Source organism: Mobula hypostoma, chromosome 2, assembly GCF_963921235.1.
Source record: "Mobula hypostoma chromosome 2, sMobHyp1.1, whole genome shotgun sequence".
Taxonomy (NCBI): domain Eukaryota; kingdom Metazoa; phylum Chordata; class Chondrichthyes; order Myliobatiformes; family Myliobatidae; genus Mobula; species Mobula hypostoma.
The window spans coordinates 113867508-113926242 of NC_086098.1; the positions used below are offsets into that span (position 1 = coordinate 113867508).

At 40.2% G+C, this 58735-nt stretch overlaps 1 protein-coding gene across 1 annotated transcript; it reads left to right on the plus strand.

Annotated features, from left to right (window-relative positions):
- The first annotated feature begins 8163 nt into the window (after positions 1–8163).
- On the plus strand, positions 8164–56265 carry LOC134342382 (uncharacterized). Its single transcript, XM_063040438.1, has 14 exons — positions 8164–8728; positions 9980–10099; positions 14715–14834; positions 19925–20044; positions 22217–22339; positions 23688–23770; positions 30775–30900; positions 33239–33284; positions 38065–38198; positions 45308–45436; positions 49407–49521; positions 50318–50452; positions 52503–52628; positions 55411–56265. The coding sequence occupies exons 1-14, from the start codon at positions 8503–8505 to the stop codon at positions 55542–55544; spliced, it is 1737 nt and encodes a 578-aa protein (XP_062896508.1). The 5' UTR covers positions 8164–8502; the 3' UTR covers positions 55545–56265.
- Positions 56266–58735: the final 2470 nt, after the last annotated feature.

Here is a 58735-nt window from a genome sequence, read left to right on the forward strand (position 1 = left end):
CCCCTTCTCAGCCCCTGGGAGACTAAGGGAGTCTGAATCAGTATTGAAAAAGTTAAAAAGAATCACTATAATAACCCTGTTATTTTTACATCATTCCTTGATGAACTGCATTTCTGTTCCTTTGACATCTATTTGGTACCGGAAGGCTTACAGTTTAACTGTGATTGCACATTTTCTGTTCCTGAATTCCACCCATATGGCCTCATTGGATGAGGCCTCCAGAAAGTCTCCTCTTAGTACACCCATGACATTTTCCCTAATCATTAAGTGATCCCCTCCAGTTTAGATGCAATCCATCCTTGTATAGGCTCCACTTGCTCTGAAAGAGATCCCAATGATCCAGATACCTAAAACATAGAAACATAGAAACATAGAAAATAGGTGCAGGAGTAGGCCATTCGGCCCTTCGAGCCTGCACCGCCATTTATTATGATCATGGCTGATCATCCAACTCAGAACCCAGCCTTCCCTCCATACCCCGTGATCTTATACGTTTCAATCAGATCCCCCCTCAATCTTCTAAATTCCAACGAGTACAAGCCCAGTTCATCCAGTCTTTCTTCATATGAAAGACCTGCCATCCCAGGAATCAATCTGGTGAACCCTCTATCCAGTCACACGTTCATCTGTACAGTCTTCCTATTTCTGGCCTCACTAACACGTGGCGCAAGGAGTAATCCTGAGATTACAACGCTAGAGATCTTTTTAACTTTCCAAGTTCCCTGTGCAGGACCTTATCCCACTCTTGCCTGTGTAATTAGTACCAATATGGACCAGGACCTCTGGCAGGGAGTCAACCTGCCATAATGGAGACCTGCTCATGGTCACAGAGACACTTATTTATGCTGAATAAACTCCTCCTGGGGTTTTGCCTGGGTACAGGTATCAATTATAACCGACATTTCGATGACAAACTCCACCATGGCAGAGTTTGTCATCGAAACGTCAATTATGGTTGATACCTATACCCAAGGTGGAAGCCCAAGAAGAGTTTATTTGTCATATATGCTGGGAAAGCACTAGATCCTTTTTCACTTATCTCTGCTCCTCATTATTGAGTCTCCTATCACTTGCACACTAATTATTGGTTTTGAACCCTTTCCATATACACTAAGCAGCTTAATTTCCATTTGAAGCTTCCATGAAGATTTGTATTATAATATGAATTCAGCAATACCAGTATTGTTTAGTTAAGTGTACCGATCAAGACTGAAACTATTGAGGTGAGAAATCACAAAGTACTCAACTGAATGTGGAGCGAAAAGAAACAAAAAGGTTTGTTCTTACCCCACAATAAATGAAGGAGGCTTACACATTCTCTCACTTCTAGGTATCACCTGGACACTCAATGATAACCTTGGTTTCAGTCTTCTTCTGATTGTTTCAATCACTACTACCATCCTGTGCTGACTCCCTTCCTTCCTCCCACCCACCCCTAACCATTACTATCAAGTTCCTTTCCTGCCTGATTTTCTAAATTGCAATTCCTGGCAAATATACTTTTTGAAGAAGTATAATCTCTGAACAAAGTGTCATGCAGGTGAGAAACTGCTAGAAAGTTCAGCAGTCTAATGAACAAGGAGGCAATTAAAAGAGAGAGAATACGGCGTGAGCTGGAACACGAGCTGGGAAGTCACCATGGTAACAGCTCAGAGCGGTTGAGCTAACGGACGCTGGAATTTTGGGGGGATTATAAAAAGTTGATCCTTCGATCCAATAACGGCAGAGGAGACACGACACGAGAGAACTGCGGAAGCTACCCAAGAAACCACTGGTGGAGTTTAAGACCACCACGAGGGTGGAGGCGACGGACCGATTAATTTCGACCGTGATTACCAGTGCGGGTAAGAGCTTGCCTATGGGGGTCTGCTGGTGGTGAACCCGTGCCGTGGGTTAGTAGACCGTTCCCTAGAAGGGGGTCTGTCCATCTGTGTCTGTGTGGGGGTCACACGAAGTGACTCTGAAGACTTCGGAAGCAAGAACAACTAAAGCTGCCAACTTGAACATCAACTCAAGTAACTCTCTCTCTCTCCATCAATTCAACTCGATGCAACACAAAGTGAACTGCTTAAACTTACCTGACACTGTAAGACTGATATCTACCACCTGAACTATTATTTTTGTATCCACACACACATTTACAGATATATATATATTTATATATATATGTGTGTGTGTGTGTGTGTGTGTATATATATGTCATAGTTTATAACCTGTATTGTATTATTCGGTTTAATGATATTAATTGGTAGTAGTAATAAATATAGTCTTAATTTATAGTAAACCAGACTCTAGGTGTGTACCATTTCTGCTGGTCCTTTTCAACCTGTCACGGGGTTCGTGACAAAAGTCTAATGGCTCCTGCTCATACTTCATTCTGAACACTCCTGTATATCTGTGTCTCACCTCTATTTGTTACTGATCCTCCTCCTACACAGAACAATATACCAGGATGTTGCTTGGAAAGAAGTGAATGACTGTTTTGTCTTTCTTTTGACACACCCAGAGGAAAAATAGTGATGCAAATAACTTGCTTAAAAAAGTGTTCTTATGCTTTTTATCAGAGGAAGTGATCTGAGAGTTTCTTGAGAAACAGTCTATTCCTAATTTCTGCCAAATGGTATATGTACCTCATTATATTTAGCATTTATAGTTTGTGCTGAAACCTGCAGCCAAGGTGTACTTGCAGGACTTAGTTTGTCTGAACTGAAAAGCATCATTTTCCTTTGCTAGGTATTATGGGAAACAGTTGGATTGTTTCTCTTATATACTTGATTCCTCTGTATTCTTCTCATTGATCATGGTGGCATTCTACAAAAAGCAATCTTTATGTTTGGGAACAAAATATCTTTTGTTCTATAGCCCTGCCCTAGGCCTTATAGGTTGCCATTTGCTTGTGGTTAGGCCTACAAAGCAGGAAGGGAACAACGGGCAAATTTCCAAAACCAGGCAAATGAGCCTATCTCCAGTCCAAGTGAAAGAAATGAGGGTTAGTTTGCAATCATAGCAGTAACATCAGCAATGCCTATTTGAACACTCATTAGTCTGGTTTAATGTCACACCATCACCAGGCTTATAGTTGAAAGATTTGAATAGCGGTTTGACCATATGCAAACGTTAGTCTAATGATCAATTAAGAATTACATTATGTAGGAGGTATTCGAAGGAATGATTTGTTTGAAACTAACATTCGTGGCTACAGAGCTTATTTGTTTTTTCCAGTCATTTTGCTGAATTCATACTTTAATGAAAGACCCAATCCCAAACAAGAGAAAATCTGCAGATGCTGAAAATCCAGTCCTGCTGAAGGGTCTTGGCCCGAAAAGTTGACTATACTCTTTTCCATAGATGCTGCCTGGCCTGCTGAGTACCTCCAGCATTTTGTGTGTGTTATTTTAATGAAAGACACAATCATTTACATGCAATCAAGGCATTTTCAGCAAAAGCATAATGCACTGGGTGGGGGTGGAAAACAACCAGACAAAACATTAGCTTATCCACAGCATCAAGTTTCAGATAGCTGTAATTAAAGAGGCAAAGCAAAGTCAGAAGCACAGCTGGCTACAGATATTTTGAGTTGGCGGGAAGGAGTATTGGTTTGGAGATGGGGGGGTGGGGGGAGGTGGGCAGAGGGACTTTCACAAAAGGAGGTGAAAGAAGGTTTCCAGTTAATGAAATTACTTTTGGCACTGCTTTTACAGGATGTCCAAAAGCATTTATTTGTTTCCAAAATAGAGATTCTTGGAAAAGTTACTTATTGAAACATAGAAGGAATGAACATAAAAAAGATTACTTAAGTCACTGTATTCATATTTTGGTTTGCAGAGTCACAGAGCAACACAGCAAAGGAACAAGCCCATTGGCCCATCTAGTCTGGTGCCTAGTTGCATCAACCAGCACCAAGCCCACCATACCTTTCCCATCCATATACTTAATCCAAACTTATCCTAAATGTTGAAATCAAACCCGCGCCCACCACTTCCACTGGCAGCTTGTTCCACACTGTCACCACCCTCCCAGTGAAGAATTTCCCCCTCACATTCCCTTTAAATGTTTCACCTTTTATCCTTTCCCATTACCAGCTCTAGTCTCATCCAACCTCCGTGGAAAAAGCTGCTTGCATTTACCCTGATTATTCTATCAAATCTCCCCTCATTCTCCTATGCTTCAGGGAGTGAAGTTCTAACCTATTCAACCTTTGCCTATAACTCAGGTCTCAAGTCCCAGAAATATCCTTGTAAACTTTCTCTGTACTCTTTCAATCTTATTGCTTTCTTTTCTGTAGGAAGGTGACTTGAACTGTACACAATACTCCAAATTAGGCCTTACCAATGTCTTATACAACTTCAACACAACATCCCAACTTCTGAACTCAGTACTCTGATTTATGAAGGCCAATGTGTCAAATGCTCTGTTTATGACTTGTGATGCCACCTTCAAGAAATTATGGATCTGTATCCCTAGATCCCTCTGTTCTACCGCACTCCTCAGAGCCCTATCTTTCACTGTGTAAGTCCTACTCAGGTTTGTCGTTCCAAAGTGCAGCACCTCACACTTGTCTGCATTAAGTTCCATCTGCCATTTTCACCCATTTTTCCAGCTGTTCCAGATCCCACTGTAAGCTTTAATAGTTTTTCTTGCTGTCCACTAAGCCCATAATCATGGTGTCATTTTCAAATTTGCTGACCCAGTTGACCACATTATCATCCAGGTTGTTGATATAGATGACAAGCAACAATGGACCCATCTCTGATCCCTGCAGCATACCAGTTGTCATAGGCATTTAGTCAGAGAGGCAACCATCTACAACCTAGCTCTGCCTTCTCCCACAAAACCAATGTCTAATCGAAGTTACTACCTCATTCTGAATGCCAAGTGACTGAACCTTCTTAGCCAACCTCCCATGCAGCACCTTGATAAAGTTCACATAGACTGCGTCCACATCCTTCATCAACTTTCCTGGTAAACTCATCAAAAAATCTCCGCAAGATTGGTTAGACATGGCCTGCCAAACCACGTACAAAGCTATGTTGACTATCCTTAATCAGTCCCTGTCTATCCAAATACTTACATATCTGGTCTCTTAGAATATCTTCCAATAACTTTCCCACTACTGATTTCAGGCTCACTGGACCATAATTTCCCAGTTTATTCTTAGAGCCTTTCTTAAACAACAGAACATTAGCTATCCTCCAATCTTCCAGCATCTCACTCACAGCTAAGGACATTTTAAATACCTCTGCTAGGAATCCCTACAATATCTGCACTAGCCTATCTGAAGGTCTAAGGGGACGTCTTGTCAAATTCTGGGCATTTGTCCACCCTAATTTGCCTCAAACCAGCAAACACCTCCTCCTTTGTAATCTGTATATGGTCCATGACCTCACTGTTGTTTTGCCTCATTTCTATAGACTCTTGTGTCCATCTCCACAGTAAATACAGATGCAAAAATGTCATTTAAGATCTTCTCCATCTCCTTTGGCTCCATGCATGGATGACCCCACTGATCTTGAAGAGGACCAGTTTGTTCCTTGCTATCCTTTGGTCTTAATATATTTATACAAGCACTTGGGATTCTCCTTCACCTTGTCTAGTCGAACAAATTCATGTCTTCTTTTCCCCGCCTGATTTTCATCTTTTAAGTGTTCTCTTGCATTTCTCATACACCTCAGTACTTCATTAGTTCCTTACTGCCTGTACCTGCTACGCATCTCCTTCTTATTAACCAGGGCCTCAATATCTCTCAAAAACACAGTGCCTTAAACCTGTTAGACAACGAGTATTCTGACAGGAACATACATATTAAAAGAAGTCTCAATATTCCTTCATTGATGTTTGGAGCAACATCTCAGTGAGAGAATACAAATCATGGTATGTAAAACCAAATAGAAAGGATGTTAGATTGGTATTAGTAGCCACCTTTGCCCCAGGGTTTTTCTGGTTCATAACATCTGCTCAGCACAGACATGCTATTCTGTGTTACCAGTGGAGGTGCCAGACTTTGTGGAAACAGCACAGCAGTTTATTGCCGTCATGCTCTGGGCACTCACAGGCAGCAAGAAATTAAAATGTTACCTGGGGCACCAGCAGATACAGCAGCAATTCAAGAAAAGTAGTACTGCAGGTTCTTTAAAACCAGCCTGCAATAATGAGCCCACAATGTTTTTTTTCCGTACTTAGCACCTTTCACAACACCTGCCTATCCTGAAGCACTTTATGACCAATGAAATAGTTTTGAAGAGTTGCATTGTGGGGAGTGTTATGTTTTGTGTAATTAAGCATGCCATTTTTTCCATCATAGCCAGTCATGTTTGCTTTTTTAATGATTATTATCACCGGGTACTCGCTCTTTATGAACCCATGAATTCATCTCTGCACATGCTGCACTGCGTTTTTTTTAGTTCGAACATCTCGCTCTGCTTCAACGGGTCGATAGCCATTTTGGGTTCATTTTAAGAATACCTCGTTGCCAATGTTATGTTTTCTACCTTCAAAACTTTAAACTAATTCAAAGGAAGACGCAAGGTTAGACCCTCATTTTGGACATCAGTATCTTCCTTTGAATTAGGGTTTTGAAGTTATAAAACATAACAGGGAGCACAGCAGCCAATTCATCACACAGTAAGCTCTTGCAACAGAGATGTGATAGTATCAGATATATATTAATATTAATGTTGGTTGAATGATATTTATTAGTCAAGGCACTGGGTTTAAATATTCAACTCTTTGAATTTGTGTCTTGAGATCATGAATATCCATGTAGAAAGTGATCACTAACCAGTGAAAACCTCATCAGTGTAAATCTCCCTCACTATTGCATTGAAATCAGGATACTTATTCTTACACCTGTGGAGTGAGACACAACAAACAAAAATTGTTTACCCATACCTGACCTTGAATAACATTCAACTAATACTGGTGGAATTTCCTTTAAAGAAGAAATTGTATCAGTGAGATGATATCTACATGAGGTTCCTTTCCAGCAACTTTCGGCCTACTGTTAATCAACATAGTGTCATAATGGGGGGCATTGGGAACGGACCCAAATGCAAGACACAGACACTGAAGTACTAGGAACAGGAATGGACAAAACTAAATGACAGGACAGGACGTAGACTAGGGGTAGGGACAGGAACACAGACTAGGCTAGGGAAGCAGGACCAGGACAAGGGACTGAGAACAAGGAGCCTGGGCGTGGACTCCAAGCCAGAGACTGGACAAGGATCCAGAACCTGGGTCTTGACTTGGGCTCAGACCCCAAAACTAGGCGAAGACGTGATGAGGCCTGGGTTCTTGGAGACTAGACGAGGACAAAACGGGGCAAGGGTACTTCGAGGCAACTCCAGGGCAGGACACGGAACTCCACCCCACAGAGGCAAGGACAGGGAGGGATGGACCCAACCACAGGGTAACAGCAAACAGCCTGGCTTACCCGATGGAGGCAAGGGACAGAACCAACCACGGTAACAGCAATCGGCCTGGCTTACCTGATGGAGGCAAGGGACAGCACCAACCACAGGGTAACAGCAATTGGCCTGGCTTACCCGATGGAGGCAAGGGACAGGAAGGGACAGAACCAACCGCAGGATAACGGCAAACGGCCTAGCTTAACCAACGGAGGCAAAGGACAGGAAGGGACCTAGGTCCAGGGTGGCTCCAAGACTTGAGGTGGCCAGTAACCTCAGCTGGTTACGGAACAGCCAAATCCATATCTCAATGACTGCACTAGCCTTCCACCAGTGGGTTGCTCCAAGGGGAGACTGACGAGACAACCCAGCAACCACACTCAATCCCAGGGCCACTTATATTCCCAGCCCCACGATGAGCATCAGGTGCTTATGGTTAACTTCAATCAAAACAAGGGACAGCCGGAAGACCTGGAGTCCGCGGACTAGTCCGTGAACCGGAATGCGGACATCGGACTGGACCATGACGCATAGAAGTTAAGTAATTATATAACTGCATATCAGATAAGCTTTGGTAGAGAACACACCAATAGGACTTATGAAAAAAAAATCATTTTAACTTTTGTTTAAGGTTCTAATAAATGGAGCAAGATGTTACTCAAGCATCGTCAGCCTCTCAACAGAATAAATATCTCATTTTTACTTCGTATGCGTGAGCTGGATTTGCTTGACAGTTTGCACCTCCCTATGACATAAGAGTAGTTCAGACCACGCCTCTACTATTTACAGCGGAGCTCAGGTTGGTCTTTGTTATGTTTGCAGTGCAAATGTACTCTCTATTATGGAAACATGGTGAGTGTGTGGCAGTGAAAGAAGAGAAGCAAACATAATTTAAACCCGCAGAAGCTGTTTTTTTTGCCAGCAGGTTAGGAACATGGTGATTCTCTACTTCTGTAATATCTATATTAAGCAAATGTGTTTACTTTAAAAACTTTGCACATTCATTCAAGCAAACAATTCAAGATGGCATGTTTACTTAGTGTGCTAATTTGAAAGTTGAAGTTATAGCTGTGTGGAACAAAGACGAAGTTAAGCCATGGCAACGATCTGTGACTCATGTAGACAGTACCTGAGGGATTTTATGGAAATGATAGAGAGAGCTGCAGAAGAACTCCTGGAGAAAATAAAGGAGTTCTTTCAGAAAATACAGAGCTGTTCCTGTCTAAAGCGGAAAAGAAGTGAGCCAGACCGTCTTTACAAGCCGGTTCTACAGCTACACGAAAAAGAGGCTGCTCAGGAGTTCCTACAGCACATTGAAAAAGGTAAATTTAAAACCAATAATCTAGTACCTTTCTTCTATTTGCATTACATTTCTTTACACTAGGTTTGATTTTCTACCATAAATTTACCCTACATGAAAATTGTGGCCTAATTCCTAAAAGGGCCTTGCAAAGCATTGTAGAATTCTCCAGATATTTTTATTAGGGTTTGTTTTTCCAGTGTAATTACTGCATAATTATGAAGGATTTTAAATATTCAGTTTTCTCAACAATACATTTGACTATCATTGTAATTTCAATGTGATATGCATTAATGTCCTTATACAAAAAATATTATCTTCAGGTTACTTTAATTGGAAGAGAAATCTTGATATGAACCTATAGGAAATTGCATTTTAGTGTGACATATATAATTTCTTAGATCATATTAATAAACTAATTCTTACTTTATCTTTGGGCAAGGTTAGGTAATTTACCTAGGGAAAGGATCTCATATTTTTGTGAGTTATGAGATCATGTATCCAAGTCCTGCTCTTTAACCACATTTGGCAGGCCTGATGCACAGTTTTGACCCAAAATGTCTATAATTACTCTACTCTCACAATATGGCTTCCGCTTTATTCTTCTGCCAATTTTTGATGCAAGTTTCAGCTTCTGTGTTCTCTTGGTTCTCCATCAGGAAAATCAATGTCAAAGCACCACAAAGACCTGAAGGTGATTAACAAGTCCTCAATCTATGTTTGTAGATTCATTCCTACCTGTAGGACATTTATTAATAAAATGTTTTACATTCTAAAATATTAAAAGAAATATTACATTTTGCAACATATTCAATTGAGACCAAGTTTAGAAAATCACAAGGTTAAGCATTTAAGACTCACTGGAAAATACTGTGAAGAAGAACAATAAACCCATACTGACAACGTTTGCTGAAAAGGCTGATACCAAATCATGAAATCCAGACATAGGTCACTACTAGAGGTTCTGTATTTAATGGACCTGATAATTTTCTGTTTAGTTAATTACAGTGGGAGTGCCCCCTCATTGCATTTATTTTCCACTTTAAATTTAGTATTGCACCTTTAATATTGCTCTGAAAGTGTTTGGCAAGTTTAGAAACTGGGAAGTGTTTTCCTCAAAAGTGTATTGGGCAAAATCATTGCCTATGAAACAGCAATCATGACACTTTCACATAAGCGTTGATCATGTGGACATTTATTACTCAAGGCACCATTTCAGTCGACATGATTCATATATAAGGTAATAAGTCTGGTTATCTGTTTGTCCCTGCAGCTTCAGAAAATAAAGTGATTGACTGGGAAAGCTTGAAGGCCTTGCAGACACTAGCTGCTTCTGAAAATCCAGGTCTACAGCAATCTGCTGCTCTCTACTATTTACATATCAGCGAACAGCGTGAGTATGGTATTCAGAAACAAAAACAGAGCTACCCAAAAGGGATTAACTTAAATGATGCAATATTGCATTTTAAGACCAGATAGTTAGCAATAGTCTCAGGTACACACAAGTTGAAGTGTAACTTTTGCATTCAGTTTTCTGAGCTATGGCTTGGATGACAACATCAATAAGGAAGGATTAATACGGGAGCTGGCTTTGTGATTAAAATGACCAGATTGACTGCAATCTCACTAAAGCACACAAAGAGAAAGATATTTTAACACAGTTCACACATTGTAAAGTCAAAACTAAACATCATTGCTGTTGAGTGAGATATGATGGCCCTTGTATGTCCTGCAGAGAAAGGGAGTAGAAATTTCAGAAATTCAGTCAGGATCCTTCATGTGTATGATGTCATGTCATTCTGTGATATCATTCTTGCAATTTCTTAAATGCAAATATCTAGAAGGAGGAGGCCTTCTCTCTACTTGGAGCATAGCCAAGCAGAGAAACAGTTAACACCACACCTTTTTGGTGCCTATTGTCTTTTATGAAGGCAAGTTCCACTTTGTTTCTTCTTCTTTTTGCCTGAGGGTCCTGGTCAGAAATATCCCTGCCTAGGATTTTCTATGTTTGTTTTAAAAGCCCCACCATGAGAATATCTTTGTGCCTGCTATGTGTTTTGTGTGATTAATTGAACAAAGCTTGGAATTTATGATTCTAATGCAGCATTACATATCATGTGTTTAAAATATTGGTCCCACTTGTCCTCTTTTGAGTTTATTGCACAATGACAATCAAGGCATATTTTTCTACTTTGAAATATTTCTGTGCTGCAGGCATCCAGTGAGCAGTCCAAATTGTAATTTACTATGCTGTAATATTATGCAATTTAATCTAAAGAATGAACATTATGGTTCTAATATTCGATAATCTGGTACACAGCCTGTAGAAATGCCATGAAAACAGAATTTAAGGCTAAAATTCCTATAGATGCTGCCTGGCCTGCTGCGTTCACCAGCAACTTTGATGTATGTTGCTTGAATTTCCAGCATCTGCAGAATTCCTGTTGTTTAAGGCTAAAATTGTCTGCTTATGTTATTTTCCATTTCCCCCATTGGTGTAACTTTGGGTGATTGGGAGATAATTCAGAACATCAAACACAAGCAAACCATGTCCCTGATGCAAAGGGTAAGGAATGAAGGAGCACTGGGTAATGAATTATTAGCATAGTCTTACACTCTTACTGGCAGCACTATGTACCCCTACCAGCCAAAGAATGGTTAAAGGATACAGAAGACAGAAGTATGTAATCAATTAACCAACCACTTAGAGATAGAAACAGGAATCTTAAAAAGCTGCAAATAGTCGACTTCTTAGACTAAGCGCTTCTGAGGACGTGTCAGATTGGAAATGGGTACTGAAGGAACTGAGCATAGAAATTGTGGCTTGTTTATGGATCTTCTTTTTCTTCTTCAGCAGTTTCTCCGTTTCAGTGACGACTTCTGTTCTGTTTCTATGGATTCTGAGACGCCTGCAGTTCAGTGTGGGATCCATAGAATCTTCCAAAGACTGCTGAGCAGGGCAATCATGTGGGTAGTTCAGGACGTGAGGCCTTCCTCCTGCTGCTTTTTGGCAGGCTGCCACATAGTCCCAATGAAGAGACATAAGGTCCTCCATGCCATCCTCAATAGTCCTTTATTTTGAGTGATCAATGACCAGGGATTCCTAAAAGTCAGTGAAGATGTTGCACATTTTAATGGAAGGTGTAATCTTTGCAACTCAGATTAGTGAAACCTAACTGAGAAAAAGCGATTGGCATGAGTCAAGGAATAATATGAGTGAAGTTTGGAAGAATTCATATTCAGTTGCCTTAGATAAACTTGCTATACAATACCTTCAGCACATTGTACTTTGATGTACAATGTTTCTATCAAAGTCAGTAAAATGGAATTGCAGAACTAGTCATGGCAATGACAGAATAATATTTACTGGGTTGTAAAACACGCAAAATGCTGAAGGAACTCAGCAAGCCAGGTAGCATCAATGTAAAAGAGTAAACAGTGGATGTTTAGTCATAGTCATAGTCATACTTTATTGATCCGGGGGGAAATTGGTTTTCGTTACAGTTGCACCATAAATAATTAAATAGTAATAAAACCATAAATAATTAAATAGTAATATGTAAATTATGCCAGGAAATAAGTCCAGGACCAGCCTATTGGCTCAGGGTGTCTGACCCTCCAAGGGAGGAGTTATAAAGTTTGATGGCCACAGGCAGGAATGGCTTCCTATGACGCTCTGTGTTGCATCTCAGTGGAATGAGTCTCTGGCTGAATGTACTCTTGTGCCCACCAGTACATTATGTAGTGGATGGGAGACGTCCAAGACGGTATGCAACTTGTACAGCATCCTCTTTTCAGACGCCACCATCAGAGAGTCCAGTTCCATCCCCACAACATCACTGGCCTTACGAATGAGTGTGTTGATTCTGTTGGTGTCTGCTACCCTCACCCTGCTACCCCAGCACACAACAGCAAACATGATCGCACTGGCCACCACAGACTCGTAGAACATCCTCAGCATCATCCGGCAGATGTTAAAGGACCTCAGTCTCCTCGGGAAATAGAGACAGCTCTGACCCTTCTCGTAGACAGCCTCAGTGTTCTTTGACCAGTCCAGTTTATTGTCAATTCGTATCCCCAGGTATTTGTAATCCTCCACCATGACCACACTGACCCCCTGGATGGAAACAAGGGTCACCGGTACCTTAGCTCTCCTCAGGTCTACCACCAGCTCCTTAGTTCTTTTCACATTGAGCTGCAGATAATTCTGCTGACACCATGTGACAAAGTTTCCTACCATAGCCCTGTACTCAGCCTCATCTCCCCTGCTGATGCATCCAACTATGGCAGAGTCATCCGAAAACTTCTGAAGATGACAAGACTCTGTGCAGTAGTTGAAGTCCGAGGTCTAAATGGTGAAGAGAAAAAGAGACAAGACAGTCCCCTGTGGAGCCCCAGAGCTGCTGATCACTCTGGCGGACACACAATGTTGCAAGCACACGTACTGTGGTCTGCCAGTCAGGTAATCAAGAATCCATGATACCAGGGAAGCATCCACCTGCATCGCTGTCAGCTTCTCCCCCAGCAGAGCAGGGAGGATGGTGTTGAATGCACTGGAGAAGTCAAAAAACATGACCCTCACAGTGCTCGCTGACATGTCAGAATGGGAATGGAAATTTTTCCCCTGCAGGATATTATTGAGTTTTAACAACCCAGGCAGAGACCTTTCATCAGGACTGGAGAAAAGAGATTAGAAGTCAGAGTAAGAAGGTGGGGAAGGAGAGGAAGAAATACAATGCAGTAGGTGATAGGTGAAACCGGGAGAGGGGGACGGGTGAAGTGAGAAACTGGAAAGTCGATTGATGAAAGAGACAAAGGCCTGGAGAAGGGGGAATCTGACAGGAGAGGACTGAAGGCCATGAAAGGAAGGGAAAGGGGAGGAGTACCAGAGGGAGGTGATGGGCTGTTAAGGAGATAAGGTGAGAGAGGGGAATGGTGAAGGTGAAGGGGGGAAGACAATTACCGGAAGCTTGAGAAATCAATGTTCATGCCATTAGGTTGAAGGCTACCCAGATGGAATATAATGTGTTGCTCCTCCAACCTGAGTGCGGCCTAATTGCGGCAGTAGAGGAGGCCGTGGACTGACATGTCAGAATGGGAATGGAAATTTTTCCCCTGCAGGATATTATTGAGTTTTAACAACCCAGGCAAATCACAAACAAGAGAAAATTTGCAGATACTGGAAGTCAAAGTAATACACATACAATGACGGAGGAACTCAGCAGGCCAGGTAGCATCTATGGAAAAAAGTAAGCAGTCGACATTTTGGGCTGAGATCCTTCATCAGGACTGGAAAGAGAGAGATAAGAAGTCAGAGTAAGAAGGTAGGGGGAGGAGAGGAAGAAATACAAGATAGTAGGTGATAGGTGAAACCAGGAGAGGGGGACGGGTGAAGTAAAGAACTGAGATGATCTATATATAACTCCAGCCCCACTAATAGGGTTGAATTTCAGATGGTTGAGCAAGGGCAATTTATGATAGTCAACAAAGTACCCAGGATATCTTCAAGGAGCAGTGTCCCAGAAAGGTAATCCATTATTAAGGACCCCCAACACCTAGGGCATGCCCTTTTCTCACTGTTACCTAAAGGCACACACTCACTGATTCGAGAGCAACTTCTTCTCCTCTGCCATCAGATTCCCAAATGAATATTGAACCTGTGAATACTACCTCACTTTTAAAATATATATTATTTCTGTTTTTGCACTATTTTTAGTCTATTCAATATACATATACTGTTAAGTAATTTATTTATTTACTATTATTATTTTTCTTCTTCAATATTATGTATTGCATTGAACTGCTGCTGCTAAGTTAATAAATTTCACAACATGCCGGTGACAGTAAACCTGATTCTGATTCTGAAATGATGGCCTTGTCAGTGATGCCCAGACCTTGAATAATAAATGAATAAAAATATTGCAATGAAGAAGATGAAATCTGTCCAGCGTTTCTGTTCAGTAATGTTTACAAATTGCATTTATTAATTAATCTTATATTTTTACCAGTGAAAAGCGAGTTGCCTGAAGAATACTTGGAACCATATCAAAATTTGTTACAGTCCAGCGATTTGGAAGTGCAAAGGAAAGCATCTCTATCTCTGGTCAATCTCTTAGTAGAGGGCAATGGTGAGTAAGGATGTGGAGGAAAAATATGCTTGTGTCTGTTAAAACTGCAATATACTATATGTAGCTGTCAGCTGATCTCAATGGTTTTAAAAGCATTTGATGAAAATATATAGCAAGTTCCACAATTTATTCTACAAAGAGGTTTAGGGTACAAGAGAAAACTAGAAAAGATATTGCCATAAGAATTATCTGTAGAGAGGAAATCTACAAGGATAATGGAACATTTGGCCCATGAAAGGCAGTATAAAGATTGAGGAGGTTTCAAAGTTCATGTATGCCACCATATACTACGCCAGAATTTATTTTCTTGCAGGCATTTTCAGTAGAACAAATTAATACAATAGAATCAATGAAGAACTACATATAAACGAAGACTTACAAACAACTAATGTGCAAAAGTAGGCAATATGTTCAAGTACACAAATAAATAAATAACTACAAGAACATGAGTTGTGGAGACCTTGAAAGCGAGTCCAAAGGTTGAGGGATTCATTCAGACTAGATGTGAATGAAGTTATCCACGCTGTTCCAGGAACCTGATGGCTGGGGGGTAATAACTCTTCCTGAACCTGGTGGTATGGGACCTAAGGCTCCTGTATCTCCATTCCAGTGGCAGCGCTGAGAAGGGAGCGTAACATGACGGTAGGGGTCCTTAATGATGGAACCTGCTTTTTTGTTGAGATACTGCTCCGTGTAGATGTGCTCAGTAGTGGGGAGGGCTTTATCTGTATCTCAGTATATGTGTCAATAATAAACCACTCACCAAAGAGAAAGAATAAGTTTTTGTCACTACAGTGGATATCACTAATGTTAAACTAGCATCAAAAATAGTTTATCCTTGATCTTCTTTTCCTCTTATCCCAGACTCTCATTTTACTATGACTTTTCAATCCATAAGACAATCCTGCTTGATAAACATATAGCAATGGGCAAAATTGATTGAACACATATCTTACCAATTTTAGACTCACAGAATAAGATAGTCAAGAACAGAATGAAGTTATTCAGTTGATCACATCTGCGCAGATTTAAAAAAGATTAGCACACTTATCTCACCTTCCAGCACTGGTTGAACTCCATATCCATAAGCTTGCTGAAGATTCTGCCTTTACTGGGTAGTGAGAGTCAAATTGTTTTATATTCTGCCACCCACTGGCTTCCTAACTGCTGGCAAGTCTAGGTTTCCTAAGTGAAAGCTGAAGCCATAATCTTGCTAGCTGAGCTTTGCCAATGAATTCCTGGTTCTACTCCAGGGCTGGACTCCTCTGAAGTCTGGCAGCACAGTAGGAGCTTGCTGAATTCCGCACAGGTTTATGCTGGGAAAGGTGAACTTTTTGTATCATTGTGATAGCTTCTAATGTTTTAATTATTTATGGCTGTTCTAAATGTTCTTTTTTTTTAAGTTTAGAGTCATTAAGTTATAGAGCCATACAGCATGACTACAGGTACTTATCCAGTGCTTCTGAAATGATACTGTTGTACCTGTCTCAACCGCTTTCTCTGGCTGCTTATTTCATATACTCACCACCCTCTGCATGAAATATTGTCCCTCAGGTCCCTTTTAAATCATTCTCAACTCACCATAAGCTGATACCCTTTAGTTTTGGTCTCCCCTACTGTGAGAAAAAGACTATTACCATCCACATTATCTCTGCCTATTATAATTTCAAACACCTCCATAAGGTCACCTTTCATTCACCTCTGAGCATTAAAGATCTAGCCTGGTCAACCTCGGGCCCTCTAATCCTGGTAACATCCTCATAAATCTCCACACTCTTTCCAGTTTATCCATGTCTTTTCTATAACTGAGTGATCAGAGCAGTACACAGTGCACAGTATTCCAAGTGTGGCATCAAATATGAATTTATTTATTTTATTTAGAGATACAGCATGGAAAAGACCCTTCTGGCCCTTTGAGCTGTGCTGCTTAGCAACCCCTGACAATTCACATTTGATCCTAACCTAACCACAGGACAATTTACAATGGCAATTTAATCTACCTGGTGCATCTTTCAGCTGTGGGAGGAAACCGGAGTACCACACATTCCTCGAGGAGGGCATACAGATTCTCCTTACACAGGCTGCTGGGATTGAACTGTAAACTCTGATGCCCCAAGCTGTGACAGCTTGGTGCGAATTGCTACGTTACCACAGCACCCACACTTAACCTACTGAAACATAATGCTGAAACCCCTCTGCTCAGTGCCTTGACTGATGAAGGTCTTTTTTTTTACCACCCTGCCTAGCTGTGATGCTGCTTTCAATGAACTGCCCTGGTACTCCTAGATCCCTCTGTTCTATTACACTCTCTATGCTCTCCAGTTCATAGCATAAATAAGTCCTATGCTAGCTTGACTTTCCAAAATGTATTACCTCACACTTATCTGTATTGAAATCCCTATGCCATTCTTCAACCCATTTCTCCAACTGATTAAGATTCTTTGTGTAATCTGTAGTAACCCTCTTCACCATCAACACCCAATTTCTTTACCCTTGTATTTTTTGAAAACAAGAATCTCCTTGACAGGTTCACACTGTTTTGATAGTAACTTACCTTTATGTAGCTGTTTCCAGTCTACGTTTACTGTGTCACCAATTAGTGCACTAGCCTTACTCCATTTCAGAATATCTACTACTATTTTAACTTTTTTCTTTCCCAAAAATATTCTAAATCCAGCAGAATTATGATCACAGCCACAAAACGTTCTCACACTGATGCTTGTTCCACCAACCCAGCCTCATTCCTGAAAATTAAATCCAGAATTAGGCACTTTTCATATTGGATGTGCTACATACTGGCTAGAAGACTTCCTTAGTGCTGTTTAGGAGTTCTGTGCCTCTTTCACACTAATGGTATTCCTTTCAATAACAGGAAAATAACTATCTCCCTTTTTTTTTGCTTACAGGTTTTCCCTCTCCTATGAAGTGTTGAGTATACTTGTAGTACTTTTGTTTTTTAGTTTGATGAATAAAGACCATCCGGTGATTCTCCTAACGCTTCATCCTTTCTTATCCAGCACTTGTTTCTTTAAGCAATATTTCCAACCCTCCCATTCTTTTTAATCCCCCTCTTGTTTGGCCTATAACCAACAAAATTAAGTTGTTGGAGACTGCAGATACTGGAATCTGGAGCAAAAAATCAAACGGCTGTGCGAACTGAGTGGGTCAAGTAACATCTGTGAAAGGAAAGAAATTGTCGATGTTCTGAGTCAAGACCCTGCATCAGCAGAACATTAAGCTGCCATTTCATTTCCTTTAAGCGATGTTTGACTTATTCCTAAAAGCATTAAACTTCCACATATCCTCAAGCTGTCTCCCGTGACTACTATATTTTACCTTGTACAGCTTGATTCCTTTGTACTTTGTTTGCAAATATTTTCTCGCTTTGCAAACTTTGAACATGAATCCCGGCTTCTTTCCATTCCTTGCCAAGCTATTTAAAATTCTCCCATTAGCCCCAGGAAGCTCTAACCCAATCTGCCTCACACTCCCTGAGTCACGAGGGTGTTAGTCCCAGTCTGGTAAAGATGCTGCTCATCTTGTCCTTTTGTAGGGCTGGTCCTAATGCTTCTAACGTCTATCTAAAGCCTTCTTCCAAATCATCATTTTAACAACATACTAGACTTCACTGGCCTCCTATATAGTCTGGGACATGACACTAAGTACAATCCACAGATTACTACCATTGAGATATGCTTAGTAATGTCCTTACTAATTCTTTAAAATCTGCCTGCAGGATCTCATCCTTTTTGTTGCCTATTTCACGGGTTCTGATTTAGATCACAACTTCTGGTTCTTCACCCACCCCTGCCAGGATATCTGCCTGCTCAGAGTGGCACAGCCAGCAGAGCTGCTGCCTCACAGCACCAGCAGCCCAGGTTCAACTCTGAACACTGCCTTTGTCTTTCTGAAGTTCGCACACTTTCCCTGTGACCAGGTGGCTTTCCCTCAGGCACTCTACCACTGTAAATCGCCCCTCATGTGTAGGTGAGTGGTAGAGCTTGCGGGGGAGTTGGTAGGAAGAATAAAATGGAATTAATCTAAATGGGTGCCACTACGGAGTTGATGGGCCGAGTTCTGGTAACTCTGACACTCTGCAGTTGTTGCCATATCCTCCATCCTGGCACCATGAAGACAACATATTATACTAGAATCGCGTTTGTAGCTGCACCCATCTGCTTCCCTAGCTCTACAGGTATTGCTCTTTTAAACCTTCACCCTCCCTGCTCAAAATGAGGTGTGATGCTATGGTTTTGGCTCTGAGCCAACTCCGTAGTTCCCAAATCCCCTCCCCACGATCCCCTGAGTATTCTGGAATTTTGCTTGGGGAGTGAAATGCCTTCAGGAATCACCTGAGCTGCCTGCCTGTTCTTTCTTGTCCCCTGATAATTACATTGTCTTTACTCTCTTAATTTCTGCCTTCTGTGTAAACTTGCCATCATTTAAAAGGCATTGTTGTGTAACTGAACACCAAGTCAGAGACAATTTGCACTAGGCTTAAAATGGAGGAAATTCTGGTCATAAGGCATAAATGATGCCACCTGAACCCTACTTTAAAATTAATTTGAATATTAATGCCATTTTTTTAAATTGCATGAGAGCTGAAATACTATCGGGAATCAGTTCACAAAGAGTTAAACTCAGAATTCCCGCTTTCCATCCTCTTTTTCTCCCCTTATGTTGCTGCCAGTAATGGAGTATTATTGTCAGCTACCAGAAGAAAATCAGCTACAGCATCTGCACTCAATAACTTTTCATTTATCAAAGCTCAGGTGACAAGACCCATCTGTCTGACCTTCTAAATAGGTTGTATGTCCTCCTAACATTGCTTGCTTTTGTTCATGCATAAAGAATTGGGTGAGGCACTGTTTTCATTTAATTTCCATTTCCAGATTTAAGTAATTTTCATATCAGTTTTGTTAACTGTAAATTTTTACTAAATGTATGCAGACTGCCTTTTTTGTTTTAAGCACTGGTTTATGGTAATAATATATGAAATGATTTCCTAACACTCATACAGTTGTGAGAGCCTGTTCCATTCGTCATTTCCATTACCTCTCTACACTTTTTTTTCCACCTTTTTTCTTAAGTGAACAAAGAGAAAGTTGTACAGATTGGTCTGCTAGAACCTATACTGGAACTGCTTGGCTCTGGAGATGCCACTGTGCAGTGCAACTCGTGTGCAAGCATTGCATCTTTAGCCACCTCAGGTACAGTATATTTACAGAAACTTTCAAGCAAATAAGGGTGCCTTTGAAATGCTCAATCATCATCATCATCATCATCATACCAGAATTTCTAAATGGAAAAAGACGGCATGTCTCAAATTTCTAATGTGTACTTACTACATCTGCCCAAAGCTTGATGTCAGGACTGTTCAAATCAACGTGCAGGGGTAGTAAGTAATTAGGAGAGCTAACAGAATGGGATTGTTCATTGCCAAGAGGACTGCATTCAAAAATAGGGTGGTTATGCTTCATTTGTAACAAGGCATTAGTTCAATCACATCTGAAGTATATTGTGTACAATTCTTCTCCTTACTTAAACAAAGATGTTAAAGAATAATGATTGGGAAGAGATTTGGGAGGGTTCACTAGACTGCTATGTAATAATGAAAGGTTGGACAGGCTTGTCTTCGGTGGAGTTTAGAAGGGTGAAGGAGACATTTAAGGTTCTGAACCGTCTTGACAGCACTGGTCAAGGCTTTCTGCAGTGGCAGACTGGTGCTGCTGTCTCACAGCTCAATGTTAACCTCCACCAGGGAGTTTGCAGATTCACTGTGTGACCATGTGCTTTCCCTGTTTGCTCCAGTGTCTTCTCTCAGCCCAAAGATGGGTTCATTGGTTATTATCAATTGTCTCTAGTGTGTGAGTGAGTGGTGGAATGTGGGCAGAATTGATTGGAATGTGGAGAAAATAAAATAAATTTAGTAAAGGATTATAGAGATTACAGTATAGGATTAAAAGCATTAGTCTAACTGGGTGCTTGATAGTCAGCATAGACACAGTGGGCCAAAAGACGTGTTTCTGTGCTATGACTCTGATTTTAGTGGGAGAATCTAGAACTGAAATATAGGGCAAAGGTCAAGCAAAATATTTTCTTTCAGAGGATTATCAGTCAAATTTCACATTTATTGTGATGTGTTATGACATGGAAGGAGGTAGTTCTGCCCATCAAATCTATGCTAGCTTTAAGTGCATTTTCATTCGTCCCACTTCTGCTTATTTCCCTATAACCTGTTCTCTCTCACATCCCACCAACCCCTCTGGACCCTCCTGTCATGCACTTATACTAGGGGTAATTTATAGTAGCCAATTAACCTGCCAGCACATCTTTAGGATGTGAGAGGAAATCAGAGAACCTAACACAAATCCAGGATATCACAGAAAATGTGAACTCCATATAGACATCACCTAAGATCCGGATTGAATCTGGGTTACTGAAATTGAGAAGCTGTAGGACAAATTGCTGACCAGCTATGTTGACCTTTAGAAAACTCTTCCTCAAAGGATAATGACAGCAGATGCTTTAAATAATCTTAAAGCAGACATAGATATATTCTCAATAAGTGGGGGGGGGGGCGGGGGGGAGGGGAGGTAAATAGGGCTGAAGAGGAATGTGGAATAGAGTTTACAATTAGCTCAAACATGATCTTATAAAATAGTGGAGCAAGCTCCAGGCCTGAAGAGTGTTTTCTTGTTCCTAATTTGTATATTAATTGGTTTTGGGGCACATTTATATGTTCTTATTTTCTGCCAGATATGGCTTATACTTGCTTGAATACATTGAGTTTTTGTGATTTCTCTTGTACATTTTAACTACTGGAACCCATTGAAGCCATTACTTTACATCCTGTTATAATTTCTCCGCTGTTCATACATTAAAAGATATTGTAATTCTTTCTGTATAACTTCTTAAGTCCAATTTATTTGTGTTAACATGTGAACTAAGACCTTTAACAGGCAAATTGAGTCTAATCCCAACCAAATGTACATTCACAAGACGTAATGAGACCATAAAACTATCTGTCACTATCCCTAGATGCTATGAAATAATCAGGATTGTAGATAATATATTTTAAATTTATTTGTTATACTTTTTATTTTGTGAAAAATTAACAAGTTTTTGCAAAGGCAAAACTGACATGTTATGTCAGTGTGGTATGTTGATAGTTGGTTTAAATATCCTCAATTGATTCAGTAACATTCCCATTACCAAGCTAGTTCCTGTACGTGATAAAATACCAGACATTCAAATTGAAAATAAGTTAGAAATCTACTGCTCCATGATGTTAAAATATAAATTTTTCATGTTTTGTTGACTCTTGAGTTTTTTTTTTGTATTTTACTGACTGTCATTCATCTTCGCTATTTATCTGGCAGCATTAAACAGGCAAGCTATTGCTTCTGAAGGAGGAATTACACCTCTGCTAGTTCTTTCAAAGTCTTATGACCCTAGAGTGCAACAGAATGCAGTGGGTGCCATCCTCAACCTATCAAGATCAGGTAAACAGAATGACAAGCCGTGCTTTAACTTTGAATAGTATTGCATTCACTCTGTTGCTATAGAAAATGCAGTTTTTATCCAAATGATTAAACAGTCTGCTGAACCTTAGCTCTTCAAAATAACACATAAGCACTTTATCAGCTTTTAGATCAGTTTTGACTACTTCCCTATTCCTGCCTTTTGTCAACAGTAAAGCTCCTTTCACATATTAAAATCTCCCGATGTAATTGGTAGAATTTCATTAAACAAACATTGACCTCGGGCCCTGAGCAAAGATTGAAGTATTAGAGATGTAATAAAAAACATTGTTATATACATTGTTTTTAAGGAGGATTTTAAAAGGAGAAAGTGAAGTGAAAAATGTTATACGAGGAACTCCAGAGCTCAGGAGTATGCACATTAATATAGCCTGTTGGGAACAGGTAATCATTATCCATGTAATGGATGCATATATACTGTATGTATCTATATGTCTAAAATGTATGTGTTAATGTGCTTTCCTAACACTGACAAATTTAGAATTGCTACTTGAACCTTATGTTCTGTAGAACTGAAGGCATATGCAACATTTAGGGGTAAAAGAGCTGAGTTATACTCAAGGACCTGGAGTTATAAAAATACAGAGCTTTTAGAGATGTGTTGGGCTGGAGCAGGTAACAAGGCTGCGTAATTGATGGAGGTACTTCAGTACACAGGTGACAATTTTAACTTAGAGCCAAGGTGGGACAGGACATTGTTCACAAGGGATGGGGTGCCATTTTAAATTTAAAAAAAACAAGATGTGATGAATAAAGGCTGCAAGTTACGACACAGACAGGGCCATTTTAAACAAACTCGTTTATAACATGACACAGAAGGGGAGAGCAACTAGGGGAGTATTGGAATCTTTGACAAAAGGCATAATTAAGGACCTATGTAAAGTATAAGCTAAGACAAATTGAAGAAAGGAGTAGGCAGCCTTCTTAATAGAGAGGAAAAGCAGTCAGAGTATTCAGAGGATTATTGGACACATAGAGTTAGGGTATTTGGGGATTGGACAGGGAAGTAGGTGAAGTAAATGATTAACTTTGATTTTATCGATTTTATCAATAGGCTTGAGGAATCTTTAATGTTTTATGTTCAGATCATGATCAAGTGGAACATTAAGGTTTTGAACAATCATTTTCAGTCTGGATTGGAGTGGATAACGGGGATTAATGAAAGGATGGAATATCTGATAGAGAAGGTTTATGGCTTCAATCTTCCCTTCATTTAGAGGAAGGAAATTATTCAGGAGTAAATTTCAGATAGATTGTCAAATGTCCATTCTGAGTAGTTTTAAAGAAGTTAAACTTTTATTTTTTTTAGAAAAGATTCAACCTCTCCTATGCAGAGAGGGAGCATTGCCAGTCCTGATCCTTCACCTACAATCCCCTGACTCCGAGATCCAGGTAAGTTAGATTGATATTCTGCACCTAGGAATCAAAATAAGAGAAAAGGATCGTGTTTTTCCAATAAAAGTGAATAAATGTTTTTTTTTTAATCCTGCGCATTGTAGAGGATCAGATTTTTAAATCAATTTTCCAATAGTGTCAAATACTGTATTTACTATGGGTCAGGTTGTACTGGATGTTTTTAAGCAGACGAGCAATGTCAACAAAAATACACTGTAGCTGGCCAAAAGAAAATGATGATCATTCATGACAAAGCATTTTGCATGTGCTCTTCCTGAAATGAGTTAAAAACTGATGTCAGTTCTGTAAGATCTTTTAATTGAATTTGGGGTGTCACAGAAATCTGCCATAGAATCTGTAAGGTTTTGTTTATGTTGAGAGTTCAGGTGGAGCTGATTGAGTCTCAGCAATCTTGGGTATGATAAGGGTTGCTGCTGCATTAATAATCCAGTGACATAAATCCAAACTAGCAAATTAACTAAACCTGGTATAAATAACCAGTGATAATATGGTGATCATAAATCTATGCGATGGTCATTAGAATCCATTATTGTTAAATTAGATTCAATAAAGAAATGAAAGTTGCCTTCCTGTCCTGGACTTACTTTATGTAATTCTAGGTACACAGCAGTTTAGTCAACTCCCAATTGCCTGAAATAACCTAATGAGTAAACTGCTTTAAAAAAAATCTGTCTGGGATCAAGCTGAACAGGTTTCCACTTACCTTTACCTACTATTTCCCAGATGATCTCTGGCAGCTGGTAAGCTTATTTGTTTATGATTCAGAGCTCCACGAGTCCTTGTATAATAATGACACATCCACAATTATTGAGATTTGCTGTGGAGGTCATGATGGTATCTCTATACTATTAAAATTCTCATGGTCTGTTTGTGATCTCCAATTAGCCCAAACGGTGCATTACTGCGTTAACTAAATTGACTTAAAATGCGCTAACTTACAGAATGCATGCAAAGTTCAGGGTTATATATTCGTATAAAATTGCTGACTCGTCAATCAACAGGCCCCGCTTTCAACAACCCGAACCAATTCCAGCTTTAATGGAAATTGTGATGCATGCGCACGGCTGGCCTCAGCAGCGCCTCACGACGCTCACAGAACCGATTCCACCGTTCATGGAAACCGCGACGCGAGACCACGACGCATGCGCACGGCCGGCCTCAGCAGCACCTCACGATGCTCACAGAGCCAATTCCACCTTTCATGGAAACCGCGGCGCGACACCACAACGCATGTGCACGGCCGGCCTCAGCAGCGCCTCACAGTGTTCACAGCAGCAACACCAACTGCAGCAGAAGGGCAGGACTGTCACGTCCATTTAGGAAAGCGCCAACCACATCATCAAGAAAAATCAGCATCCTGGAGGCTTTGGTGTTACTGCTTCGTATCTTCTATCAAGCATTAGGGTAAAAATATATGGACAGCCTAATTATGCCACGTGGAAAGAGAAGGGGGATATTATGGTCAATTGATTTGGTCAAACTCTCTAGATTGCCACCACATAAACTGAAACTGAACAGGGGATCTCCCATCATTTCAATGAGGAACTTGGATCCACCAAGGCTTTGCAATGGAACGCGAATGATGGTGGAAGAACTGCACGACAATCTCATCGTGGCAAAGATAAACATTGGTACGTTCAAAAATGACATTGTCATGATCCCAAGAATTACTCCCAATTTATCAGAAGGGGAAGATCCCCCTCTTCAGCGGAGCCAGTTCCTGATACAGTCATGCTTTGCTATGACTATACATTAGGCACAAGGCCAAACCATGGAGAATGTGCTGATTTATCTGGAGAAACCAGTATTCCAGCATGGTCAGCTGTACGTGGCCTTAAGCTGGGGAAAAAGAAATGAAAACATTAGAGTATTCTTGAAGGGTGACAGATCAACCAGAAATGTTGTCATCAAAAGTGTCCTTCGTTAAACGAGGAGAAGCTATATTTGTCTTGCTATGCATCTTTCTTCTTTAATAAACTGAGTTTTTCTTCTTTAATTTCCAAAGCACATCACATCACTCTGCACTACCTTTCTCTCAAAGAGTGCCCCGACGAGTCACCGGGTTGTCTAGTAACCACTAAACTATAATCTAGCTGAGTCACTAACAGAGGAAACATGAAATCAAACTGAATTTTGAAAAGTTTTTTTTTGAAATTATAATTGCACCTCCATGTTTGATTTAGTTATGAGTCACTTATGATTTGAAAATCTCTAGCAATATGTGCAATGTGCTGGAGGAACTCAGTGGGTCAGGCAGCATCTGTGGATGGGAATAGTCGACATTTATTACTTCACTGTGGAGTCTAAAACTAGAGGATATTGATTTCAGGTGACAGGAGATATATTTAAAAAGAACTGAGGTAATGATGTGTATATATAGATCAAACTGCCAGAGGAAGTTCTTGAGGTAGGTAAAAGTGCAATGTTTAAAATATATTTAGACAGGAACTTGTATAGAAAAGCTTTAGATGGATGTGGCCCAAATACAGGCAAGTGGGACTGGTTTGGAAAGACATTTTGATCAGCATGGGAAGTTGGGCTGAAGGACCTGTTTTCATGCTGTATAGCTCATAACTCCAAGAAAGGAATATGAAAATGGGACATACTTGCTTTAAGAAATTGGTTTATGATTTTCATGCTTTATGAGATATATAAACTGCCAACTTGATGCAGACGTGTTTGTTTGGCAGACGTAGGCAACTCAATCCATCTGCTGACCCACAGGAAATAGGCCACCGCTGTGGTATGCTATGACTGAACCGTTAATCTGGGACATGATATGGGACAGTGTATATAATATGTCTATTTAAACTGCATTCTCAGCAGGAACTATAAATGCAGTGTATGGAACCAACAGCTTGTCTGAATTTAAAATGACCCTAAACATATTACAATAGTTTGAAGGGATTACATCTGTCAACCACTTATCCATATGTATATATTCCAGTTAATTGTGTCTTATGGTTTTCTCTTGCTGTTAATCCCCAGTGTCTCATTATCAACTAAAAAGGATAGAAAGCTCTTTCTATATCAATTAAAAAGGATAGAAAGTTCTTTCTCTTTCTACGGGAGGCAGACAAGTGGGTCACGGTTAGGAGGGGGAAGGGCAAGAGTCAGGTACTAAAGAGTACCGCTGTGGCTGTACCCCTTGACAATAAGTACTCCTGTTTGAGTACTGTTGAGGGGGCAGCCTACCTGGGGGAAGCAACAGTGGCCATGCCTCCGGCACAGAGTTCAGCTCTGTAGCTCAGAAGGGTAGGGAAAGGAAGAGGAGGGCAGTAGTAATAGGGGACTCGATAGTAAGGGGGTCAGATAGGCGATTCTGTGGACGCAGTCCAGAGACCCGGATGGTATTTTCCCTCCCTGGTGCCAGGGTCTGAGATGTTTCTGATCGCGTCCAAGATATCCTGAAGTGGAGCCAGAGGTCGTGGTACATATAGGTACCAATAACATAGGTTGGAAAAGGGAAGAGGTCCTAAAAGGAGAATATAGGGAGTTAGGAAGGGAGTTGAGAAGAAGGACCACAAAGGTAGTAATCTCGGGATTACTGCCTGTGCCACGCGACAGTGAGAGTAGGAATGCAGTGAGGTGGAGGATAAATGCGTGGCTGAGGGATTGGAGCAGGGGGCAGGGATTCAAGTTTCTGGATCATTGGGACCTCTTTTGGGGCAGGTGTAACCTGTGCAAAAAGGACAGGTTGCCCTTGAATCCTAGGGGGAACCAATGTTCTGGCGGGGAGATCTGTGAAGGCTACAGTAGAGACTTTAAACTAGAATGGTTGGGGGGCATGGGAATCAAATTGAAGAGACTAGAAGAGAGGAGGTTAGCTCACAAATAGAGAAAGTTAGTAGACAGTGTGTGAGGGAGGATAGGCAGGTGACAGAGAAGGGGAGCACTCAGACCGAAGATGTAGGGGAGAAGGAAGAAAAAGATAATAAAGTTGTTTGCACTATTAGGGATAAACAGAAAGTAAGAGGTGGAGAGTTTCTTAAATGCATCTATTTTAATGCTAGGAGCATTGTAAGAAAGGTAGATGAGCTTAGAGCATAGATTGATACCTGGAAATATGATGTTGTAGCTATTATTGAAACATGGTTGCAGGAGGGGTGTGATTGGCAACTAAATATTCCTATATTTCGTTCCTTCAGGTGTGATAGAATCGGAGGGGCAAGAGGGGCAGGTGTTGCATTGCTTGTCAGAGAAAATACTACAGCGGTGCTTCGGCAGGATAGATTAGAGGGCTCGTCTAGGGAGGTTATTTGGGTGGAATTGAGGAATGGGAAAGGTGTTGTAACACTTAAAGGGGTGTATTATAGACGAACTAATGGGGAGTGAGAATTGGAGGAGCAGATTTGTAAGGAGATAGCAGATATTTGTAGTAAGCACAAGGTTGTGATTGTGGGAGATTTTAATTTTCCACACATTGACTGGGAAGCCCATTCTGTAAAAGGGCTGGATGGTTTGGAGTTTGTAAAATGTGTGCAGGATAGTTTTTTGTAGCAATACATAGAGGTACCAACTCTAGAAGGGGCAGTGTTGGATCTCCTGTTAGGGAATGAGATAGGTCAGGTGACAGAGGTATGTGTTGGGGAGCAGTTCGGGTCCAGTGATCACAATGCCATTAGTTTCAATATAATTATGGAGAAGGATAGGACTGGACCCAGGGTTGAGATTTTTGATTGGAAAAAGGCTAACTTTGAGGAGATGCGAAAGGATTTAGAAGGAGTGGATTGGGACAATTTGTTTAATGGGAAGGATGTGTTAGAGAAATGGAGGTCATTTAAAGATGAAATTTTGAGGGTACAGAATCTTTATGTTCCTGTTAGGTTGTAAGGAAAGGTTAAAAGTTTGAGAGAGCCATGGTTTTCAAGGGATATTAGAAACTTGGTTCGGGAAAAGAGAGAGATCGACAATAAATATAGGCAGCATGGAGTAAATGAGGTGCTCGAGGAATATAAAGAATGTAAAAAGAATCTTAAGAAAGAGATTAGAAAAGCTAAAAGAAGATATGAGGTTGCTTTGGCAAGTAGGGTGAAAATAAATCCAAAGAGTTTCTACAGTTATATTAATAGCAAAAGAATAGTGAGGGATAAATTTGGTAGAGAATCAGAGTGGACAGCTATGTGCGGAGCCAAAAGAGCTGGGGGAGATTTTGAACAATTCCTTTCCTTCGGTATTCACTAAGGAGAAGGATATTGAATTGTGTAAGGTAAGAGAAACAAATGGGGTAGTTATGGAAACTATGATGATTAAAGAAGAGGAAATACTGACGCTTTTAAAGAATATAAAAGTGGATAAGTCTCCAGGTCCTGACAGGATATTCCCTAGGATCTGGTGGGAAGTTAGTGTAGAAATAGCAGGGGCTCTGACAGAAATATTTCAAATGTCATTAGAAATGGGGATGGTGCCGAAGGATTGGCGTATTGCTCATGTTGTTCCATTGTTTAAAAGGGGTTCTAAGAGTAAACCTGGCAATTATCGGCCTGTAAGTTTGACATCAGTGGTGGGTAAATTAATGGAAAGTAATCTTAGAGATGGTATATATAATTATCTGGATAGACAGGGTCTGATTAGGAACAGTCAACATGGATTTGTGCATGGAAGGTCATGTTTGACAAATCTTATTGAATTTTTTGAAGTGTTTACTAGGAAAATTGACGGGTAAAGCGGTGGATGTTGTCTATATGGACTTCAGTAAGGCCTTTGACAAGGTTCCACACAGAAGGTTAGTTAGGAAGGTTCAATCGTTAGGTATTAATATTGAAGTAGTACAATGGATTCAACAGTGGCTGGGTGGGAGATGCCAGAGTAGTGGTGAATAACTGTTTGTCGGGTTGGAGGCCGGTGACTAGTGGTGTGCCTCAGGGATCTGTACTGGGTCCAATGTTGTTTGTCACATACATTAATGATCTGGATGATGGGGTGGTAAATTGGATTAGTAAGTATGCAGATGATACTAAGATAGGTGGTGTTGTGGATAATGAAGTAGGTTTTCAAAGCTTGCAGAGAGATTTAGGCCAATTACAAGGGTGGGCTGAAAAGTGGCAGATGGAGTTTAATGCTGATAAATGTGAGGTGCTACATTTTGGTAGGACTAATCAATATAGGATATACATGGTAAATGGTAGGGCATTGAGGAATGCAGTAGAACAGAGTGATCTAGGAATAATGGTGCATAGTTCCCTGAAGGTGGAATCTCATGTGGATAGGGTGGTGAAGAAAGCTTTTGGTATGCTGGCCTTTATAAATCAGAGCATTGAGTATAAGAGTTGGGATGCAATGTTAAAATTGTAAAAGGCATGGGTGAGGCCAAATTTGGAGTATTGTGTACAGTTCTGGTCACCAAATTATAAGAAAGATGTCAACAAAATAGAGAGTACAGAGGAGATTTGCTAGAATATTACCTGGGTTTCAATACCTAAGTTACAGAGAAAGGTTGAACAAGTTAGGTCTTTATTCTTTGGACCGTAGAAGGTTGAGGGGGGACTTGATAGAGGTATTTAAAATTATGAGGGGGATAGATAGTGTTGACGTGGATAGGCTTTTTCCATTGAGAGTAGGGGAGATTCAAACAAGAGGACATGAGTTGAGAGTTGATGGGCAAAAGTTTAGGGGTAACATGAGGGGGAACTTCTTTACTCAGAGAGTGGTAGCTGTGTAGAATGAGCTTCCAGTAGAAGTGGTAGAGGCAGGTTCGATTTTGTCATTTAAAAAAAATTGGATAGGTATATATGTACAGGAAAGGAATGGAGGGTTATGGGCTGAGTGCAGGTAGATGGGACTAGGTGAGAGTAAGCATTCAGCATGGATTAGAAGGGCCGAGGTGGCCTGTTTCCATGCTGTAATTATTATATGGTTATATATTTACATATGTCATTTCAAAGCTATAGCAAGCAGCTGATTTGATACACTAGATACCCAATGCAGTAAGACCAACTGTGCAATCACTATTGTCACTTATATGTTATTGTCACTTTAAGTATTACAGTTGCGCTGCATTGACCAACATGGCATCCAACCCATGTCACCGTCAGTCCATGCTTCAAATAGGTGATGGCATTCTTCTCAAGATGCTACTGTCTCTTATGTCTTCCTCTGTGGAAAAGGTGAGATATTAATACGATCCATTCTTGTTCTGGTTGTTAAGAATAAAATAAAATGTTTAAAATTACATCAAACCAATTTCAAAGAGACAGTAATAATTTATTTGATATTCTAGTCAAGTTTTCCAAGCTTATAAAGCCATGTAAAAATGGTATAAAGTGTTACGTACCCCATAACTGGGTTGCCAAACCAGCAGAAATGGACCACTAGTTGGAGTCTGGATTACTAGGAATTAATAAAGTCTTATTAAAGAAACAAGTAACACAGTACTCTAATCGTAAGGATATAAATGCAACAGGTTAGCAATGATAATACACACGTGCACCCAGAACTAGGGTAACAGTAATCAACCAAGCTCTGTTGCAGTCTAGGGGTAAAATGATCAGTCTTAAGTGACGCAGAGTTCAGTTCAGCTTAGTACAGTTCACAGTAATCGCTGTTGTGCCGTTGGAGAGAGAGAGAGATGCAAATTTGATTCAGGCAGACCTTTGATGTTCTTTGCAGTTGGTTTCGGGCGGACCCTTTTACGTCTTCTATCCCGACTGTGACCCCTCCGTTCCAGATACGACTGGGCGGACACACACACCAGGTTCCCAATGATCGTACCTTTACACCCTGTGCGTCTATGGTTGGTTCCTGTGAACCGGACCTCCAAACTTCCACCAACTTGTGGGGGCACACCGCTCTTCCAGGGTCTCGTGATCTCATAGTGTCTCGTGCCTTAGCGAACCTGTTCTTTTTATCCCCCTGCTGGGGTATCGCCTGTCCATCAAACTTTAAACAGTTCAGGTTCAAAGCAACCAGTGTGTCAATATTCTGAATTGTGTTTCTTTTCCGTTATCTCTCTCTCCTCTCTCATTAACATTTTGAACGTTTCTCCATTGTCTCCCTTATCTGTCTCTCATTAGCATCAATCATCTGATATCTTGGTTTGTTGTCACAAAAGGAATTGACTTTTGATGAAACACCAAGTCAGTTTGCCTTATTAATTTTTTTACTGGCTTCTTGCAAATGTTTATCTCTACCTCTGAGCGTCCTTTGGTACTTTGAACTAATGAGCATTACTCATGTGTAAAGTCTATCAAAGAGTTCTTATAGACTGCACAATAACTCTAATGTTATTGTCACTCAGCATCAACACTTACCTAATTTAACCGCAAATCTGCCTTATACCATGGTTCCTCAGGAATGATATCCCTTATTACATTGTAATTAATGCTACAGAGTTCATTAGATTGCTTGCAAGCCTTATCCTCGATTTATTTTACATTATTTGCAACATTCTTCAGAAGTGCTCACCAAACTCTTAATGTTTCCTATTTCAATTAAGTCAGATTCCACTGAATATCACATCAATAGACATTTTCCTTTACTGTATTTAATTGTGGTTACTTCTTAGTCTTCTTTAAAAATGATGTCTAAGTAAGATACTTATTTTTCAGCTCAGGCTAAGTCAGTGTCACAGCCAGTGTACCATGGGTTAGTGCTTAAAATGAGCCAAAATTCACTTCATGGGTCAAGTGGTCTCTTTTACTGCATTACTATTCTACAAGTAGTTACCCTTTTAAAATTATTTTTATCACTTCATCAAGTTTCTGATGCAGTTAGTCTCTTCATAGACTTTGCTTTCTACATTTTTCTATTGGTCTGTTGTTTATTCCAAGCCATTCTAAAGTAAATGCCTTTGTGGACACTTTATGAGTCCTTCTTGATCTTTAATCCTTCATGATGTTAATTCTCCTGTTGCTCTAATTTAAACCCTTTTTTTTCCTCATGAAAAGATACAAGTACCAATAAGGTGTAGATAGAGTGGATGTGGGAAGGATGTTTCCTTAGTATAGGAGTCTAGGGCCAGAGGGCACAGCCTCAGAAAACAAGGGCATCCCTTTAGAACAGAGATGAGGAAGAATTTCTTTTAGGCAGAGTGTTGATGACTCTGTGGAATTCATTGCCATGGATAGCTGTGGCAGCCAAGTCAATAGGCATGTTTAAAGCGGAGGTTGATAGGTTCTTGATTAGTGAGGGTATCAAAGGGGAGAAGGCAGGAGGATGAGGTTGAGAGGGATAATAAATCAGCTGTGATAGAACGGCGAAGCAGACTTGATTGGCCAAATGGACTAATTCTGCTCCTGAGTCTTATGATCCCAATCTATCATACATCATTTAGTACAGATTTTTAGAAAAATATTCCAAAAAACAACATCTCCAAGACATGTGAGAAGGTACAAGTAAAGAACACCAGCAGCTTTGTTAAGTGGGTGGGTTGTAAGGACAGGATTCTCAGGCTTATGGATCATCAGCAATTGAGTATTTTTAATCAAATTTTGTAATTTTCAATAGGTTTGCTGTCAAACATGCTCCTGCCTTAAAAGCTTGTCTCTAAATGGTAAGAATTCAATTTTATACTAAAGGTAAATAATTATAAATTACTACTTATAACTCCTTTTTGTAGGAATACTTTTACACTTAATTTTTTTAAAGCATGCCATTTTTCTGTTTGATCCAATTGTACTGCACATGCTGGGATAATTGTACAAATATGAATTTCTGATCATTTGCCCAAAATACTTTCCTTTGATTTTTGTTGTTATGAAGTGCTGCAGTTGGTATCAAATCAGTGTTTTGTCCCTATTCTCATATTTCCTGCCTCTGCCAAAGGAAAGTTTGTGAAAATCTTGGAGGGGATATTTAAGAGGTTTGTCAGGAGCTTTGATTGTCAATGTCAAAAGAGAAAATCATTAGCATGTTATTGTTATATATGTAGTTTGTATTTCTAAGGCTACATCCACACTAGACCGGATAATTTTGAAAACGCCAGTTTTGAGTAAAAATGACAGGCGTCCACACTAGGCATTTTTCAAAATATCTCTGTCCACATTAAAATGGATATTTGGGCGAATCTACTCCTACTGGGCATGCGCAGACACATTTACAGAAAACAAGCGAAGAGGAAATGGTATAATATTTACGTTCCCGTGGCGGCATTGTGCTATTTCCATTGGTCAAAAACTAGAGTACCAACAACAACAGCGAAAGAAAGTTTTCAACAATGTCTTCGAGGAATACAAAGAAACCCTCCGCTGGAAAAAGCAGACCGGACTTCTTCATTTAGACAGACAAAAAAGTCGAGCTGTTTCTGCGAGTTACAAATGACTACAAAGTCAGCAAAGCAGTGGAAAACGTGGAGATGTTTAACTCCAAACAAGCTATTAACGTAGAAAATAAAGTAAACAACACACGCATGAAGTCGTCCTCTACCCAAGACCAACAAGAGAGTGGAATCTTCTGCTGCCAGGGACCTGCGCAGTATTTCTGACATTAATATTTTTAAAGATAGACTCAATCAAATCAATTTAGGGGATCTAGTCAAAAAAGCTCACTTTACAATTTAACTCTCACGCCGTTCACACTGACTGTGCGTTATCACAGCTGTCCGGCAGTGCTTGTGCAGTACCAAGCAGAAGCAGAAAAAGCATTGTTGTTGTGTTGTCATGACAACGTTTTAAAATATCTCCGTTTACCCCGTCCTCACTACAACGCACAACAGTCATTTTCAAATTTACACACTCTGGAGAGTGTTTTAGAAAAGCTCTGTTTTCGGGGGATGAAAATGCCATTTCAATATGGACGGAGGGTCAAAACGAAGAGAAAAAGCTTCGTTTTCAAAATTATCCGGCGTAGTGTGGACGTAGCCTAAGACTTCTACAAGCCAAAGCAAAACACTGTGGATGCTGTAATCTGAATGATAAAAGCACTCATCAGAACAGGCAGCTGAGTGGAGAGAAAGTAAAAGCTTCAGGCAGATGACGTTTCACAATGCATTTTCTACTTGTGTTTTAGTTGTTGTTCTTTTTTGCACCTTGTGGCGCATCAGGCGGCATTTTCTGCCGTTTCTTTAGCATTTTGTCTGTACTTTTATGAGGCCAAGTTGCTCACTTGACACTCAACCTAGCACGGATGGAAAGCGTGCAAGGAGCTGGCTGGATTCGAACCCGGGACCACTTGGCTCAAAGTCCGGTACTGATGCCACTACACCACCAGCTGGCTTATGTATTTTAGTTAGTCTTCACATATTTTAAATAATCTCATAAGTAAGCACTTGGTGGGTTTCCAGAACAGCTTGCTCCAAGTGCAGTAATTTTCTGTACTTGATAGCAACTTGTTATATTTGCTATGGCTGAACACCAGGAACACAGAGTGAAAAAATCTTTTCACAGCTATTCTTAAGATTCTGCCAACTATTTATTTTAAGCTATATTTCTCAGAAATTGTTAACAAAATATATTTCCCCATCAGTATAAAATCATCACCAATAAGTTTGACTTGGTGTAAGTGTAAGGAATAGGAGGAAAAAGAGGCACAGAACAGGACAATATAATGTTCACTAATACATACTGTACAGTGCCTTGAAAAAGTATCCATTCCCCTTTGCTCCGGACTTAGTGGAACCTCTTCTTGCAGCTATTATAACCAGTAGACTTTTTGAATAAGTGTCTGTTAGCTTTGAGCAATGTGATGGAGCAAGATTTGCCTCTTCTTCCTTGCAAAATTGCTCAAGCTGTGCCAGGTTAGTTAGGGAGGGGCAGCGGACAGCAATCTTGAGGTCTTGCCAGAGATGTTCAGTCGGGTGAAGTTCAGGACTCTGACTGGGCCACTCAAGGACATCGATTTTCTTCATTTGAAACAACTCCATGGTTGCTCTAGCACAGTGCATTGGGTCATTGTCCTGCTGAAAGATAAACTTCCTCCCCAGTTCAAGCTTTTTGGCAGAGGCTAGCAGGTTTTTATCCAGGATCTGTCTGTATTTAGCAGCATTCATCTTCCCATCAATCGTGAGTCCCTGCTGCTGAAAAGCATCCCCATAGCATGATGCTACCTCCACCGTGCTCTACAGTCGGGATGGTGTTACCTGGCTGATGCGCAGTATTAGATTTATGCCACACATACCACTTAGTGTTGAGGCCAAAACAGTCCATTTTAGTCTCATCCGATCACAAGACTGTCTTCCATGTCTTTACAGTATCTACTAAGTGACACTTTGCAAAGTCTTTATGGACAAGGATATTCTTATTTTTTGCAGTATGTGTGGTGTAAATTTAATACTGCGCATCAGCCTTGTAACACCATCATTGCTGCACCTAGCTTGAGAGGCCTTCTATTAGTCGCGGTCAACCATGTTGCTTCCCAGCTGTCTACATGATACACAAGCCAGGGCAGGGACCGAAACAATTTGGCACCAGCAGTGTCACAGGAGTTTCCAGTTAACAATGAACTCAACATAGGGCAGTCTTGGAGACTCCAGCTTTGGACTTTTCCTTGGGTTTACTCCTGAAGCCTGCCCCATGAGTGAGAATTGCCAGAAGGTAATGGCAGTTTAAAATCAAGTTTTCCTCCTAGATGAGCTGCCAACCAGAGCTGATGGGCCCCAGCTGCCTGAAGCGACTGGTTTTAGGGCCTTTGGCCTTTCTGTCAGAAGAAATAGTTCCATCAGTCTTAGTAGGTAAGCCAAATGTGCATGACAGGAACTGGACTTGATTGTCAGAGGCTATTTGAGTCTCACGCCATTGAGTGATTTAATAGGTAGTAGGAGCTTATTCCCACTTGGACAATGTCTCCCATCCACTATATAATGTACTGGTTGAACACAAGAGTACATTCAGCCAGAGACTCATTCCACCGAGATGCAACACAGAGCGTAATAGGAAGTCATGCCTGCCTGTGGCCATCAAACTTTACAACTCCTCCCTTGGAGTGTCAGACTCCCTGAGCCAATAGGCTGGTCCAGGACTTATTTCCTGGCATAATTTACATATTACTATCTAACTATGGTTTTATTACTATTTAATTATTTATGGTGCAACTGTAATGAAAACCAATTTCCCCCGGGATCAATAAAGTATGACTATGACTATTACTATGACTACCACCCCCAGTTGTAACAACCTTAAGGAACCTTGCATCCAGTTTTATAGACTTTAAAAAAAATGGAGATGGACGCCATGACACTGGCTTGAAATGTAATGCATTCTTAAGACTACACGTGTTGATTTACTTCCAACTTTTTTTTGCAAGCAAAAAAAAAGTTATATTTAAGAAGGAGTTAGATATGGCCCTTGTGGCTAAAGGGATCGGGGGTATGGAGAGAAGGCAGGTACAGGGTTCTGAGTTGGATGATCAGCCATGATCGTACCGAATGGTAGTGCAGGCTCGAAGGGCCGAATGGCCTACTCCTGCACTTATTTTCTACGTTTCTAAGCACTCTACTTGGTAAATAGTTCGCAGGGTAGCATGTGTTATGTTTGCTGATGTCAATCATCTTACAAGGCAATTAATCACTAACCCTGTAAACTGATTTGCTAAAAGGCAGCTAATGTTAAAATGTTAGTGTTATCCTGGCATTTATCTATTTAAGAGAAGACTTTTCCAGCCACACCACCCAGAAATCCCCGGATTTAATCTGAGTGAGACTACTTACAATGATTAATTAACTTACCGACTGCTAGGTCTTTGGACTGTGGGAGGAAACCGGAGCACCCAGGAAAAAACCCACGCCGTCACAGGGAGAACATATAAACTCCTTACAGGCAGCAGCTGGAATTGAACCCGGGTCACCTGCACTGTAAAGCGTTGTGCTAACCATTACACTACTGTACCACCCCGTTATAAGAAGACACCCCACACTTACCTCTAAAGCCACATATGAGTTATTCTCAATGATGTGAAAGTTTCCTTGTGATTAAACTGAAGTAAGCCTGTTATATCTACAGAGAACATTGTGATCGATGAAATCTGTCAGTTGAAGTGCCATTGGCCTGAAATGTTAACTTTCTTTCCTTTTCCACACGTACCTGACTTGTTGAGGTTTTGCACAATTTTTATATTCTTTTTATCAGTTAACCCATAAAAGAAAGGAAACATTCATCAGAGAAAAGCATGTTGACTTTTTCTGTCCGTCCTTCCCTGAGATAAAAGATGCCTAGGGTTAGGGTATATTCTACAAGTACCAAAGCTGTTTGGTATCTTACCCTGTATTCTTCCTGTACGAGGTAGCTGCTATGATCAGATCTAGTATTTTCATGGAGTACGTGGTCCCAACCAATGATTGGAGGCAAAGTATTTGTAGATTCCACATTAGAATGAACTAATTATGCACTTTCTCACCACAGAAGGTATTCAAACAGATACTGTGAGCATGAACTGTTTGGCTCAACTGCATGAATTGCTGAAATCCTCCAGTGAAAATGTGAATGAAGCAGCACTGATCTTACTCAGCACGCTGTCAGAGAATCATTCCAACATGGTAGGAGATGCTTTGTTTTCAACAACTTAAAAGTTTAAGTGAAAACAGTGAGGAATTATCGTTTTGTGATCTAAGTATAAACAAAATATATATACATTTTTGGGAGCATTTTGTTTGGATGCTGTTTATCTTAAAAAGTTATCCAAGGTGATAAAAATAAAATTTATTTTACGGACTAATTGGTACAATTGTGGGTTAGAAGATATTCCAAGATGAAGTGTAACTTCCCTTTTCAAATTATGAGTGTGTAGAGCCCAAAATCCTCAATAAGTAGGAATGAATATAAATCTCTCTTGGAAAATCCCCGTAACTGCACAATGAGGAGAATGGAGCTATATCGTATCCTTTAGATTTGGGGGCTGCCGGTGAGGCACGAGGCAAGATTGCAGCACGGCACTGAGCACTGACATACAACCCTCCTTTTTCAAGTTCTTCAGGGCTCATAGACGGTCTTAATACAAGTTTGAGTTGGAGAAAGATCTAACTAAAGACATGGCTTCAAAAAAAGATACAAATTCAACCAGGAAACAAGATACCAGCAGATGACAACAAGCTAGCGATTCATCTGAAGAAATAGCTATGCTAATTAAACAAACAATGGCAACGGAGATGGAATCGCTGCAAGAAACGGTAGCCCACATGCTAAGGGAGGTGCTGGAAAAGGCTCTTGACCCCATACAGAAGCATATGGCAGAGAACGGCAACATTCTCTGGTTGTTAAAGGAGCAAGTGGACATTCACGCTAAAAAATTTAACACAGTCTTCAATAAAATAGACAACATTCAGATTTGCTTACGCAAGAATGAGCAAGTTACTAACTCCTGTCTTGCGGAGGTATCTAAGATATGGAAGAAGTTAAACGACTTGGAGGACAGATCCAGGAGAAACAATGTGTGGCTGGTCAACTTACCGACAGGCACTGAGGGCGACGATCCAAGAGGTTACCTCCAGAAGATGCTGCCTAATTGGATTCCAGCACTCAAGAATTCACACAGCACTCCACTGGAGATCGATAGAGCATACAGGATCTTTTCCAACGACACCTCATGACCGTAAACCATGATTTTTAGGCTTCTACGGTACACCGACCGGCAGGCTATCCCGGAGGGCGCGAGGAAAGCCAAACCTACTCTCCCGGATGGCAGTTCTTCGCTGACTACAGCCCCGGCATGATGCAGGAATGGCAGGGATACAGGGAGATCCGCGCTAAGCTTCGACAGAAGGGGATTGACTCATTCCTCATATACCTGACGATTTTGAAAGTGAATATCAAGGGCATGAAGATGTTGTTTAACTCGGCAGAGGAAGCAAAAGAAGTTCTGAAATCATCGGTGCTGGGAGATACGGAAGACGACCCTGGGCAAAGTCCACACGCCCCTCGGGAGGAGATGGAACTGCATTAAGAGCTGAGACCAGCCTGTTTGTGCAATCTATCAGGCACGGGCAAATTAACATTCTAGGTGTGAAGTTTTCTGGTTATTCTTTTATTGGAAAGTCATTCGTTGCACCTTTGTATTTGGTTAATTAAGGGGCCAATTTGTTTCTGACTATTGCAGGTCAGAGTTTTAAGGTAATACTCAATATACCCAAATGTAATACTTCATCAAGAATTAAGCTGAAAAACAGCAGTTTGTTCTGGCTAACTTTAGAATGTTATGTCTCCAGTAGACTTGTTTACATTTCTGGCACCAGATGAGACGTCATTAGCGCCATCGCTTAGTGACGGTCCATTGAAGCGACGGTTTCTTGCAAGATAGCTGTTGGGATCTTGATCATGTGTTATAGTATATGTGAGACGGTACCTGTTTTACTTATATAGGTTAACGGGTTTGTCCAAGTTTCTTTTTCTTGTCTCGTTGATATGATTGTCTATGAGAACTGCTTTGCCTTTCTAATTTGTTGGTGCTAGAGGGGGACGGTTGATGTCAGTGTTCAGTGTCTGACATTGCTAAGTGACACTCACAGATGTTACAAAGTAAGGGGTTGAATGAGAGGGGTGATGGGGTGGTGGGAAGGGGGTAACTCAGGGCTCCACCACCAACTTACAACAACAGATCCAGGGGAAGATGAGCAACACAGATAAATTAGAAGATCTTACTATTGTATCATTTAATGTTAGAGGATTAAACTCTCCCTACAAGCGTTCAAAGGTTTTAGATTTCTTACGCAGAAAGAAAATAGATATTGTGCTGTTACAGGAAACAGATCTTGAACCTAATGACATTCCCAGGGTTCAAAACCGTTTTTATAAACCCGTTGTATCAGCTGATGGTGCTCGTACGAAAGGAGTTATGATAGTAATGAGACGTAATATTAATGTATCATTTGAAAGGATGGGCGCCGACAATAAAGGATGTCTAGCTTTTTGCTGCACATCCATTCAGGGTAAAAAAGTTGCATTCATTAGCCTATATGCCCCAACTATATTCGAGGTTGAATTTTTTCCCTCAATTACCTCACAATTACTGAAGTGAAGTGACTACCAACTATATATGTTGGTTCGGACATGAATGCTTTGGTAAAGATTAACCTCAATAAATCTTCCTCCACTATATCAAGCTCTCAAGAATCTGCTTCCAAAGCACTTAACCTTTTTCTAGCGGATTTAAATTTAACGGATGTATGGAGGGTGCATAATCCATCTGCTAAAGACTATACCTTCTTCTCCACAAGACATAAAACTTTCTCTGGGATAGATTACATTCTTATATCCTCCACTCTGCTGCCTTTAGTACACTCAATAGGATATTTGCCCAGACATCCATCTGATCACAACCCAGTCATATCTACTTCTAATTACAGCAAAATTAAAAATACAGCTACTAGGTGGAGGTTTAACTCCACCCTTCTAAAAAACGACGAAGTTCTATCACAACTGAGAAGAAAACTGACAGAATTTATAAATGTAAATAAAAATAGTGTCTCAGACGTGACAGTGATTTGGGCCTCCATCAAGGGATTCTTACGAAATAACGCTATATGGTTCAGTTCTTATCTATATAAAAGCCAGCTTCAAAAGATTTCCACCTTAGAAGAAGAGTGTAAGGTTTTGGAGAATGATCTCAAAAGGAGGTACACCATAACAAAAGAAAACGTGCTCAAAACAAAACAAGCAGAATTAAATGATTTATTAAGAAGCGGGGCAGAATATATGATCCATATAACCAAACATAAGTATTACGCAGAAGGCAGCAGACCGAGCCATCTTTTAGCTCTAACGCTCAAACAACAGGAAACTAAAAGGTCTATACCAGCCATTAGATGTGCTAAACATGGTGTAGTATCTTCAACAGAAGAAATAAACGAGACATTCAAGAATTACTTTAAAGAATTGTATACAAGTGGCTCAATTCCTTCTGAGAATGACCACGGATTTTTTCAGTGGATTACACCTCCCTACGTTGTCGTTAGAGGACACCAAAACTCTAGACTCTCCTATTACACTGGATGAGCTACTCAAAGCAGTCAAAGCTACAAATAAGGGCCGTACGCCAGGCATAGGTGGCATACCCGTGGAACTTTACCTAGCACTTTGGGATATTCTTGGACCAGTATGGTTAGAAACATTAAATTATGCTTTTGGAAATGGCGCTTTCCATAGTGATCTAAACACAGCCCTGATCACAGTTATACCTAAGCCCGGTAAGGACCCCTTGGAGTGTGCCAATTACCGTCCAATCTCCTTGATAAATGTCGACCTCAAGATATTTTCCAAAGTCTGAGACAGTAGTTGGGAAAATAATTAGCCCAGATCAAACGGGCTTTATTAATGGGCGTCTTGCATCTGATAATATTCACCGGCTCTTACACGTACTGAGTGCAACACATAAAATCCCACCTGCCTGTGGCATGCTATTTCTAGATGCTGAAAAAGCGTTCGATTGCCTTGAATGGCCATATCTTTGGAGAGTTCTAAAAGAGTTTAAGTTCGGTGATAGATTTATCAATATGATTCAAACACTGTATGCTAATCCTTCAGCCCGGGTATGTGTGGGAGGAGGTTTCTCAGAGTTATTTGACATAGGACGGGGCACATGACAAGGGGACCCTTTGTCTCCTTTAACTTTTACTATATCTATTGAACCGCTTGCACATTTAATTAGAAACTCTCCTCAGATCTCCCCTATTACAATAGGTACAACATCACATTCAATAGCACTTTACGCTAGTTTATATGGTGAACGTTCAACAAACTCTCCCCTATGTTTTAAAAACACTGGAGCAATTTGGATTTCTTTCAGGATACGAAGTTAATTGTTAAAATCAGCATTGATGCTGATTAATACGGATAAAAGTAAGGTGTCTCTTCCTCCCCAGATTAAAGTTGCAAATGAAGTCCTCTACTTGGGTATTAAAGTTAATACTTCCCTATCATCTGTGGCTAAAACAAATTACTCTTTAATTCTGGGAAAGAAAGAGGAAGATATTAATAGATGGAGACACCTGCCAGCATCAGTCCCGGCCCGTACATCGGTCATTAAAATGAACATCTTACCCCGCATTAATTTTATGAGCTCAATGATCCCACTTGCACCTCCAGCAGGATATTGGCAAAAATTGGACTCCTTACTACGATGCTACGTTTGGAATGGTAAACGACCCAATATAAAATGGTCAGTTCTACATTTCAAAAAGTCGGATGACGGATTGGCATGTCCAAATTTTAAATTGTATCACTGGGCATTTGTATTAAAAAGTCTTAGCTATTGGATGGAGGAGGATAAAGTTTCGTCCTGGAAAAATATAGAACAAGAGCTAATAGCACCAATAAGGTTGAAGGACTTTCTCCTTATAGGTATGTCTACCAAAAAATCTGATTTGTATTACGGTCCAATCTTAACCCATATACTACAAGTGTTTAGAGCAGCAGAAAAATTCCTAAAATTTAAAAGCATATGTTGTAAATCATCTCCATTATGGAACAATAATCATTTTCTATCTGGGGGGAAGCCATTCACTAACAGAACTTGGGAGGATAAAGGTATTAATACTCTTCAAGATATTAATGGGGCAAGTACTATCCTTAGCTTTCAAGAACTGATATCTCGATATAATATTGATAAACATTCCCTTTTTTTCTATTTTCAAGTAAGATCAGCTAGTAAAACCTACGGCGTTCCCTGGGGTCAGATTTAAAGGACCATCCCATTTTAAGTTGGATACAGAGTGCTCCAGGACAGATAGTGTCATATATCTATGATAAATTAAGCTCCCAGAATTATATGCCCACATCGGGATTGAAAGCTTGGGATAGGGACATATCAGAATTGGGACAAGACTTAGACTGGGATGCGATTTGGGATAATGCTGCCGGTGCTTCGAAAAACCCAAATCATCGGTATATACACTTGAAATTTTGTCATAGAGCATATTTAACACTGAGAATTAGACATCAAATGGGGCTGGTTCCTGACCCATATTGCTCATTTTGTCCCCACGGAACCGTTGGCTCTTTTATACATGTTGTATGGGAATGTCCAGGGGTTTTTGATTTGTGGGGGAAGGTTATCAGTACTCTTACAGAACTAACAGGGGTACAATTACCAATGGACCCCACTGTACAGCTTCTAAATGATGACTCACACCTTTCCTTTACGGAAAAAAACATGCAAAATCTGGCTGGCAGGCCTGGCTGCAGCTAAGAAGATTGTAGTCCAGCGTTGGAAACCTCCCCATGATATTTCAAATACTCACTGGCTTCAGAGCGTTTTGGACATTTCTTACCTGGAACTTTCATCAGCAAGAGTAAATGATGCACGACCAAACACAATCATAATGTGGACAAATTTGATATCTAACTTAAACGATCCTTTGTTAAAATAGGAATGCTTTGTCTGTGTATGTACTACTATTCAGTTGATTGGTGGAGGGGAGAGGGATGAGGGGAGAGAGGGGTGGAAGGGGGCTGGTGATGAAGGTTGGGGGTGGCTGGGTTAAACAGTCAAAATGTAATTGGCAACTGGTTGTGTTGAATGTAATTTGTTGGTGTTGCAATAAAAAATTAATAATAAAAAAGATTTGGGGCTTAGGAATATTGGTGAAGCTGACTGCAAGGGAAGATTATTCTGTAAATTAATACAATATTATGTGATGAGGATATAAATACACTGAATGTTCTGACTTATAGCCATTCTTATCTCTTAGATATTGAGGGGGAAACAGATTACTGAAAAGAAACCTGCACTATTTAGATAAAAGCAAAGTGAATTTGTAAAGAGTAAAACATATCTAATGAATGTTTTAAGGAAGGAAGTAGTGAATAGTGAAAAGTCTTTGTATGTAGATGATCAGCACTTCCATGAGGTTTTGCACAGGATACTGTTTAATAAAATTAAAGGCTTTGTAACTGAAGAAAAAATAATTGATCTGTTTAGGAAATTGGTTAGGTGCTAAACGAATACAGGAAAACTGCTATAATCCACGACTGGACCAGTCGGAAATCTCAGTGGTTTGGTTTCTGGTTCATCAGATACTGCATGTCACTCTGCTTTTTGATACCCATATGCGGGGATTCCTATACCCCTTTCCGACTTACTAGGATCCTAGTCTTCACACTCCATTCAGCACAGTGGGGCTGCACTTCCCACTGCCTTTTCCAACTGCCCAGGGTCCAATGACACTTAATGCCCAAAACAAACTAAAGTAGGATGGAGTGATACTAAAATCATACAGGAAGCTTTCCTTCTATAGTATTGGAATATGATAATGAAAGAGACTAGTCCCATTCAGAATCAAGTGAAGTATTTGTCTAATTTTTGAAACACTTAGTGATGATTTAATTAGTATTCATGACTGTATTTTTCATGCCATTCAAAACCAAATGGTAAAATATTACTTATATCAATGAACATGCATAAAATACTTTAATGATTTGTTGAGAAAAAATTTAAAAATTACATCAGGGTATGGGATTAATTAGATGGCAACTTGAAAACTTGGATACAATAACGATGAGCAAAATAGTCATTGTGAATAGGAGGGGTTTGTCGTCCAGCCAATAAAGGCTTATCAACTGCCAGAGTATTTGAAAGATGTATTAATAAATTTAAAAACAAAAAATATGAAGATTATGATTGGTTCAGTTGATTAAGTGTTTATTTAATTTACAGGATGCTATTGTGTCAGAAAATATCTTGAACACCTTAGGAAAGTTACTGTTGGTTCACAAAACAAGTCCTGGAATCACTTATCTTGTTTCAACCATTATCAACAAATTAGCTACAAGCAACACTCAACAGGCAAGTTCCTGCTATTTAAAAGGATGGCATTTTTCTTGGGAGCACAGTACCTTTTTAGGATTTTGATTAAAGGGATAATTGTGGCAAATAAAGGAATAATCTAAATATTGAATCTTCATGTTAAAATCACCAGTTTATGTACTGCCCTGAAGTAGTAAAATGCTAACACTGCGCAGGTTAGAGAACGCTGCACAACGTAAATAAATAACTTCCTGTAAGTAAACTGAGTATCTGTTTCAGAGTGTATTGGAACATACGTGCTCAGTTTGTTACCTGTTACAGCTCTCCGACAATGAATTAACAAAAGAGAAAATGTATTGATGAGGGCCCTACAGTTGATGTAATCTATGTGACTTTAACAAGGCCTTTGACAAGGTCCCAAGTGTGGAACTGGTTGGACAGGTTAGAGCATGAAATATAGGCAGTGTTGTGGATTGTGAGGAGCATAGTCATGGGCAATGGAATGATATTGATTGATTAATTGTAAGATTGGTAGAGCAATGGCAGATGAAATTTTACTGTTGCTGTTTGGGTGACTAATAAGGATGGAATACCCAGTGAATGATGGGGCTCAGGGAGTATTAAGAAACAGAGGAACTTTGGTGCAGTCCAAGGATTCCTGAAGGTGAAAGTGAATAGTAAGAAAGTTATGTTACAACCTCATAAAACATTGGCTGTGTCATCCAGAGTGATGTGTCGAGTCCGGGTTGCTGCATTACAGGGGATGTGATGTGATTGGACTGAAGAGAGCACAGAAATGGCGACAACTAGATGTTCTCTGGAATGAAGCATTTCAGCTATGAGGAAAAGGCTGTTGTTTACCATGGAATGGAGGAGGCTGTGGAGGAAGGAGGAGCCTGAGAGAAGAACTCAAAATCAGAAGAGGTAGATATATGGTAGTTAGGAAACATTTCCTCTAAGAGATGTCTTAAACTAGAGGGCTTAGGTTTAGGGAACGGACTAAGAGCTTTAGAGGGATCTGAGGAAGAAATTTTTTCACCAAGAGGGAATTTGGAATCTGGAATGCACTGTCCGAGTGGATAGTGACGGCAAATCGTCTCACAACATTTGTGAAAGAGTAGGCTAAAGACCAAGCATTATAATGGGTAGCTGCTTAGACAAGAACAAACAATCCATTTTAGTACAAAATAATCAAAGTATTCATAGTGCTGCTGAACTGCACCAAGTAGGGTTTTGCCAGGTAATTCAAGAACCAAATGGCTGAAGGGAAGTAACTGTTCCTGAATCTGGTGGTGTGGGACTTCAGTCCTCTGTACCTCCTGCCTAATGGTTACTACGAGAAGATGGCATGCCCCAATTGATGGGGATCTTTGATGGTAGATGCCCCCTCCTTGAGGTGGTACCTTCTATAGATACTACCAGTGGTGGGGAGGGATGTACCCATGATGTATTAGGCTGAGTCTACTACTCATTCCAGTTTCTTGCATCCCTGCGCATTCGTACTGCCTTACCAGACCATCGTACTGCCTTACCAGACCATGATACTTCCAGTGGTACATCTGTAGAAGTTTGTTAGAGAATTTGGTGACAAGCTGAATCTCTTAAAGTGAAGACACTTATGATTGCTTCTTTGTGTTGGGCTCAGGGCAGGTCATTCGATATGTTAATGGCCAGGAATTTAAAGCTACTCACTCACTCCACCACTGATCCCCCAATGTAGATTGGCTTCTTGAAGTCAACAATAAGCTACTTAGTTTGACTGCTTTACTGAGGCAGTGAGAAGTGTAGACTGAGTCCATGGGGAAGAAGCAGATTTCCATGTTGTGGCAAACCGTGACTACATCCCTCTACAGTTTCTTGCAGGCTTGAGCAGATCAGTTGCCACTGCAAGTCACAATGCTTCCAGAAGGGATACTTTCTCTGATGCATCAATAAAACTTGTTGAGGGTCAAAGGGAACATACCAAATCTCTTTGGCCGTCTGAGGAAGGAGAGGTGCTGATGAACTCTCATAGCCCTCTCATCTATGTGATTGGACTAGGACAAGCCATTGTTGATCTTCACTCATTGAGATTTTCAATTATCTCAACCTCAGCACTTCTGATGTAATTCAAAAGTGACCATCACAGTGTCATGGTGATTATGTCTTTTCCACTGCTTTGTTATCATAAAGGCAATTGTATTGATCTACAAGTATTCTATGTGTCAGCTAAATGCAGTTCATACAGCTGAGCTTTTCAAACTCGTCCTATCAAAGCCAATGTGACCGCAGTGTAGTTCTCATCAGTACATCATTTTGTAACCTTCCCTAACATCCCTCCATTTGAACTTTGATCCTCCCCACATCACTGGCTGAATGTTGTATTCATGATTTTAATGTATGTTCAAAGTTCAAAATTCAAAGTAAATTTATTACCAAATTTATATATATATATACACACATACACACACACACACACATACATGTCACCACATACAGCCCTGAGATTCATTTTCTTGTGGGCATACACAGTAAATTCAAGAAACACGGTAGAGTCAATGAAGGTCTGCACCCAAGAGGATGGACAAACAACCAACGGGGAAAAGACGACAAACTCTGCAAATAAAAAAGAAAATAATAATAATAAATAAATAAACAATAAATATCAAAAACATGCAATGAAGAGTCCTTGAAAGTGAGTCCACAGTTGTGGGAACAGTTTAGTGATGGGGTGAGTGAAGTTATCCCCTCTGGTTCGAGAGCCTGATGGTTGAGAGGTAATAACTGTTCCTGAACCTGGTGCTGAGGGTACTGTGGTTCCTGCATCTTCTTCCTGGTGGCAGCAGTGAGAAGAGAACATAACCTGGGTGGTTGTGGGGGGGGGGGGGTCCCTGACAATGGATGGTGCTTTCCTGTGACAGCACTCTGCGTTGATGTGCTCAATGGTGGGGAGGGCTTTACCGATGATGTAGTTGGCCGTATCCACTACTTTCTAAAAGATTTTGTATTCAAGGATATTGGTGTTTCTATAACAGGCTGTGATGCAACTAGTCAATATACTCTCTACAACACATCTACAGAAGGTTGTCAAAGTTTAAGATGTCATGCCAAATCTTTGCAAACTTCTAAGGAAGTAGAGATGCTGCCGTGCCTTCTTTATAAAGGCATTTAAGTGCTGGGTTCAGGACAGATCCTCTGAAATGATAACACCGAGGAATTTGAAGTTGCTGACTGTCTCTACCTCTAATCCCCCGATGAGGACTGGCACATGAATTTCCAGTTTCCTTCTCCTGAAGGCAATAATCATTTCCTTGGTCTTGCTGGTATTGAATGAGGGATTGTTGTTGTGGCATCACTCAGCCAGATAGCCAATGTCCCTCCTATATGATGATTCATCACGACCTTTGATTCAGCGAATGACAGTGGTGTCATCAGCAAACAAATACCAATCAATCACCTTACCTTGTTCTTGTTCTGGTATTATAATTCCTCTGTCCTCCATCTGTATTTCCTTGTATCCACTACTTATGCACTGAGCTCTATTGTCAGGCTCTTCTTGCATCTGAAAAACTATGTTTCCTCTAATGTCCCTCACATGTGCAGGGGAAAAAGTCAATCTTCCTTAGTTCCTTTACAAACATGTAAAAGGTTTTCACGACAACTCTCCTGATACCTAATCACTGCCTCACAAAGTCCCTAATTCCATAAACAAGTCACTGTTCCCCATCTCTGTCCTTGATTTTCCTGTCTGTTGCTGCAAGTGTGTGGGGCTCAAAACTTTCAACTCTACAGCTTTGGCCGTTTATAACCAGACCTTGGCTTGGCCAGATCAAGAAGTATGTTTCTTTTTAATTAAAAATTAAAAAGTGTTTTGTATCAGCGTCACAAGGACAAGTTCAGCCTCCTTTGCTAATAACTTTTGCCTTTAGTTCAAGCATTAAATGTCAGCAGCTCATGTGAAACTACACTAAGAGGCACAACAGTCCTTGGCCATTACTTTGGATTTTGATTCAATCTTTATGTGTTTCAGGCCATCACTGACAGTCAATGTGCTGTGGCTGTGCTTCAAGTCCTCAATTGCTTCAGAGTTGAGTCTGGCTCCTTGCTGCAAGCGACAGCTTGCTTGGCTGAGCTCACAAAATATGGTGAGGATATTATTTTAATCTTGTAATTATGCAACAATTTAATCAGCAGACGGTTGCAATATTTTAATTTTGAAAAGCTAAGCACTTTAAGGAAAAATAGTCCCTAATTACTATATGTAGCAAAATTGTTAATACAGACTTAAAAAATTATCATTACCATGTAAAGTGCTGTGAAAATGCGAGTCTTTTATTATGAAATTAGGAAGAGGTAAGGAACTTTAGTGATATAAATTACATTTAACCTTGTAGGAGAAGTGGGTACACCGCTGAGGTAGTCTGTGGAATGTGGAGCAAAACAAAAGGCAGAAACACATGAAACTGTTGGCAGCTTCTGTATAGAGCGTCCTATTCTGCACTGTGTATCTGTGATTCTACACTGAAGACTTTGAGCTATTTGAATGCCTATTTTTAGACATGTCCATGTATGAAAACACAACAATGAATTTTGATCTTATCTTTAAGGATGTTTAAAATGAAGATAAAACTTTTTTTCATTTGTTTTTGCAACAAAGCAAAAAACATACATTAGCAGATTAAAAGATGTGTATTTCTTGGAACAGTTGGTTCCCAAATAGCTTCTGTTAATGGGAGAACTCCAACAGTTTAAAAAAAAACCACCCTGCTGAGTACTGCAAAAGTAGCAAGGCAAACCAACCATATATCTCAGCTGAATTGTCATCTGTGGCTCTAGGCTTTGAGCTGAACTACATTCGTTCAATGTGCAGTCTGAGGTGAGACATGATTGCAAATAATCTGATGTCATAGATATTGAAAAACATTCTTTTTGTTTCTGCAGAGACAATAGGAACACAAATAATACAAGAATTAGATGTGAATAAAATCACCCATCTACTAATGCTTGCAAATCAGTCGGAAAATAATGATCTTTCCTTTCAAGCTGCTTGTATAATCTGCTACCTTGGAGTAGACGGTAAAGTGCAAAATAACAATATTTTAATGGTACTAAAATCATTTAATGTCTAAACATGAATTTAGACTGCTAGTTAAAGCTTTGTTTGTAGAAAATGCTTGACAGAAATATATCCGGAGGATTGGAGGGAGGCAAATGTTGTCCCCTTGTTCGAAAAAGGTAGTAGGGATAGTCCGGGTAATTATAGACCAGTGAGCCTTACGTCCGTGGTGGGAAAGCTGTTGGAAAAGATTCTTAGAGATAGGATCTATGGGTATTTAGAGAATCATGGTCTGATCAGGGACAGTCAGCATGGCTTTGTGAAGGGCAGATCATGTCTAACAAGCCTGATAGAGTTCTTTGAGGAGGTGACCAGGCATATAGATGAGGGTAGTGCAATGGATGTGATCTACATGGATTTTAGTAAGGCATTTAGCAAGGTTCCACACTGTAGGCTTATTCAGAAAGTTAGAAGGCATGGGATCCAGGGAAGTTTGGCCAGGTGGATTCAGAATTGGCTTGCCTGCAGAAGGCAGAGGGTGGTGGTGGAGGGAGTACATTCAGATTGGAGGATTGTGACTAGTGGTGTCCCACAAGGATCTGTTCTGGGACCTCTACTTTTTGTGATTTTTATTAACGACCTGGATGTGGGAGTAGAAGGGTGGGTTGGCAAGTTTGCAGATGACACAAAGGTTGATGGTGTTGTAGATAGTGTAGAGGATTGTCAAAGATTGGAGAGGGACATTGATAGGATGCAGAAGTGGGCTGAGAAGTGGCAGATGGAGTTCAACCCGGAGAAGTGTGAGGTGGTACACTTTGGAAGGACAAACTCCAAGGCAGAGTACAAAGTAAATGGCAGGATACTTGGTAGTGTGGAGGAGCAGAGGGATCTCGGGGTACATGTCCACAGATCCCTGAAAGTTGCCTCACAGGTGGATAGGGTAGTTAAGAAAGCTTATGGGGTGTTAGCTTTCATAAGTCGAGGGATAGAGTTTAAGAGTCGCGATGTAATGATGCAGCTCTATAAAACTCTGGTTAGACCACACTTGGAGTACTGTGTCCAGTTCTGGTCACCTCACTATTAGAAGGATGTGGAAGCATTGGAAAGGGTACAGAGGAGATTTACCAGGATGTTGTCTGGTTTAGAGAGTATGGATTATGATCAGAGATTAAGGGAGCTAGGGCTTTACTCGTTGGAGAGAAGGAGGATGAGAGGAGATATGATAGAGGTGTACAAGATAATAAGAGGAATAGATAGAGTGGATAGCCAGCGCCTCTTCCCCAGGGCACCACTGCTCAATACAAGAGGACATGGCTTCAAGGTAAGGGGTGGGAAGTTCAAGGGGGATATTAGAGGAAGGTTTTTTACTCAGAGAGTGGTTGGTGCGTGGAATGCACTGCCTGAGTCAGTGGTGGAGGCAGATACACTAGTGAAGTTTAAGAGACTACTAGACAGGTATATGGAGGAATCTAAGGTGGGGGCTTATATGGAAGGCAGGATTTGAGGGTCGGCACAACATTGTGGGCCGAAGGGCCTGTACTGTGCTGTACTATTCTATGTTCTATATTTTCCCAAAAAAAACAGCAAAAATATACTCTGAGTTGAGGTGAGTGAGTAGTAATGAGGTACTGCACATGCTAGAAATTTGGAGCAATACACAAGCTGGAAGACTGAACAAGTTCAACAAAGTCCTTGAATATTTTTATAAGCTAAACACTTAAATTAACAAAAAAATTCAAAAACATTAGTTAGATTGGTAAATCAGTAAAGAATCCTTTGGAATGACAAACACCTTTTACTAGGCTTCTGTTGAGAATTGTGTCTCAAATGCATAGCACCAAATTTAATGAAGGAAAAACTACACAAGCCTTTCCAAAATACTCTTTATAAAATTCACATCTTTCATTTAGAAAGGAGATATAAATAATACATTTTTGATATTATTTAGAAATATTAAAATAATTTTTTCAATAATTTTAAGTAGGTATATAATTTCAGTGTCATGAGTGCATTTTAAAAGAGAATTCATCAGTTATGGATAATAATTCATGTAATTTGTTTCCAATACAGAAAATTTTACATTGCTGTTGAGACCACATGCAAAGGAGGTTGTTGATTACATCTTGTATTTCCTCAAGCATCAGGAAGTTAGATTTCAACGCCTGGGCCTTTTAACATTACGGAATCTAAGTAGAGGTGAAAATAAGCAACTTACATCTTCAAGTTGATTTCTAGATTGTTATTTGATTTGTCAGTTGATTTGAATTACTCTAGGATATTATGGTACCTTTTCATTGCCTGGATTTCTCAGATTCACAGAAACTAACAGATCACTCTACCTGCACAGGCTCTTTGAGGTTTACACTCACATTGGTCAATGTGCTCAAGTGAAGACCACCTTGCTTTAAAAGTAATTTATCAAATCAATTTTCCCCCATCTTTTCAGGTAGAGAACTTAGATAGACTGAGCAAATCAATAAAAATCTTCTCATGTGCCTTTTTGAACAAAGGTTGTAATTCAAGACTCACTTGCCAAAGGGAATATCTGCATTGCTTTTTTAGATCTGAATTTGTCAAAAATTACTTTGAAAAACTTCTATCACGTAATTTGTTAATTTTTTTCCAAATAAATCTGGAATAAAAAGTGAGTATCATCACTGGGTACCATAAAAGCACAAAATTATTGTAAAATCCATCTAATTTTATAAAGTTCCCCAAGGAAAATATATACCTACCTTGCAACCTTTGAAATATATGTATCTCCAGAGCCAACAAAGTGATTGATTCCCATGAGTTTAGGGATGAACATTACATATCCCCATCCTCTTCTTTTTCCTGTAGTGCATACCTTAACAAAAACCTTGCATTTTTATGATCTTAGGACATCCCAAAGCATGTTATAGCTAACAATGTGATTGTATCTCTGTGGTAAAGCAAGAAACCAGGATTTGTGCCCATGATCTGCACCCATCCTCTTGTGAATCTGGTTCTGAAAACAAACTACGGCTTAAAGGCTTCAAACCATTTATACAAAATATGTTCTATATAGCATCTTAGTTATTATGAAGAACAATTAGTTCATGTAGTTTGAAAATTCAGAACAAGATGGTTCATAGATGGGAAGGTGGAGAAAACAAGGTCTTCTTCCTCTTAGACTTGGGACAACATAGTAAAATGTCCCAAGACATTATCATTTACATCTTCCTACATAGCTCGATACATGGTCAAAGAGATAGCTTTAATAAATTGGCTGAATAAACTCGAGGAGTAGTGGAAGGGGTCTCTGGGGAAGGAATTTCAGACAAAAACTAGTGGATACAGCCCAGCCATCATAGTAAAGCCCTTCCCACCATTGAGCACATCTACACAGAGCGCTGTCACAGAAAAAGCAGCATCTATAATCAGGGAACCCCACCATCCAGGCCATTTTTTGTTCTCGCTGCTGCCATCAGGAAGAAGGTTCAGGAGCAGTTATTACCCCTTAACCATCAGGCTCTTGAACCAAAGGGGATAACTTCACTTGCTCCATCACTGAACTGTTCCCACAACCTATGGGCTCACTTTCAAGGTCTCTCCATCTATTTATTATTATTATTTTTTCTTTTTGTATTTGCAGTTTGTTGGCTTTTGCACACTGGTTGGTGTTGTCCTTCATTGATTCTATTATGGTTATTAGATTTATTGAGTATGCCTGCAAGAAAATGAATCTCAGGGTTGTAAATTGTAATATATATGTACTTTGATAATAAATTTACTTTGAACTTTGAAAATATAAAGGCAGTGAAGATACAGCCAATAGATGTACGCAAGAGAGAAAATGTCTTAATTTGAAGAGGAAGTGCAGAAGAGGCAAGGAGTGGAGATAGAATGGCTACAAAAAAAATATAGTTTGCAGAACTCAAATGTGAAGATTTGCATTCAGAACAATGTGTTCAGATGACACATGGAACACAAGACCAAGGAGTAGACCAGCTGGTCCATCACCTTGCTCCATTATTCATTAAGATCACAGCTGATCTTCTGAACTATATTGATTCCCTTAATACCCAGAAATCCGGTGATCTTTTTTTTGAAGGAAGTCAATGAGTGAACATTCACAGCTCTCTAGGAGAGAGAATTTCAAAGGGGAAATTATCTTTTCTACGTAAACCTGGTTACAGTTCTCTAAGTTTTAGTTTTTCAAAATTCTTGAGAATTCAGGCCTAGACGATTCAACCTCTGACAACCCAGGAGCTAGTCCAGTGAACCTTTGCTACACTCCATTAATGCAACAGTATTTATGTAGAGGTGTTTCTGTGCTTTCTTCATAATTGCACTTATGTGCTGGGCTCAGGACAGGTCCTCTGAGATAGTAACACGGAGGAATTTAAAGCTGCTGACCCTCTCCACCTCTGATCCTCCAGTGAGAAATAGCTCATGGACCTCTTGTTTCCTTCTCCTGAAGTCAATAGTTAGCTCCTTGGTCTTGCTGACATTAAGTAAGAGGTTGTTATTATGACACCACTCAACCAGATTTTCAATCTTCATTGTATATGATTCATCACCACTTTTGATTCAGCCAATGACAGCAGTGTTGTCAGCAAACTTGAAAATAGCAATGGAGCTGTGCTTAGCTACACAGTCATAAGTGTAAAGTGAGTAGAGCAAAGGGCAAACCACAAAGTCTTGTGGTCACCCTCAGGATTTAAGTCAGCTAGCAAATTAACAGAGTTTTACTATATTTTGTTTATATACCTCCACATAAAATTGACTATCCTTTGAAGCTGGTTATACATTAGCTGTATCAGGCTTATTTCAAACCAACTTCAATAATTTAAGGTAGTTCACCATCTGCTTAGAACCATTGGAGTTTGCATTTACATAGTGTCACGCATTTACTCACAGATTCTCAAGTATTAAAATAGCTAGCAAAACAAACAATTAAACTTGTACTGCTTTGAAATGGCCTTCAATTAATTCATATTTGCTCTTTTCTTAGATTCCTGCTTTGTAGCAATGTTTGATGAATCTGAACTGAAGGTGCAACTCAGAAGGGTTTCTCAGCAGACAGCTGAAACACAGGAACTGCTCCAAGCTGTTTTATTTCACAAGGAATTCCAAAAACACAAATGATAACACTGAAGTGTTTATTAGTGTTACAGTCAGCTAGACACTGAAGAGCATAGGAAAAAAACGATGATACATTTTATAGCACAAGTTTTATTGAGGTCCAAGATGTATTGACAATTAAGTGTGTTTTAAACATGATTATCAGTAAATTTTAAAAGTTGGTTTTATTAATGGTGCAATCTTAAAATAATATGTATGGGATAATGAACATTTTGTTCTTTTCCCCTCAGGCTTTAATAGTCAGATGTAAGAGATAATGTATTTGCCTGAAAACTACATAAGTGAAATAAATTAAAATAGGCGCATGGGCCCTGAACTAATCATTGCTTCATAATAACAGTGTGACTTCAGACACATTTCACTTCTACAGTTTACATATTACTGAGCTTCATAACTTGTGGCTTAGGTTTTGCTATTTACTAATTTTAGTATTAAGTAAATTGCACAAAGTTGATGAACTGTATGATGACAGTATACAGTAAAGCTAATATTATAAAGATAACTTTGATCCATTTCCTAAAAATAAGCTTTTCATTTTTGTTTTCAGAGTTCTCATGCTTATAAGACTTCAAATTCTTAGGCTTCTGGCCTTTTCACTTTGGAGTACAGAGAGTGAGAGCAGAACCATTAGTGTCTTGTTTCGTGTGAATTTCATTTGGGCCAATAAAAAGAAGTGAAGTTTAAGTGGAACAACTAGTGTGGGAGTGGACAGTTAAGGCTGATTTATACTTGTGCGTCAAATGTATGCCATAGGTATGGCGTAGCTGCGTACCCTACACTGTACTCTATGCTGAACCCTACGCGGTAGCCTACATGCTCCTCTCCCAAAATGTAACTACGCGTCGGGGCAATGCAGACCTCAACAAGTGTGATTGGTCCGCTTGGTAGCATTGTATTTCCTCCTACGCTGCAATAGCTTCCCGTTGGGCGACTGAAGGGCAGGGAAGGAACTCTGGCTGCAATGATTTCCATAAAGCTTTACAGATCTCCGAAATTATGGAGGACCCTGTGCTTGACGCCAGTTTGTAACTAGCTGTTACAGCCTATTGACTTCCACCTGAAGCTAAAACTCGAATGGTGATTGCCAGTCTCTTGACTATACTGTGCGTACCCTGATGCGAAATAAATGGTTGGAGACGATGAACCAAATCATCAAATCTACCTGCTGACATCTGAAAATATTTGAAATGCATTCCTTGTCCATGTCTTTCAGTGGCCAGACACAGAAAATTCACCCTCCTTCAGTTTCAGTTGCCATTGTTTGAAGTTTGAGTTTCTTCATGTTGAGTTTCAACATGAAGAAACTCAACACAGTGGCATAGACACCCCACCGCCAACTAGCGTTTTGACGGTAAATTGCAGAGGAACACAGACACACCAATGCACAAGTATACATGCTCACAATGCCATAGCCCACTTGCGTAGGCTACGGCACAAGCTAGTACACACAAGTATAAATCAGCCTTTAGAGTGAGGTACTGAGGAGGTGGGGCAAGGTCTTGGACAGCATTTTGGATCAGCCATTGTGTGAATGGCCTAGTGCAGCACTCTGATGTGACAAGGCTTTAACAAGGAGATAGAGGCAAATAGATAAATAGATAGATATACTTTATTAATCCCGAGGGAAATTTGGTTTCGTTACAGCCGCACCAACCAAGAATAGAGCATAAATATAGCAATACAAAACAACCCCAACAAATAAGCAACAAAATGCAAACTATGTCAGATAGAAAATAAGTCCAGGACCAGTCTATTTGGCTCAGGGTGTCTGACCCTCCACGGGAGGAGCTGCACATTTGATGGCCACAGGCAGGAACGACCTCCCGTGCTGCCAAGTGTTGTATCATGGTGGAATGTGGCCGAAGTCCAACAGTAAGAAGTTCAATATCCAGTCTGCAAACACGTTCCTCGATCATAATATGCCCCGGATTGCACCATCCGTTGTTAGCCAGAATAGTAAGCACCAAACTCCTTTACGCTTACCGCTGTCAGTACACTTCCGGTCAGGCGGAACGGTATTACCCACCAAACTCCTCTTCTCCAAAAGTCTCTATTGTCCTCTTTCCTCGACTTTGTGATCCCCCTCTGCATCCTCTGTGTGTTTTCCTCCGGATTTCAGCAGGGGTGTCCGCCGCTCTGCTCACTAAACCGGCCAGCATTTGCTGGTCCGTGGAATACACAATGCGACCTTGCTTCTGTCCCGCATGTCGGGATGTAACCATTTCCAGCGCTAAAGAAAACACAAATAAAACACTCTCTACCAGCATGTTAGAGAGGGTGCAGCTTCGACGTGTTACCGTGAGAAAAAAAATACAAAAAATAATGTAAATTAAATAGTAAGAAGAAGAAAGTAAGAATAGATCGGAACGGCTGTACCAGGCTGCACGCACGATCGGCGCATGCGCACTTTGTGTGCATATCAGGTACGTAAAGGTAAGTGTCTTTTAATAAAAGATACCAAATCACAACTAACTAAATAGAGTGGGGATGCTGGATCAGGTGATGTTTTGTAGCTGCATGATGTGGGAGCTGTTGGATCCCATTGTTGTTCCTGATTACCAGATCTGCAGCAAGTGGAACTCGAGGAACTCAGGTCCAAAGTTGATGAGCTGAAATCTGAGCTTCAAGCATGGCAATGCATCCGGGAGGGAGAGTTACCTGTCAAGGTGTTTCAGAAGGCAATCACACCCATTAGATTAACTACTTCAAGTTCTGTCTTTGGCCAGAGACAAGAGTTTGACTGAGTGGGGGATTCAAGAAGAGTGCTGAAGAAGCTTTGAGCTTGCCCAGCAGGTCTGAGATTGTTGCTCCCTATGAGGATGAGAGTGGAAGCTGTACGAATGATGAGGAACCGTGGAACCATGATTCAGGGAACCATTCAACAGAGGGGATAGCAGAGAATTGTAATTGATGATAGTATAGTCAGGGGAATAGATAATTCATTGCCACAAAATCAATAGTCCCAAAAGCTGTGTTGCCTGTCTGCTGCCTGGGATTGGGAAATCTCATCTGACCTGCAGAGGAATTTGGAGTGGGAGGGTAAGATCTAATTGTCATGGTCTATGTAGGTACCAATGACATAGGAAGAACAAAAGATTCTGCTGAGGGAATTTGAGCAGCTTGGGGCTAAATCAAAACATAATACTAAAAGGTAATGATTCTGGATTGTTCGCTGAGTTTGTGCAAATTGGCAC

Coding starts and splice junctions, on each gene's coding strand:
- LOC134342382 (XM_063040438.1), top strand. CDS start 8,503: ATGGCAACGATCTGTGACTCATGTAGACAGTACCTGAGGGATTTTATG. Junction 8,729..9,979: donor CCTACAGCACATTGAAAAAG/GTAAATTTAAAA, acceptor TTGTCCCTGCAG/CTTCAGAAAATAAAGTGATT. Junction 52,629..55,410: donor ATTACGGAATCTAAGTAGAG/GTGAAAATAAGC, acceptor CTCTTTTCTTAG/ATTCCTGCTTTGTAGCAATG.